This window comes from Oncorhynchus tshawytscha, linkage group LG01 (assembly GCF_018296145.1).
Source record: "Oncorhynchus tshawytscha isolate Ot180627B linkage group LG01, Otsh_v2.0, whole genome shotgun sequence".
NCBI classification, from domain to species: domain Eukaryota; kingdom Metazoa; phylum Chordata; class Actinopteri; order Salmoniformes; family Salmonidae; genus Oncorhynchus; species Oncorhynchus tshawytscha.
Window position 1 is genome coordinate 85925612 of NC_056429.1, and position 65997 is coordinate 85991608.

At 43.4% G+C, this 65997-nt stretch overlaps 1 protein-coding gene across 1 annotated transcript; it reads left to right on the top strand.

Moving 5' to 3' along the window:
* Nucleotides 1-37997: 37997 nt before the first annotated feature.
* LOC112258889 (myocardin-related transcription factor B-like) lies at nt 37998-59112 on the top strand. Its single transcript, XM_024433536.2, has 12 exons — nt 37998-38184; nt 43329-43394; nt 43480-43535; nt 43636-43873; nt 44149-44333; nt 46053-46193; nt 46814-47061; nt 47615-48716; nt 48843-49001; nt 49966-50112; nt 51960-52020; nt 55022-59112. Exons 1-12 carry the CDS (start codon nt 38130-38132, stop codon nt 55531-55533), a joined length of 2970 nt encoding a protein of 989 aa, XP_024289304.2. The 5' UTR covers nt 37998-38129; the 3' UTR covers nt 55534-59112.
* Nucleotides 59113-65997: the final 6885 nt, after the last annotated feature.

Below are 65997 nucleotides of genomic sequence, written 5' to 3' on the forward strand. Positions count from 1 at the left end.
GAATGCCAACGGAGAAATGGTACATCCCGCCATTATACCTACATTAAAACAATGTTTTAAAACAAATCAAACATAGTATTTTAAAAACACCAACAAATAGTCATAACAAATGTTTTGTGTGTGTTGTTAAAGGAATTTCACAATTCCTATATGTGTTCATTAACTTCTGGAAGCTACCCATCCCTTAAGCGGGATAAATGTCATCAGCAACCGCTGAATAGCATAGCGCCACAGTCACACACAAAGTGTCCTATCCTAGGCCCCCCTAGGCCCCATCCCATCCTAGACCACAACTTACCCATCCCCCCTTTGATACCTGGCTCTGCCCAGGTAACAACCTTGCCTACTCTAAACAATGACTTAGGTAAGATTAGTCAATTATCCTTATGTTCTGACATTGTCATGTAGGAGCACCCCTTTCATTCTCCACATGTCCAATTCTCCCTCGGGCGTCCATTCATGTCTATCCTGTATCAATTCACTGTCAAGTGTCTTATATACTTTAAGAGGTATCTGTGCTGCTTTGTATGTACTTAAATATATATATCTATTTAAACAGTAACCCTTTTCTCTCCTTTCTTATTTCACAGACACTAGTCAATGCTACTATTTCGGTGTCACACCTATCTTGCTCATTTCTTGGTCTCCCTTCTCCTCTCTGCTCTCAAACCTTCAAGGTCTCAGCAGTGCGGGGAGGGCTCCTCTGTCTGCCTTTTCCCCTATCTGTCTGTAGCATTTTTTCCTCATAACAGTCAGTAACAACTATGTGTTGTTTCCAAATATTAACTAAGTGTCTCACTGTTTGGCTTTATCTAAAATCATTGATTTTAGAAAAAACATGTATATGGTGGCAATCTCTAAAGTCCTTCCGTAACCTTAATCAACCTATCTCGATCCTATCAATAATCCTGAATCACCACAGATGTCATATATCCCTGAAAATAGTATTTAAATAAAAATCTTCTAATGGTCAAATAAAGCCAAAACGAATGCTAACCATATCATATCCTTTCTGTACTAATGAGCTCTCACCTTCAGGAGTCCACTGTATTTTATCTAACAATAACATGGGTTAACCTTAAAATCAGTCTCATCAATAATTTAATATATGTTGCATAGTGTGGGATACCTTATCTTCAGTAATTTACCATCCCTAAGAACGGCAACATATTTATTTTCATTAATAATTTTAATGCTTATAAAATCACTATTTTTCTATCAATGTATTTTCCTGCCCTATTGGCTTAAAATATTTCCTCTCCAAACCTCAATGTACCATATCTTCCTCTATTTATTATCGATGATAAATATGATTTTTGTTCCTGTTGTAATACCAAATCAATAATAGCCCATTCGAAACACTCACAGCCAATGTTTAAAACAGAATCCTGAACCTCTTCCTCTTCCTCACTAGAGTTTATTCCCCCGCTCCCCATAATTTGTCCTGCCTCAATTCCACTTTCTCCTCTGTGGTTCAAACTATAATTATGTCCAAGAGCTATAAACTCCATTATAATTAATTTACCTTAAAACCAGTCTCACAAATTACCACAAATTCATTATCCAAATGGCCCTCCTCTGAGGCTGATCAGACCACAAGGGAAAGCAATGATAGAGGTCAAAGGTTATACCACCCTTTTACAGTCGTTTTACTCAATTTATATATTCCCAGAACATTCCCTTATCAAAATAATTCACGTGTTAAATTAAAACTCAGAAAATAAAACTTCTCATATTCCGCACACCCCTTTAAGATTTCGTGTTTATAGGAAAATTGAAATTTCCTCAAACTCAAAGGCTAATTACAAACACAACATATCCAGGCCTTTTCAATGTTGGTAGAAACATGCCTCTATCTCACTCATTCGCTCCCTTCAAGATTAGAGTCCGTCTGCGGTCAGTCTCCCAAAATTCTTAATAGGAATATCCTGCCATTAGATACCCACAACTGTGATTAGCATGCACTGTCCCTTTAAAATAAAATGAACTAACCTGCAATCCACTTTGGGGACCTTTCATTGTTCCCCGTAATGAAAACAGATGATAATGTTAGTATACCTTAATAACTTCCTGTTAAATTTCACTGGTGTTACCTGAACAATCAAACCAAAATCCATAACCGGGAACTATTACAAAAGTTTTACGATACAACTATTCACACCTCCCTCTCTTAAAGCTAAATATAGCCCAGTGAACGCCACCAATCCGTGATGGCCACCTAGCAATTTTGTTGCTAGTTTTAGCATCTTTTCAGACTACCCTGACGATATTCAGCTACTTTTAAAAAATCTATTAGGAACTTTTAGCAACTTTTGAAAAGTGACTCAAAGCTATAATGCACGCATTTTCCCTCTAAATGACACAAACAATTTTCTCTGTCACCCTCAGTCACAACATCATTGCCTGGCTACAAAAAGTGCATTGTGAGTGATGTCAACAACAGGCGCTCAGCCCGGGCCCAGGCCGCAGCAACTTCAGCGAATTGCAAATCATTGTTGACTGACTGCAGCAGCAGTAGTACAGGTTCGATAAGCCAAACCCAATGTATCACAAATGTTGGATCTTCAATAGAACTTACAACATCAATCAACATCTCTCAATCAAAATTGTACTTCCAGAAGTACAGAAAAGATTGGGAGTCAGTACCTGAACAACGGCCAAATCAATTTGAGTAATGTTATTGTGTATTCAACGTAATGACGCCGTTTTACGTTATCACACAACAAATCAACCTTCCTCTAGGCAAAGATATACCCCCTATTTGGATTGAGTTCTGCTTGAATTCTATCGTAAAAGTAAAATCAAACTTTCCCTACTCCAAAATTTAAACGTACCATGTACTTCGCTAAATTTATAAGAACATTCGATGGGCACAACTCTATCGTAATTGTCTCTTCGTTATTATTTAGAATTCATTAGATTTAGGTAACAGTCTCTTCTATGATTCAGCATTTTAAATACGACTCCATTCCCAATACGTTATTCCAGCAGATCATTTAGGCAACAGACACCGTCTTGCATCGAAATTCGCTTCGCTATTATTTTGAATGAATTAGTCTCTCAATTTAACCTAAAAAATCTATTAAAAAGTTAAATTGATCCCTTTTTTCAATTTGAACCAAACAAGCTATTAAAACGTTCAGTTTATATCTTATACAAACACCAGCAACCGTATCTTTTCAGGCAAAATATATAAATAGTTGAATTACAATCAAAAACTCAGAATTTAGTCAGAGCATTGCCTGGGAACCGAACCCGGGCCTCCTGTGCGGCAGGCGAGAACTCTACCACTGAACAACCAATGCTATGTAAATGACTAATACTCTCCGCAAATGAACCCACTTTACAATTGTCTGTATTCGTAAAATCAAGACACGTCACTATCGGCAATTCTCAGAAAAATAGCCCCATTTTAAAGGTCCAAGCTTTTCCTCAGCGAGGATTCTCATTAATCTCGCTCTTGTTGTTTCTGCCTCTCTCTTTTTCTCCCGATTGTCACGCCTGACCTTCCCCTTAGTTAAATTACAATCTCTGTGGTTATGTCCTACTCTGTCACAATGTTTGCAGGGAGCATTACCCTCCCGGGCGAAATGTCCAGTTTTATTACAATTAAAACATCTCAGCACCACTTACCCCCTTTGCCTGACGTTCCCTTTCTGTCTGCCCCCGTCCTGCTCTCTCTGTTTCTACCTCCAGTTGCTCTGTCTTCTAGCACTGCCATTAAGAACTCATCTTTCCTATTCTCTTGACTGACCCTATAACACTTCTAAAATGGGTTCCTGTCCTTCTTCCCCCACCCGTGGGTTCAGTAAGGCAATTAGGGGATATTGACTGACCTCTTCTCCTTTCACAGCCTCTACTCTTTTCCTGGCTTACGAAAGCCAGACCCTAGCTGTATTCAACCCTTGTTGATTCTGCTTCTTCACATCCTTACCACGTTCCGTGTGTATCTGTTTTATAAGCAATTCTAGCTTTTCAGCATCCAGACGGTCACATCCTTACCACATTCCTTATGTATCTGTTTTTTAAGCAATTCTAGCTTTTCTACATTTAGACCGCCATCAAATTCATACTTCCTTCTCCATTTTGGACCGAAATCAATGTTTCTTTTATTTTTCTGCTCCATATAACGCTCGTCTCCCATTAGTTCTGGGATATCCTTTGAGGATTTACTAGCCATGTTTGATAAATCCTTTCCGTAAGTAGTCGCTATAGTATTTTTCACTATCTATGTGTATATATTTCTATGATCTATGTATGTGTTATTTACCATTCCCTAGTTACTTTAGTTGCTCTCCTCTCTCACTATGTGTGTGTCTCTTTAATGATAACCAATGTGTATGGACTTTTATATATTTTTCTCCTTTCTGGAAACTTTGTCTATAGATTTGACTTTTGATTGGACATTAGATCTCACCCGTATACAATTATAAGCTCATTATAAGCTATTGTTCCTTGGGAGTTTCAACGTTAATATCTCATAACTCACTCCTCTAGATTAGGTTTCCCTCTCCTCCTTTTTGGATATTACTTTCTTTCAGTTTTGAATAGGTTAAGTTATCCTGTTCGCATAGAATTATCTTCCTTCTTTTGAATTTGGACTATGACCAGTTTACCGCAGGTCTATTAACCATTAGTTATTCTTAGCTGTTCAAAACGACGTCCTATTTAATCACACCTACTATATCCCTTCCTTCATTCCGTTATTTTTATTTGTGGTAGTGCACGTTACCTCAGGTCTTTTCGGACCTGCCATTCTTCCTATCGATTTTGGTTCAACTACAAAGTAGAAACCTAGTGTATCTGTTCAGAATAATGAAGCACCTATTATTGATTAATTCTAAGCATTTTTAGAACATCCAATCAAGGATATCTTAAATCATTCCTCCCAAATTTGAGAATATAGACTTACAGTCCTGCAGACTGGGAAAAGCAATGTACCTTGAATCTCGTCACCACCTCTTTCGTTTACCAGTTCACCACTGGCCTGAAATAAACCCTCAAGACAGAGGTCAGTTCTTTGTCTTACGGATCCTGGATCCACCCATGCACGGTTTTCAGCAGTTCCTTGGAACGACAGTATGTGTTCATTAACCAATTCAATTTAAATCACTCTGTCTGTTTCTAAGAATTTGTAAGATCCTTATTAGTATAAAATGGACAGAGACCAGTTGTCGTGGCTGAATCAGAATTAATTAGGTAACATTGATAAATAAGATGTAAATAAAACATCTTAATAATGCTTATGTGAGATATGTCATTAGAATATCTTCTTTTGGATAATACTGTTGGCAGTTTGCAGTTATCCCTTCTCTGCTAGGGCTTAGTCACTTGGGGCCCAGAGAGGGGAGAGGTCAGGCTTGTCTTCATATGTCAATGTATCTGTTAAACCATGTGATGCTATGAAGAATATCAGAAGGGGAGGAGGACAGATGGAGGCTTGTCTTCTTATGGGAATGTGTCTGTAACTATTGTATGTCCCCTCTGAGGTTGCCCTTATCTTGATTTAGTATATGACCTAAGAGGCTCACTGTCTTTTCTGATCTTGTCCTAGAGGGTGTGTAATTGAGATGGGAGTATCTAGAATTGACAATTGGTATATGCCATTGGATGAGGTAATGGTTTGGTACTACATTGTACCAAGAACGAGATAAGAACTTTGTTTAGGAGACCAAACTGAACAATAATTTATAGCTAATGCTATCTGGCTATGGGATTCTCCTCTTTCAAGTAAAATGTTCTTTGTAATGTTCCTAAGATCTGTTATTCATCATGTGAGTTGAGATGGGTGTGTCTTGGCTATAAATGATACTAAGAATTGTTTTGTAAGCACTCTCACAGAATTCAGTTATAGACACTGAATTGATCTGAGAGTCACAGGGCTATGGTGAAGCTCATATAATTAAAGATGGACTTTATAATTTAACTCTGACTTGTGTGTGGTTTGCTCTCTCAATGTTTAGTAATACAGGAAATTACCACAACACAGTATACCAAGATTAGCCAATAGCATTTATTCTCGAGAGCGCTGGTCATAGTACCATGTACATCAGTTTATATATTTCATATGACGTCATAAGTTTTAAAATGTCCCTCCTCTCCGACCAGGACAAAGCAGCTTCAAAAGTTCATTCCAACTCACTAGCGCACATACATGACACACTATATCTGGATTAACTCCTGAAGTCTCACCATAGTTTAATACCACTTAGCAGACAGTTTCAGTCCCCCCCAGATACAGAAAACCTGGAGGGGCTCTTGCTGTCTTATATTATCGCCACAGAGTTATAGCTGAGTTGGTTCAAACATAGGTTAAGGATCCTCTTTGCTTACTTTAGACCCACACACATACATTCCTCTTTTCCCCCTTCCAACCTAGTTGGAGCTGTGTTTATTATTTTTAATTACTCCTTGTTCATGCTACATAACCTCTAAACCCTAATGGTTAAGTTTCTGAGTAGAATTATTTAATCATTTATCTTAAACCTTGATAAAAATATCTTAACAGTGTGTATTTGCAAACCTTAATGTAAAAACACACAAAAACTTACATACTTTAGATAACTTCCATCCGTCCTGGAAGAAAGAATCCTACTCAAACACATCAGATAATACAATGTTTAATTAAGTAAAATCAACACCTAAAATAAACAATAAACAGTAAACAAATAAACAAACCCATAACCCCTTTAATCAGCAATCTAATAATTTCAACCTGTTGATATAAATTTAGCAAGACTACCGCCCCGTAGCACTCACTTCCGTCATCATGAAGTGCTTTGAGAGACTAGTCAAGGACCATATCACCTCCACCCTACCTGACACCCTAGACCCACTCCAATTTGTTTACCGCCCAAATAGGTCCACAGACGATGCAATCTCAACCACACTGCACACTGCCCTAACCCATCTGGACAAGAGGAATACCTATGTGAGAATGCTGTTCATTGACTACAGCTCGGCAATTAACACCATAGTGCCCTCCAAGCTCGTCATCAAGCTCGAGACCCTGGGTCTCAACCCCGCCCTGTGCAACTGGGTACTGGACTTCCTGACGGGCCGCCCCCAGGTGGTGAGGGTCAACATCTCCACCCCTCTTCAACACTGGGGCCCCTCAGGAGGCTGTAACGCCTCCAACTCAATCATCAAGACGACACAACAGTGGTAGGCTTGATTACCAACAACGACGAGACGGCCTACAGGGAGGAGGTGAGGGCCCTCGGAGTGTGGTGTCAGGAAAATAACCTCACACTCAACGTCAACAAGGAGATGTCAGAGGGACACCCCCCATCCACAAGGCAGTTTTCATAAACACACAGACAGCATCGTGAAGAAGGCGCAGCAGTGCCTCTTCAACCTACAGCACTCACAAACTTCTACAGATGAATTGCACAATCGAGAGCATCCTGCCGGGCTGTATCACTGCCTGGTACGGCAACTGCTCCGCCCACAACCGTAAGGCTCTCCAGAGGGTAGTGAGGTCTGCACAACGCATCACCGGGGGCAAACTACCTGCCCTCCTGGACACCTACACCACCCGATGTCACAGGAAGGCCATAAAGATCATCAAGGACAACAACCACCCAAGCCACTGCCTGTTCACCCCGCTATCATCCAGTAGGCGAGGTCAGTACAGGTGCATCAAAGCTGGGACCGAGAGACTGAAAAACAGCTTCTACCTCAAGGCCATCAGACTGTTAAACAGGCACCACTAACATTGAGTGGCTGCTGCCAACACACTGACTCAACTCCAGCCACTTTAATAATGGGAATTGATGGGAAATGATGTAAAATATATCACTAGCCACTTTAAACAATGCTACCTAATATAATGTTTACATAAGGTCTATAAGGTAGTAGTTTTGGAATTGTTAGCTAGATTACTTGTTGGTTATTACTGCATTGTCGGAACTAGAAGCACAAGCATTTCGCTACACTCACATTAACATCTGCTAACCATGTGTATGTGACAAATAAAATTTGATTTGATTTGATTTTGTCACCAAAGCCCCATACACTACCCACCATTGCGACCTGTACGCTCTCGTTGGTTGGCCCTCGCTTCATACTCGTCGCCAAACCCACTGGCTACAGGTTATCTACAAGTCTCTGCTAGGTAAAGCCCCGCCTTATCTCAGCTCACTGTTCACCATAGCAGCAACCACTCCTAGCACACGCTCCAGCAGGTATATCTCACTGGTCACCCCCAAAGCCAATTCCTCCTTGGCTCGTCTTTCCTTCCAGTTCTCTGCTGCCCATGACTGGAACAAATTGCAAAAATCTCTGAAGCTGGAGACTCACATCTCCCTCAGTAGCTTTAAGCACCAGCTGTCAGCTTACAGATCACTGCACCTGTACATAGCCCATCTGTAAACAGCCCATCTATCTACCTACCTCATCCCCATACTGGTATTTATTTATTTTGCTCCTTTGAACCCCAGTATCTCTACCTGCACAAGTAACTTGTGTTGAAGAAGTTGGAAGAACTGTCCTTGGAGAGTGAGAAAATAGTCATATTCATTTGACATGATCTTGTCGATGACGTATTTAGTTTTCAGATGAAGTCTCTCATGAAGCATTTCCTTCTGCTCTGTCAGGGTGTACTTCCTGATTTATGGTGGCTCCACAGAGGAACAGAGGTACTAGACTGGTCTTGCTAAAGAAAAACAAGCCTTCGAACACCTCATCAGGTCAGACATCTGCTGCATTACATTATGATCATCCTATAGTTTGCATACCATGTGTTGGTTTGTGAGTAAAGCTGACAGACTGGGTGTCTGTGTGTTTGAATACAGGAAGAAGGCCACTATTTTGGTTCCTGTGGAGAAAGGGAAGAGAAGACACCAACCTGGATCTGCTCAGGAATCAGGAGTCAGCTAACACTACCACCAACATATGCTAAGCAGGTAAGTGATGTGATGACAGACCATACGACTTCCTGCTTCAGATGCCATGACGCAATGCTAAGAACTACAGGGCTCTGGTTAAACATGAAGATAGCCTGGCTCACCTAGCCAAACTGAGCCAGAATAAGCTAGCATTGATTCTGTAGCATGCTGGCAATGGGAAGTTGTTCTATGACTTCCTGCACATTTCCCTGCCCCTGCACAGAAATGTAAGCAGTCATACACTTAAAAGGAACTTAGGCGGACATGTAATATCAACTATGCTCTAGAGACTATGGAATGAACTGTGCCTTTTGTGTGTGGACTGAACTCAATTATATTCTGTCATTGTACGTGTTTCTGAATTGACTATTTTTGCAATCCAACTTTGACTTTGTAAATCTTTGAATATGTAAATGTATGTTTTGCTTACATGAGCTGAATTATTTGTAGGTACCAAAGGCTTCATACTGTAGTGCTGCTGTTGGATTTGGTACTTGCAGTACTGCAGTGAAAAACTGCTGACAGAGGGAAGTCAGTGAGCAGGACATGTTTTCAAAGTTTATTTGTTGTGTGTACGGGATACATTAGTCAATGACAATGTGTACTTACAAGTGCTTTGCTTGATTATTCCTATTACGTCACCATCTTAATCGGAACATATCAGCAGTAGCCATTTTATTCAGCGAATGAAAACTTTGATCTCCTTAAAAAGACAGAAGACATTCTCCTCAACATCAATGGCAGTGGGTCCTTAAACCGAATGATAATCTTCATCCTACGGCAAGGCGAGGGAATTGGGTAAGGTCTTTGAAATGCGCAGGGCAGTCTTGTTTTTAACGTGCTATCAGAACTAGCAGCATGGCTAGCTGAGTAACGTTAATGTGTGCAATTGTTGATGCGGTCATGTTATGTGCAGAATACACCAATACTAGACCAAGTTTAACTGATTTAAATTACAAGATGACAGATTTGTCTGTCCCTGTTTAATCGGTTTGCCAGCTATCTTGCCTGTCAGATAACCGCAGACCTGCCAACTACAGTGACACTGTCTCTGTGTAGCCTAGGCAGCCGATTGTGCAGATCTAGCGCAGTTTAGGCTACTGTGTGATGCAAACTTAGTTTCTCACAAATGAAAACCAATGTATCGCAGTAAACAACTGTAGTGCCTACTCTCTAATCAGTGAGCCTGCTAGTAAACTGAACTCAAGGTTTTTATTGTGTTGTCTCTAGACCAGGGTTTTCCAACCCTCTCCTTGGCCCCCCCAGACATTCCACATTTTTCATTTGACCCTAAACTGGCACACCTGGTTCAATTAGTCAATTCATCATCAAGCCTTTTAGTAAGCAACAGTTTGAAATGTACTGTGGGGTGGGGGGTCAAATGATATATATTTTTGCTTTGGGGAAGGTTGTGTTTATTTATTGGGCACAGGGGAGTGAAGTGCCGGTTTACGTTCACCCTTTTGCAGGGTTTTACTACGCTGAACAAAAAATGTAAACGCAACAGGTAAACTGCCCTGCGCATTTCAAAGACCATACCCAATTATTTATCTCATTTTGTGCACACATTTGTTTACATTCCTGTTAATGAACATTTCTCCTTTGACAAGATAGTCCATCCACCTGACAGGTGTGGCATATCAATAAATTGATTACACAGCATGATCATTACACAGGTGTAGCTTGTGTTGGGGACAATAAAAGGCCACTCTAAAATGTGTGGTCTAGTCACAACACGATGCCATATTCAGACCCTTTGACTTTTTCCACATTTTGTTACGTTACAGCCTTATTCTAAAATGTATTAAATAACTTTTTTTCCCTTAGTCAATCTACACTCAATACCCCATAATGACAAAGCAAAAACAGGTTTAGACTTTCGCAAATGTATCATAAGTAGTCAGACCCTTTGCAATGAGGCTTGATATCACAGCGTGATATCAACCCAAAACATTTTGGACAGTTTTTTTCTCTACCACATCTCCGGATTCATACCGCAAGCTCTAAACCTTTTACACCGGATTATCGCAGCTAGCTAGCTTCTATCTGAGTGGCTACTCCTGGCTAACGTTTCTGTCTCGAAGCAAGCATCGGTTAGCCTGGAGCTATCCTCGAGCTAGGCCCATCTCCTGGCTAGCCAAAGGGGTCCATGGGCTACAATACCTCTTTTGCCAATTGGCCTGGACCCTTTACTGCCGACACGGCGCCCGACGATCCATCATGACTGGTCTGCCAACGTAACTGTCCAAGGGGGTTTCCAACAGGCTCTTCCGTTGCGATATCCCCCGGAGGCCCATCTGCTAGCCCGCTAGCCCTGGCCCGCTAGCTGTCTGAATCGCCGTGTCTCTAGCTTTCCTAACTACTCACTGGACCCTATGATCACTCGGCTACACATGCCTCTCCCTAATGTCAATATGCCTTGTCTATTGCTGTTTTGGTTAGTGATTTGTCTTATTTCACTGTGGAAAATGCCTGTATCGCAAGAATCGAGGTTCTGTTATGTTGTAACGTTTTACAAATGCAGCATCTCACTGTCTCTTCTCTGTCAGCCCAATGTCGAATTATGTCCCAATTGCGTGCCAACACGTGCACAGAGGTTATCCACCAATCACAACCCTAGTCAGCCTCTCACTTGTAACCACGCCGGAGAAGTGTAGAGGCGGTAAGAGTTCCACCAAAATGGAAAGTGAGGAAACCAGCTCAAATAAAGTCAAATTTTATTGGTCACACACATGGTTAGCAGATGTTAATGTGTGTGTAGCGAAATGCTTGCAGCTCAGCCTCTCGTGAGGATGAAATCCCCCCCAAAAAGGGCAGCAATGTTTTTTCAGTAATGTGAAAGTGGTTTGGGTTTAAGTGGTCTGATGTTCAGCAAACGAATGTCTTGTGCAAAATGTGCCGAAAGAATTGCTACGAGAAGCAGCACAACCAACCTCTTCCATCACCTGCAACTGAAACACGAGGTGGAATGGGAGGAATGTGTGAGACTACGCAATACCGATATCCAGTCACCGATTTCCAAAACGTCTGCTAAAAGACAAACTACCATAGCTGCATCCTTTTCAAACATAATCCCTTATGACAAGAAAAGTTTGAGGTGGAAGGAGATAATGGATGCAGTGACCTATTACATAGCGAAAGATATGGTCCCAATCTTCACAGTAGAAAAGCCAGGCTTTAAAAAGCTGCTAGGTACAGTTGACCACAAATATCAGCTGCCAAGCCGCAAGTATTTCATGGAAGAAGCTCTGTTGCGATTATACACTGCTACCTGCAAAAGAGTCGAAGAGAAGCTGGCTAGTGTTTTCTTATTTTTCCACAACAGCCGATCTATGGTCAAGCAGAACGGCAGAGCCATACCTAAGTTTGACAGTCCACTACATAAATGAAGACTGGAAATTGCTAAATGTCTGCCTCCAGTCGTCTTACTTCCCCAATGATCATATGGGTGAAGTAATAGCCCAGGGTCTCAATGACTCTCTGGCATCGTGGAAGATGAGTGAAGACCGACAGGTGTGCATGACGACTGACAGCGGGAGCAACATGATAAAAGCATTGTGCTTGAACAACTGGACCCGCCTGCAGTGCTTTGGGCACAGGCTTCACCTCGTCATCGATAAGTGTGACATTGGATAATTAAAGTGCATTCAAAAATTGTCATTCTGCCAATCCAATAGCAAATAACCATAGGCTGTTTTAATTAATTAACAAATTAACTATATTAATACATTTTCAATCAAAATGATTATTTAAATTACATATTCAAAAAGCTAGTGGTCAAACATTCCATAACAATAGAATAGACGTGTGTGTGTTTTTGTGTTTTTCATTAATTTTGCACAAATGGGCCTCGAGGCCTTGTATATTTTTTTATTTTAACAAGAAAATTCAATTAAGAATGATTTCTTGGCCTTTTTAAAAATGTCTTTAGAGAAAAACAAGAAGTATATATATAAAATTTACTTTTATTTAACTAGGCATGTCCATTAAGAACAAATTCTTATTTTCAATGACAGCCTAGGAACAGTGAGTTAACTGCCTGTTGAGGGGCAGAACTACAGATTTGTACCTTGTCAGTTCAGGGGTTTGAACTTGCATCCTTCTGGTTACTAGTCCAACGCTCTAACCACTAGGCTACCCTGCCGCCCAAACCTAAAAATGTAGATATTACTTTTAGGCCATAACGCCCAGCCCTACCTTGAGTCATACTAAATCTCTACTCCGACTATTAACACTAGAAAAGCTGGGCATCTAGCAATCCAGTTCTGAGCCAATGCATTCGAACAGTCTAATAAATACATTTAATATATACTATTTCGGGTTTAATACCGGTGACTGGTATCCCGGGACTTCTTGACCAGGCTCCTTAATAATGATGGGTCCAGTGGACCAATAATATACCCCACCAGTTTAATGCCACACTAAAGTAAAGTACTAAATATGCGCGTGGGAATAGCTGCATGAAATGGACATATCAACTCTGACTTCATTCATACATTAGACCAGTCATCACAATGCTAGCAGCCTACCATATTTGGCCTACTCAACCTTAATGTCCTCAATAGAAACCATCACTTACTTGCATAACTTCAATAAATTGCATTGATGACTATCATGTGTAGGCTAGGCTACCTCTTGACTGAAGGCAATCTCCATTTCATTTTCACAAATCTCCAAACTAGCTTTGTGGACTTGGCAGTGGCTCCAAACTGCAGCTACTTACTCACTGTTAACAAAATGGCTGGTACATTGAGTCTACAAACACGCTTGAGGAAATAGACATTTACAACATTGTTCCATTATATTACTATAACGAAAGCTAGTGCACGGGTTTGACCTAGTCCGATTGGCAGGGATTCGATCAACCACGGCGCCATCCATGGTTCTGAGTCTCCGCTACTAGGTTTATTTGCTCATCTGTTTAGGGGTGATGTTTCCTGTGACAGTCACCACAATAAGCAGGTTCAGAAAGTAAAAACAGCCACAACCTTCTGAAATTCCCCTGATAGCCAGATATAAGGGGTGAGAAAAGGGCCAACAAGCTGGCTGACATCTTTCAGTCAAAGGTAATCTAAAACAAATCTTCACTAGGCTGTACGCTAATAACCACATTTTAGTCCTACATTTAGGCTACATCAATGAAATAGTGAGGTGACTTTGACAGAACATTGAGTTGATTTTACATTGGGACAAATAAAACAAGCACTTTAGATTCCTGTTCATATTCAGCAATTTACAGTGGTATGATCATGTCAGATTGTTTTCGATGGCATTATATGCTTTTTAAATAGCATTTTTATTTTAGTTGTGAATACCAGGATTTTACCGGTATGGTTGCATTTTTCTCTGGAAGGAAAATGTGTTGATTTTTGTTAAGAAAAAAAAAACTGATGCTGTTGTTAAAAATAATCATTTGGTTGTGTTTATGAAGATTTTAGGTTGGCCTACCATTACAATACCAAAAAAGTAAATTAATTACTGTAGGTTATATGTAAAAATTTAAAACCACAACATCACAATTCAAGTGTTATGCACTATCACAAAGAAATGCATTCATATTTTAAGGCAGGTCCTTGGAAAACAATAAAAAATTAATTGTATTTCAAAAGAACAGAATCTCATATTTCAAGTTGTATTATGTTACTAGTCTGTGCTTAGAGCCTATGGCTATGCTGCCGCAAGTGCTCACATGTAGAACGCATCGAATAGCGACTGGAATATTCTAGAAAAAAAGTGATTTTGAAATTAGGCCCTTGCCTTCATTTGAAGTTGTTTGGCAAATGTACACTACCGTTCAAAAGTTTGGGGTCACGTAGTAATGTCCTTGTTTTTGAAAGAAAAACACGTTTGTTTTTTTTGTCAATTTTTTAAAAAATAACATCAAATTGATCAGAAATACAGTGTAATGTTAATGTTGTAAATGACTATTGCAGCTGAAAATGCCTTTCTTTTTAAAAAATATTTTGGAATGGAATATCTATAGAGGCCCATTATCAGAAACCATCACTCCTGTGTTCCAATGGCACGTTGTGTTAGCTAATCCAAGTTTATAATTTAAAAAGGCTAATTGATCATTAGAAAACCCTTTTGCAATTAAGTTAGCACAGCTGAAAATGTTTGGACAGTTTTATTGCTTCTTTAAATCAGCACCTCTTTAGACTAGTTGAGTATCTGGAGCATCACCATTTGTGGGTTCGGTTACAGGCCAGAAACAAACTTTCTGAAACTCGTCAGTCTATACTTGTTCTGAGAAATGAAGGCTATTCCATGCGAGAAATTGCCAAGAAACGGAATATCTCGTACAACGCTGTGTACTACTCCCTTCACAGAACACCGCAAACTGGCCCTAACCAGAATAGAAAGAGGTGAGAGGCCCCGGTGCACAACTGAGCAAGAGGACAAGACATTAGAGTGTCTAGTTTGAGAAACGGAGGCCTCACAAGTCCTCAACTGGCAGCTTCATTAAATAGTACCTGCCTAGAAGGCCAGCATCCCGGAGTCGCCTCTTCACTGTTGACGTTGAGACTGGTGTTTTGCGGGTACTATTTAATGGCTATATTTACATTTCTGATACTTATGCTGCACTGTCTGTTGCAGATCATTATTCACCCATGTCATCCTATAATAATGTATTCAGGAAAACTTAAAGCGATCCGAGCGGCTATTCCTCACGCACCTAGGACCCATAATGCTTCAATGGCCTAAATATTTGTCATTTAACATTTAAAATGTATTACTTTTTTATGAGTGGCATAAACACAACCAGTCACAATGTTTTAATCATCTGATTAGGCTACTTTAAAAAATCTAATTTAGCCTACCTGCTCACGTTCGTCCAAAATATAATTCCAGCATCCAAACTTGTGGAGTTGAACATGCAAATAATTATACTGAAGTGCCCAACATCGGGCACTTGATTGATTGTGGTGCCTTGGCACAGAAACCTGTTGGTGGAAATTGCATTGCATATAATTTATATTATTATAAATATAGCATCAATGTTGAAAAATGTATTTCCACCTAGCTGATCATTGTCTGCAGCCGGCTCTGCTCGTAATGTAGGTCTATTGAAACCGTCAGGGAGAGCTGTTAGCTCGTCCATGGTGGTCAGTGAACCCTCAACCTTCTGGTTGGTAGCCCTGCGTCGGACAGAGGTGCAGTGCATTTGAAAAGTATTCAGACCCCTTGACCTGTTTTTACACATTTTGTTACATTACAGCCTTATTCTAAAATAACCCATAATCACAAAGCAAAAACAGGTTTTTAAAAATGTTAGCAAATTTATTAGAACTCTACTCAGTACTTTTTTGAAGCAACTTTGGCAGCAATTACAGCCTCGGGTCTTCTTGGGTATGACGCTACAAGCTTGGCACACCTGTATTTGGGGATTTCTGCAGATCCTCTCAAGCTCTGTCAGGTTAGATGGGGAGTGCTGCTGCATAGCTATTTTCAGTTCTCTCCAGAGATGTTCAATCGGGTTCAAGTCTGGGCTTTCATTCAGAGACTTGTCCCGGAGCCTCTCCTACGTTTTCTTGGCTGTGTGCTTAGGGTCGTTGTCCTTCTGGAAGGTTCTCACATCTCCACAGAGGAACTCTGGAGCTCTGTCAGAGTGACCATCGGGTTCTTGGTCTCCTCTCTGACCAAGGCCCTTCACCCCCCCCATTGCTCAGTTTGGCCAGGCGGCCAGCTCAAGGAAGAGTATTGGTGGTTCCAAACTTCTTCCATTTAAGAAAGATGGAGACCACTGTTCTTGGGGACCTTCAATGCTGCAGAAATGTTTTGGGACCCTTCCCCAGATCTGTGTCTTGACACAATCCTGTCTCGAAGCTCTACGGACAATTCCTTTGACCTCATTGCTTGTTTTTTTCTCTGTGGGACCTTATCTAGACAGGTGTGTGCCTTTCCAAATCATGTCCAATTAATGAATTGGATTTACTGCAGGTGGACTCCAAGTTATTGAAACATCTCAAGGATGATCAATGGAAACAGGATGCACCTGAGCTCAATTTTGAGTCTATTGCGAAGGGTCTGACTACTTATATACATACGTTTTTTCTGTTTTTCATTTTTAAGAAATGTATAAAATATTATACAAACCCGTTTTTCCACTTTGTCATTATGGGATATTGTGTGTAGATTTGAGGAAAACAACATATATATATATATATATATATATATATATATATATATATATATATATATATATATATATATATATATATATATATATATATTAGAATAAGACTGTGAAGGGGGGTCAGAATACTTTCCAAATGCACTGTCACTCACTGAGGTCAACTTAGGTCTCAGTCATAAATGAGTGAATAAGGATGATAGAACCAGACCCTTGGGATACGTGCTTGAGATGACTAACACCACAGAGACAGCCAAGGAAGATACTTGACAGATCAAAGAAGGTAGAGATGAAAGTGAGAGTGAAGTGGTGCTGCCTGCGACACATCAAACAGGTCACTGGATGATGACACACACACACACACACACACACACACACACACACAGTGTAATTTTGAAATAGGATAAGCTATATTTGAGATTTTACATAATACTTTGTCAGAGCCTGAGGAAGCTAATATGGTTAGGAAAACAATAGTGAATCGTTTTTGCATAATGTATTGTGATGATGATCTATTTAGCCAAACTTTTTAAAGCTCCTCTCCTCATCCCAAAAATGTGTCCAGTAATTTAGATTTTGAATGGCCATTTATCTCATTAAAACTTCTTCAGGATTGGTGGGTCCCCTGCGGGATGGTTGAGCTAACGTAGGCTAATGCAATTTAGCATGAGGTTGTAAGTAACAAGAACATTTCCCAGGACATAGACATATCTGATATTGGCAGAAAGCTTAAATTCTTGTTAATCTAACTGCACTGTCCAATTTACAGTAGCTATTACAGTGAAATAATACCATGCTATTGTTTGAGGAGAGTGCAAAGTTTTGAACATGAAAATGTTATTAATAAACAAATTAGGCACATTTGGGCAGTCTTGATGATACAACATTTTGAACAGAAATACAATGGTTCATTGGATCAGACTAAAAGTCTGCACACTGATATCATCTAGTGGACAATATCTAAATTGCACCTGGGCTGGATAAATACATTATGTCCTTTCTCTTGCATTTCAAAGATGATGGTACAAAAAAACATTTTGTTTTTCTTTGTATCATCTTTTACCAGATCGAATGTGTTATATTCTCCTACATTCCTTTCATTTCCACACACTTCAAAGTGTTTCCTTTCAAATGGTACCAAGAAAATGCATATCCTTGCTTCAGGGCCTGAGCTACAGTCAGTTAGATTTGGGTGTGTCATTTTAGGTGAAAATTGAAAAAAAGGATCTGATCCTTAACAGACTGCTGTGTTTATTATGGAGGGAAGCAGTTGCCAGATGTTGATTTCTTAGTCCTGTCAAAACGGGCTCTGCACCAATCATCCGATTCTAACCTCCACATCAGTAATCTGAACCACCCAGCCCATTTTAATATCCTCTTAAACTTAGGCTCAATGAACTATAACCTGTAGACCCCAGTCTATTGATAGATGCCATCACCTCTTCAGTTCTGCCTTCTATTTTATCCGTTACTGTGACATGGCCTCATGGGTCACAGACTAGGGTAGATTTGTTGTGACATGGCATCTTGGGTCACGGACGAGGGTAGGTTTGTTGTGACATGGCTTCAGGGGTCACGGACGAGGGTAGGTCTGTTGTGACATGGCCTCATGGGTCACGGATGAGGGTAGGTTTGTTGTGACATGGCCTCATGGGTCACGGCCGAGGGTAGGTTTGTTGTGGCATGGCCTCATGGGTCACGACGAGGGTAGGTTTGTTGTGGCATGGCCTCATGGGTCACGGCCGAGGGTAGGTCTGTTGTGGCATGGCCTCATGGGTCACGGACGAGGGTAGGTTTGTTGTGACATGGCCTCATGGGTCACGGCCGAGGGTAGGTCTGTTGTGACATGGCCTCATGGGTCACGGCCGAGGGTAGGTCTGTTGTGACATGGCCTCATGGGTCACGGCCGAGGGTTCCCGTTTTAAACAAGATATCTTGTCACGAAAAGATGCTCGGCTATGCATATAATTGACAGCTTTGGAAAGAAAACACTCTGACGTTTCCAAAACTGCAAAGATATTGTCTGTGAGTAACCACAGAAATGATGTTACAGGCGAAACCCAGATAAAACTCCAACCAGGAAGTGCCGCATTTTTTGAAACCGCCTCATGGCAATGACTCCTTATATGGCTGTGAATGAGCTACGAATGAGCTTACGTTTTCCACGTATTCCCCAAGGTGTCTACAGCATTGTGACGTCTTTTTAGGCATTTCCATTGAAGAATGGCTGTAAGGGACCATATATAGCATGTGGTCACATGGTGTCTCCCGCCGAAAATCTTGCGTAAAATACTGAGGTAGCCATTTTTCCAATCGCTTCTTATGAGAAACCAATTACCTCGACGGGTATATTATCGAATATATATGTTAAAAACACCTTGAGGATGGATCCTAAACAACATTTGCCGTGTTTCTGTCGATATTATGGAGCAAATTTTGAAAAAAGTTTGGCGTTATAGTTGCAGCATTTTCCGGTCGATTTCTCAGCCAAGCATGATGAAGAAACGGGAGCTATTTCGCCTACAAAAATAATATTTTTGGAAAAAAGGAACATTTTCTATCTAACTGGGAGTCTCCTGATTGAAAGCATCTGAAGTTCTTCAAAGGTAAATGATTTAATTTCGTTGCTTTTCTTATTTTCGTGAAAATGTTGGATTTTTATCTGGGTTTCGCCTGTAACATCAGTTCTGTTGCACTCACAGACAATATCTTTGCAGTTTTGGAAACGTCAGAGTGTTTTCTATCCAAAGCTGTCAATTATATGCATAGTCAAGCATCTTGTCGTGACAAAATATCCCGTTTAAAACGGGAATGTTTTTTATCCAAAAATGAAAATACTGCCCCCTAGTCACAAAAGGTTAACAAGTTTAACAAGTTTAACAAGTTAGAAATGCTTTGCTAGAAATGCTTTGCTGTAGGCTGCTATTTACTAGTTAACAAAAAATAATGTATGTCGTATAAAATATATTCACCCCACCCAGTATTGTAATCAAAACTTACCAGAAAGCATGTAGTCCTTGGCTCAGACAGTGTAGTAGTGTGGGCTCAATAACATCTCATCAGTGTGCAAGATCTTGAGAATCAGCTGTACATGTGATGGAAGAGTGCACTGCACATGTGATGGAAGAATGCACTGTGCATGCAGACGGTTGCATTTCCATTGAATTGGGGATAGTTTAACCAAAATATGCTACAAGACCTAGAATTGCCTTGTGTGTCCCACAAAAAAGGTTCACTGTTATAAGCTAACTTTTTTAAATGAATTTAAGCAAAAAAACTTCTGAAAAACTTCTGGAAATTTACAGGAAAGTTTCAGACCCTTTGCAACCCTAGTCACAGACGAGGCTAGGTTTGTTGTGACATGGCCTCGTGGGTCACAGACAAGGCTGTTTGTTGTGACATGGTCTCATGGATCACAGACGAGGCTAGGTTTGCTGTGACATGGACTCATGGGTCACAGACGAGGCTAGGTTTGCTGTGACATGTCCTCATGGGTCACAGACGAGGCTAGGTTTGTTGTGCCTACCTGTCTCTCGTAAATAGAAGTGCCACTAACAACAGTCAGTTTCAGTGCAAAAGCCTAGCTTGTTTGCTCTTAACAAAATTACTTCAAGTAGGAGCGTGCTTACTGCTTTGGATTGGATGGATTTTTTTTTAAATGTTGCAGCTGTATGGCAGGAAACAACAGCCAATCTGGCCAGCTGGCTGAGGGAGTAGAGCCAAACCGAGCAGACCCCGACTATAGTGAACTCTATGACATAAGCCATAATAACGTCAGCTGGCATTGGCCTTGTCTCCAGTCATTTTTCTTGGCCTATTTTAATCACAGAGAAGCCAACTGCAGTAGCCTTGATTGGGAATGAGGGTCAATACTGTCCACAGCACAATATACTGTGACTGGGCTGTGACTTGCTGCAAAGGGACTGAATATATTTCTGACTGACACACACCAGGTGGGTGACTAGACCACCCTGACTGAACAGAGGGGAGAGGACTGGGTATTTACCCTGACTGAACAGAGAGGAGAGGACTGGGCATGTACTCTGACTGAACAGAGGGGAGAGGACTGGGCATTTACCCTGACTGAACAGAGGGGAGAGGACTGGGTCTTTACCCTGACTGAACAGAGGGGAGAGGACTGGAGCATTTACCCCGACTGAACAGAGCAGAGAGGACTGGAGCATTTACTTGTGTGTTTTTAGACACTTAGCTGATCTATGACCTCGTGTGTGTGTGTGTGTGTGTGTGTGTGTGTGTGTGTGTGTGTGTGTGTGTGTGTGTGTGTGTGTGTGTGTGTGTGTGTGTGTGCTCTTGACATACAGGTCTGTCATATTGTTTCTTTGAATATTCTGTAGAACTATGGTTTTGTTAACTAAGGCTGTAGAGATTGTGATATTATGCGATATTACAATATATTATTTGCTGAGTTATGTTAACTGTTAGGCCATATGTCACCATCCTGCGTCTGTATGCCCAAAGTTGGTGATATGGACCTGACCGTTCCGTTACGACTTCTGAGTCACCATAAACCGCTTCAGTAGGATACTACTCAGGAGGAGCAGAAGGTAACCTGTTTTACACACCCTCATGCATTATCATGCACTTAAACCATTCTTGACTTTGCACCCAACAACCTTCAGCCTTATGAAAACACAAAACAACAGTATTTTAAAGCTGAATTGTAAACACCAAACACATTTATATACACGCTATGCCTATAATCTCCATAGCCATCTACCATTAGGCGTAGCTGGGTCCCATCGTGTGGGTTTCCCTTTGATGAACACATGGTACTCGTTGTTAATGCCTGTAGCAGAGTAGAACAGCACACACGCAGGGCCTGCCTGACCATCTGGGCATGGGCTGTGATTCTGCCAGGAGGAGCACGGTTGACATTTACCACAGTGTCTAGTCATGCATGATGTTTGTTTTCTCTCCGCGGGAACCAGGTACATCCCTCTGTTTTCCCTCTGTTTTGAATGTAAACAAAGCTGTTGACCTCAATCTACAGTGGTCGCAATGGTCAGTCACCAACTGTGCTCCTGCAGTGCAAAAGGTTTTGTGCATGCTCACTGTTTTGTTCCAGCCCAACACTAAAACACCTCCTGATTCAATGATCACCAATACCTTGAGTTGAGTCAGGTGTTTTAGCATGACTCGGGCGCACACACAATCTGTCCAGGCTTGTTGCTATTGGCAACCTATGATTTGAGGAGAGTGCACTAGAAGCTCTGTAGCTTAGAAACTGTCCTGCAGTGTTTTGTGTCTTGTTTGAACTGGTTGGTGCTGCTGTCACAGGGTTGCCCTTCCGTGAAAATCAAATCAAATCAAATCAAATCAAATTTATTTATATAGCCCTTCGTACATCAGCTGATATCTCAAAGTGCTGTACAGAAACCCAGCCTAAAACCCCAAACAGCAAGCAATGCAGGTGTAGAAGCACGGTGGCTAGGAAAAACTCCCTAGAAAGGCCAAAACCTAGGAAGAAACCTAGAGAGGAACCAGGCTATGTGGGGTGGCCAGTCCTCTTCTGGCTGTGCCGGGTGGAGATTATAACAGAACATGGCCAAGATGTTCAAATGTTCATAAATGACCAGCATGGTCGAATAATAATAAGGCAGAACAGTTGAAACTGGAGCAGCAGCACAGTCAGGTGGAAGTTGAAACTGGAGCAGCAGCATGGCCAGGTGGACTGGGGACAGCAAGGAGTCATCATGTCAGGTAGTCCTGGGGCATGGTCCTAGGGCTCAGGTCAGTTGAAACTGGAACAGCAGCATGGCCAGGTGGACTGGGGACAGCAAGGAGTCATCATGTCTCGTGTCATCGTGTCTGAGAGCGTGTCCCGCTATCGCCTTTCCTTCTCTCTCTTCTCACCTCCGGAACATCCCATCGCCACAGAGACCACAACCTGTTGTTGCTATAGCAACCGCCGCTTGCCACCACAGCACAGTCCCTGTGTTTCCTTGCAGAGCCTTCCTTAAGCCACTGTTTTTGGCCTCATATAGCCTACATTGTTCATGATTTTCTGATTCATACAAATCTTACGAAGGTTTGTGGTCAAGATCTTCGACATATTCAGATTTGCGCAGAAGGCTTTCTTTGTTCTCATTGAGTGTTAGTTGTAGTTCGTTTGCAGAATTACATTTGAAATGATCTCTGTCTTCTCTCCCCAGGTCTGTCTCCATGGCTCAGTGTGCTGTAGCAGCTGGACCCAGATAGAAGTCTCTCTTCCTCTCCTCCTTCAGCCCTTCTTCCAGTGGTGGTAAGGAATGGCATTATGACATAACGTTGCCGTAACGAATGGAACTAAATTGACATTGTGATTTGGCAATATTTTTACTAGATAATTATTTAAAAGCTTGTCAGGACTCATCAGGACTATCTGAACTATGTCTGTATAACTGTATTCCGTTGTCTAGCAATAGTTATAGTCTAGCCTTTTAAAGTTAACAACCCATGGTAGAAAATTACCCTACTCCATTCAAATAGAACGATTACATCATCCTACATGAGTTGGTTCCATTGATATCAAGCCTAAGTCGGATATGAATGACCAACTACTTGAATTTGGAGGATAGGTTTGTTTTTCTCCCCATGTGTTTTTTTCCACACCTTTTATCTCCCCAATTTTATGTTATTCAATTCTTAGTAGTTACAGACTTGTCTCATCGCTGCAACTCCCGCACGGACTCGGGAGAGGCGAAGGTCGAGAGCCATGCATCCTCAGAAACACAACCCAACCAAGCCGCACTGCTTCTTGACACAATGCACATCCAACCCGGAAGCCAGCCACACCAATGTGTCAGAGGAAACACCATACACCTTGCGACCTGGTCAGTGTGCACTGCTCCCGGCCCGCCACAGGAGTCGCTAGTGTGCGATGAGACAAGGATATCCCTGCAGGCCAAACCCTCCCTAACCCGGACAACGCTGGGCCAATTGTGCGCCACCCCATGGGCCTCCCGGTCCTGGCCGGCTGCGATAGAGCCTGGGCTGGAACTCAGAATCTCTGGTGGCACAGCTAGCACTGCGATGCAGTGCCTTAGACCACTGCGCCGCAGTGCCTTGGACCACTGCGCCACCCGGAAGGCCCTCGTTCGTGTTTCTTACTTAGTTCGAGTGAAAACTCGGAGCTGTGGGCTGCACTCACTCCTCTCTGTATTGCACCACACTGGAACGTTCACAATTCGTTCTATTGTGTAGAATAGGCACAACTCTCTATGGAGGAAGACGTTATGTAATGTGGTTGGGGACCAGATTATATGAATGATCTTGTCTGTTGGATATCAGAGTGACGTCAACTTACCAACATTTACAACCAGGAATACGACTTTCCCGACGAGGATCCATTGTTCGCACCACCACCCAGTTCATTGGATCTGATTCAAGAGGCCGACCCAAAACAACGTCGCTGCAGAAGAGGTAGACGGAGCGGCCTCCTGGTCAAACTTCGAAGGCGTGCACACTTCCAAGTATATTACTCGCTAATGTCTAGTCTCTAGATAGCAAGGTAGATGAAATTAGGGCAAGGGTTGCCTTCCAGAGAGATATCCGGGATTGTAACATTCTCTTTTTCACGGAAACATGGCTTTCTAGGATATGTTGTCGGAGTCGATACAGCCACCGGGATCCTTTATGCGTCACACCGACAGAAATAAACATTCTCTCTGGGAAGAAGGGCAGGGGTGTATTCTTCATGATTAACGACTCATGGTGTAATTGTAACAACATACAGAATCTCAAGTCCTTCTGTTCATCTAAAATCAAATGCCGACCATATTATCTCCCAAGAGAATTCTCGTCGGTTATTATCACAGCTGTGTATATCCCTCCTCAACGGATACCACGACGGCTCTCAAGGAACTTCACTGGACTCGATGCAAACCGGAAACCATATATCCAGAGGCTGCATTTATTGTAGCTGGGGATTTTAATAAAGCAAATTTGAGAACAAAGTTACCTAAATTCTAGCAGCATATTGATTGTAGCACTCGTGCGGGCAATACACTGGATCACTGCTGCTCTAACTTCTGGTCTGACCAATCGGATTCCATGCTTCAAGATTGTTTTGATCTGGGAAATGTTCCGGGCAGCCTCAGAGAATATCATTGATTTATACGCTGACTCAGTGAGTTTATAAGGAAGTGCATTGGCGATGTTGTACCCACTGTGACTATTAAAACCTACCCTAACCAGAAACCGTGGATAGGTGGCGCAAAACTGAAAGCGGTAACCATTGCATTTAACCCTTGCAAGGCTACCGGCCCAGACAGCATCACTAGCCGTGTCCTCAGAGTATGCGTTGACCAGCTGGCTGGTGTGTTTACGGACATATTCAATCTCTCCCTATTCCAGTCTGCTGTCCCCACATGCTTCAAGATGGCCACCATTGTTCCTGTACCCAAGAAGGCAAAGAGAACTGAATAAATGACTATCTTTCATCATGAAGTGCTTTGAGTAACTAGTCAAGGATCATATCACCTCCACCTTACCTGCCACCGTAGACCCACTTCAATTTGCATACTGCCCCAATAGGTCCACAGAGGATGCAATCGCCTGCACACTGCCCTATCCCATCTGGACAAGAGGAATACCTATGTAAGAATGCTGTTCTTTGACTACGGCTCAGCATTCAACACCATAGTACCCTCCAAAGCTTATCATTAAGCTTGAGGCATTGGGTCTCAACTCCGCCCTGTGCAATTGGGTCCTGGACTTCCTGACCGTCCGCCACCAGGTGGTGAAGGTAGGAAACATCTCCACTTCGCTGCTCCTCAACACTGGAGCCCCACAAGGGTGTGTGCTCAGCCCACTCCTGTACTCCCTGTTCACCCATGACTGCGTGGCCATGCACGCCTCCAACTCAATCATCAAGTTTGCAGACAACACGACAGTAGTGGGCTTGATTACCAACAAAGACGAGACAGCCTACAGGGAGGAGGTGAGGGCCCTCGGAGTGTGGTGGCAGGAAAACAACCTCTCACTCATCGTCAACAAAACAAAGGAGATGATCGTAGACTTCAGGAATCCGCAGTGGGAGCACCCGCCTATCGACGGGACAGCAGTGGAGAAGTTTTAAGTTCCTCACCGTACACGTCACTGACAAACTGAAATGGTCCACCCACACAGACAGTGTGATGAAAGCGCAACAGTGCCTCTTCAACCTCAGGAGGCTGAAGAAATTTTGCTTGTCACCTAAAACCCTCAAACTTTTACAGATGCACAATTGAGAGCATCCTGTTGGGCTGTATCACCGACTGGTACGGAAACTGCACAGCCCACGACCGTAAGGCTCTCCAGAGGGTGGTGCCGTCTGCACAACGCATCACCGGGGGTGAACTACCTTCTTTCCAGGACACCTACAGTACCCGATATCACAAGAAGGCCAATAAGATCATCAAGGATGACAACCACGTGAGCCACTGCCTGTTCACCCCGCTATCATCCAGAAGGCGAGGTCAGTACAGGTGCATCAAATCAACCAAATCAAATCAAATTTTATTTGTCACATACTCATGGTTAGCAGATGTTAATGCGAGTGTAGCGAAATGCTTGTGCTTCTAGTTCCGACAATGCAGTAATAACCAACAAGTAATCTAGCTAACAATTCCAAACTACTACCTTATAGACACAAGTGTAAGGGGATAAAGAATATGTACATAAAGATATATGAGTGAGTGATGGTACAGAGCGGCATAGGCAAGATACAGTAGATGGTAGTGAGTGCAGTATATACATATGAGATGAGTATGTAAACAAAGTGGCATAGTTAAAGTGGCTAGTGATACATGTATTACATAAAGATGCAGTAGATGATATAGAGTACAGTATATACATATACATATGAGATGAATAATGTAGGGTATGTAAACATTATATTAGGTAGCATTGTTTAAAGTGGCTAGTGATATATTTTACATAATTTCCCATCAATTCCCATTATTAAAGTGGCTGGAGTTGAGTCAGTGTGTTGGCAGCAGCCACTCAATGTTAGTGGTGGCTGTTTAACAGTCTGATGGCCTTGAGATAGAAGCTGTTTTTCAGTCTCTCGGTCCCAGCTTTGATGCACCTGTACTGACTGCGCCTTCTGGATGATAGCGGGGTGAACAGGCAGTGGCTCGGGTGGTTGTTGTCCTTGATGATCTTTATGGCCTTCCTGTGACATCGGGTGGTGTAGGTGTCCTGGAGGGCAGGTAGTTTGCCCCCGGTGATGCGTTGTGCAGACCTCACTACCCTCTGGAGAGCCTTACGGTTGTGGGCGGAGCAGTTGCCGTACCAGGCGGTGATACAGCCCGACAGGATGCTCTCGATTGTGCATCTGTAGAAGTTTGTGAGTGCTTTTGGTGACAAGCCGAATTTCTTCAGCCTCCTGAGGTTGAAGAGCCGCTGCTGCGCCTTCTTCACGATGCTGTCTGTGTGGGTGGACCAATTCAGTTTGTCTGTGATGTGTACGCCGAGGAACTTAAAACTTATTACCCTCTCCACTACTGTTCCATCAATGTGGATAGGGGGGTGTTCCCTCTGCTGTGTCCTGAAGTCCACAATCATCTCCTTAGTTTTGTTGACGTTGACTTGGTTGGTTATTTTCCTGACACCACACTCCGAGGGCCTTCACCTCCTCCCTGTAGGCCATCTCGTCGTTGTTGGTAATCAAGCCTACCACTGTTGTGTCGTCCGCAAATTTGATGATTGAATTGGAGGCGTGCGTGGCCACGCAGTCGTGGGTGAACAGGGAGTACAGGAGAGGGCTCAGAATGCACCCTTGTGGGGCCCCAGTGTTGAGGATCAGCGGCGTGGAAATGTTGTCGCCTACCCTCACCACCTGGGGGTGGCCCGTCAGGAAGTCCAGTACCCAGTTGCACAGGGCGGGGTCGAGACCCAGGGTCTTGAGCTCGATGACGAGCTTGGAGGGCACTATGGTGTTAAATGCCGAGCTGTAGTCGATGAACAGCATTCTCACATAGGTATTCCTCTTGTCCAGATGGGTTAGGGCAGTTTGCAGTGTGGTTGAGATTGCATCGTCTGTGGACCTATTTGGGCGGTAAGCAAATTGGAGTGGGTCTAGGGTGTCAGGTAGGGTGGAGGTGATATGGTCCTTGACTAGTCTCTCAAAGCACTTCATGATGACGGAAGTGAGTGCTACGGGCGGTAGTCGTTTAGCTCAGTTACCTTAGCTTTCTTGGGAACAGGAACAATGGTGGCCCTCTTGAAGCATGTGGGAACAACAGACTGGGATAGGGATTGATTGAATATGTCCGTAAACACACCAGCCAGCTGGTCTGCGCATGCTCTGAGGGCGCGGCTGGGGATGCCGTCTGGGCCTGCAGCCTTGCGAGGGTTGACACGTTTAAATGTTTTCCTCACGTCGGCTGCAGTGAAGGAGAGTCCACATGTTTTAGTTGCTGGCCGTGTCATTGGCACTGTATTGTCCAAAATGCGGGCAAAAAAGTTATTTAGTCTGCCTGGGAGCAAGACATCCTGGTCCGTGACTGGGCTGATTTTCTTTTTGTAATCCGTGATTGACTGTAGACCCTGCCACATAACTCTTGTGTCTGAGCCGTTGAATTTAGATTCTACTTTGTCTCTATACTGACGCTTAGCTTGTTTGATTGCCTTGCGGAGGGAATAGTTACACTGTTTGTATTCGGTCATGTTTCCGGTCACCTTGCCCTGATTAAAAGCAGTGGTTCGGGCTTTCAGTTTCACGCGAATGCTGCCATCAATCCACGGTTTCTGGTTTGGGAATGTTTTAATCGTTGCTATGGGAAGGACATCTTCAACGCACGTTCTAATGAACTCGCTCACCGAATCAGCGTATTCGTCAATGTTGTTGTCTGACGCAATACGAAACATATCCCAGTCCACGTGATGGAAGCAGTCTTGGAGTGTGGAATCAGATTGGTCGGACCAGCGTAAAACAGACCTCAGCGCAGGAGCTTCTTGTTTTAGTTTCTGTCTGTAGGCAGGGATCAACAAAATGGAGTCGTGGTCAGCTTTTCCGAAAGGAGGGCGGGGCAGGGCCTTATATGCGTCGCGGAAGTTAGAATAGCAGTGATCCAAGGTTTTTCCAGCCCTGGTTGCGCAATCGATATGCTGATAAAATTTAGGGAGTCTTGTTTTCAGATTAGCCTTGTTAAAATCCCCAGCTACAATGAATGCAGCCTCCGGATAAATGGATTCCAGTTTGCAAAGAGTCAAATAAAGTTTGTTCAGAGCCATCGATGTGACTGCTTGGGGGCGAATATATATGGCTGTGATAATAATCGAAAAGAATTCCTTTGGTAGATAAAGCGGTCGACATTTGATTGTGAGGAATTCTAAATCAGGTGAACAGAAGGACTTGAGTACCTGTATGTTGTTATGATCACACCACGTCACGTTAACCATGAAGCATACGCCCCCGCCCCTCTTCTTACCAGAAAGATGTTTGTTTCTGTCTTCGCGATGCGTGGAGAAACCAGCTGGCTGCACCGATTCCGATAGCGTCTCTCCAGTGAGCCATGTTTCCGTGAAGCAAAGAACGTTACAGTCTCTGATGTCCCTCTGGAATGCTACCCTTGCTCGGATTTCATCAACCTTGTTGTCAAGAGACTGGACATTGGCGAGAAGAATGCTAGGGAGTGGTGCACGATGTGCCTGTCTCCGGAGTCTGACCAGAAGACCGCTCCGTTTCCCCCTTTTACGAAGTCGTTTTTTTGGGTCGCCGGCTGGGATCCATTCCGTTGTCCTGGGTGAAAGGCAGAACACAGGATCCGCTTCGCGAAAGTCATATTCTTGGTCGTACTGATGGTGAGTTGACCCTGCTCTTATGTTCAGTAGTTCTTCTCGACTGTATGTAATGAAACCTAAGATGACCTGGGGTACTAATGTAAGAAATAACACGTAAAAAAACAAAAAACTGCATAGTTTCCTAGGAACGCGAAGCGAGGCGGCCATCTCTGTCGGCGCCGAGATACTAGAAAAACAGCTTCTAACTCAAGGCCATCAGACTGTTAAACAGCCATCAATGACACAGAGAGGCTGTTGCCACTTTAATAAATGGATCACAGTCACTTTGATAATGCCATTTTAATAATGTTTACATATCTTGCATTACTCATCTCATGTGTATATATTGTATTCTATACCATCTATTGCATCTTGCCTAAGCTTCTCGGTCATTGCTCATCCATATATTTATATGTACATATTCTTATTCCATCCCTTTACTTAGATTCGTGTGCATCAGGTAGTTGTTGTGGAATTGTTAGATATTACTGCACTGTCGGAACTAGAAGCACAAGCATTTCGCTACGCTCGCATTAACATCTGCTAACCATGTGTGTGTGACCAACAAAACTTGATTTGATTTTGTTAAAGTGCAGTGTGTTTGACTGTGCATATTAGATGTACTTGTGGGGATACTTTTTGATTTAAAACAGGGTTGGGGAACTGTGATGTGGTGGGGGGCACAAACAAACAGAACTCATCATGAGGGGCCGCAGTGGCTCCACTGACTCTTGTGTGGGTGAGACTGCTGGGTCTCTTAGCAACAGTGGCTACATTCAAGTCACTACTGTGGATCAATGTTCCCGCTCGGAGCAAATTTTAGTTCTTGTGAGCGGAATGTTTTGTGCAACCTCCGGTGCGCATTCACAGTGAACACTGAGGCTGTACCCTTAGTTTCAGACTGTAGTCAATAGGCCAGTGTGGCTATTTTAGCATAATGTAGGCCTACCAACAAAACCAATGGATCAAATTCCATAACATTTTCACATGGAAATAGCTTTTGATGCAGGTCCACATTGCACGAGACTTTTAAAAACGTTTTTACATTATGAAGGGCTTGACATTAATTCATAATTGTTTTACTTGGATTTTTTACATGGGCAAATTAGGTGACTGTAAATTGCATCGCGTTGTATTGTGTCGTATGATGTAATCCCAGACTCAATCTTGCAAAGTTAGTTGTGTTTTGGTTTGTTGCATTGAAAAGGGATTGATATAATGTTAATTAGTGAAGTTCAGTCTCTTGCGTCTCTGCCCGGCCTGGCATTACTTCTGGAGGACGTGCACGGCCACGCACGCAGTTTACAGGGAACATTTGCTCTAGACCATGTATGAACATGTTTACTATTATCCAGCAGATGTAAACAATAAAGTTATTCAATTATTTAAATGAAGGAACTGACTGCAAAGAAATGAAGAGAGACATTTTTCTATCCATGTAGAGCATCAACAAGGCTCGAGGTTCACAGAAAACCCCAGATATTTTCAGCGGTATGGTGTTGGTTACAGATAACTTTTGTTTTCACAACAACCAAAAAAAATGGAGTGTGAGTTCATGTATAGCCATGTACCCCACTTTACCGAGACGCTCGTCAAATCTTTGTCCTTTAAGTTGGTACATTGGTACATGTTGGTGCTGGTTCAGAGTCCAGAGGTGAGGCAGAGAAAGGATGTTGCTGCCATGCCAATACCAACATGTCAGGGTTGTTCCACTTAGCTGTAGATGGATGTGGTTGGAAATGGCTGAATGGAGCTGATGGGGGAACGGGAGCCATTCATCATACACTGGTTATGAGGTTATTGGTAGCTATGGTTACCCAACTGTTTGTTTTGCTCCCCCTAAAGCCGTTCCATTCCCACTGTTTCAAACCACCATCATGACGTGATTTCCAGATTATAAGGCAGTAGGGGAACTCTGGATTTGATGCATTCAGCTTCTTTCTTATTATGACTGTTGTTTAAAACAATTATTTCACTCTCACACACATGCATCACTAGCTCCTAAATGAATAACATGGGTAGAGAGCTCTTCCAGATGGAAAATTCTATATTAGACCTTCCATATCACCACGCCCAGTATGTTGAGGAGTCATGCCATTGATGCCAACCTGGTAATCATGTTGAGTTGAGAAGAACACTGTTATCCCAGGGCATGTTGTAACATTCTTCACTGTTTTTAAAATGTAGTAGTAAAGGTTGATTCATCCTTTTTCATCGCTTCCCTGTTCGGTACTTTGTGTCTTGTTAAAATAAAACAAATAAACCTGGATCCTCTTCTCTTTTCCCATGCAGATATCATGTGACATCACCGTGGGATGATAACTGCTCCTGCTGGTTGCCAGGGAGACCCCTGACCCCCCAGACCCCCTGTGGAGATGGAGCCCCAGGGGCTGTTCGGAGCAGAGGGGGATTGTGGGATGTTGGGTCTGCTGGTGCCCAGTCCCCAGAGTGAGGCGTTTACCCATGAGCTGGAGAAGCTGTCCCTACAGCCCAGTAACAACCTACACCCCCCCAATGAACGCAAGAATGGTGAGTGGGGAGGAAAGACACACACACAGTGAAACAGACTCAGTGGTTATATAGTCAGTCATTATAAGGAATCGGCTGTCTAGCATGCATTGCAGGCTAACCATTACTCACACAGCCCAGTTGTTGTTCTGGCAGCTCTATGGGTCTGGCTAAGGCACTGATGAATGAACACATGATTACTGGGTTGAACAGGGCTTTAGAAACGCCATTCTGTTTGCCAGGTCCTAATGACAGCTTAGATGGCTTAAATGAGAATTCCACCCAAAAACGATCTCTCGTTAGTCCATTGTTGCTATAGTCCCACATTATTTTTGCATGTCAGCAATAGATGATATATATAAACTCAGCAAAAAAAGAAACGTCCTCTCACTGTCAACTGCATTTGTTTTCAGCAAACTTAACATGTAAATATGTGTATGAACATAACAAGATTCAACTGCTGAGACGGGATAATTTGTCAGGACAAGATGCTAGAATATGCATATAATTGACAGCTTAGGATAGAAAACACTCTAAAGTTTCCAAAACTGTAAAAATATTGTCTGTGAGTATAACTGAACAGAACTGATGTTGCAGGTGAAAGCCTGAGAAAAATCCAATCCGGAAGTGCCTCATGTTTTGAAAGCGCTGCGTTCCAATGAGTCCCTATTGAGCAGTAAATGGGCTATCAACCAGATTACTCTTTCTCCGTATTCCCAAAGGTGTCTACAGCATTGTGACGTAGTTTTACGCATTTATGTTGAAGAATACCCGTAAGCGGCTACATTGCGTAAGTGGTCACCTGATGCTCCCAGAGAGATTCTCACGTAAAATACAGAGGTAGCCATTACTCCATTCGGTCCTACTGAAAAACTAATTGTCCCGATGGATATATTATCGAATAGATATTTGAAAAACACCTTGGGGATTGATTATAAACAACGTTTGCCATGTTTCTGTCGATATTATGGAGCTAATTTGGAATATTTTTCGCCGTTTTCGTGACTGCAATTTCCGGGCGATTTCTTAGCCAAACGTGAATTTGTGATTTTCATGAATAGGAATATTTTCTAGGAATAATTATGTCCGTTGCGTTATGCTAATTAGTGTCAGGCGATGATTACGCTCCCGCATGCGGGATGGGGAGTCACTAGAGAAGTACTGCAGTGCATCTCCTCCTCATGGACTGCACCAGAGTTGCCAGTTCTTGCTGTGAGATGTTACCCCACTCTTCCACCAAGGCACCTGCAAGTTCCCGGGCATTTCTGGGGGGTATGGCCCTAGCCCTCACCCTCCGATCCAACAGGTCCCAGACGTGCTCAATGGGATTGAGATCCGGGCTCTTTGCTAGCCATGGCAGAGCACTGAAATTCCTGTCTTGCAGGAAATCCCGCACATAACGAGCAGTATGGCTGGTGGCATTGTCATGCTGGAGGGTCATGTGAGGATGAGACGGCAGGAAGGGTACCACATGAGAGAGGAGGATGTCTTCCCTGTAACGTACAGCAATGAGATTGCCTGCAATGACAACAAGCTCAGTCTGATGATGCTGTGACACACCGCCCCAGACCATGGCGGACCCTCCACCTCCGAATTGATCCTGCTCCAGAGTACAGGCCTCGGTGTAACGCTCAATCCTTAAACGCGAATCCGACCATCACCCCTGGTGAGACAAAACTGTGACTAACAGTGAAGAGCACTTTTTGCCAGTCCTGTCTGGTCCAGTGACGGTGGGTTTGTGCCCATAGGCGACATTGTTGCCGGTGATGTCTGGTGAGGACCTGCCTTACAACAGGCCTACAAGCCCTCAGTCCAGCCTCTCTCAGCCTATTGCGAACAGTCTGAGCACTGATGGAGGGATTGTGCGTTCCTGGTGTAACTCAGGCAGTTGTTGTTGCCATCCTGTACCAGTCCCGCAGGTGTGATGTTCGAATGTACCGATCCTGTGCTGGTGTTACACGTGGTCTGCCACTGCGAGGACGATCAGCTGTCCGTCCTGTAGCGCTGTCTTAGGCGTCTCACAGTACGCACATTGCAATTTATTGCCCTGGCCACATCTGTAGTCCTAATGCCTCATTGCAGCACTTTCACGCAGATGAGCAGGGACCCTGGGCATCTTTCTTTTGGTGTTTTTCAGAGTCAGTAGAAAGGCCTCTTTAGTGTCCTAATTTTTCATAACTGTGACCTTAAATGCCTACGGCATTTACACACACACACACACACACACACACACACACACACACACACACACACACACACACACACACACACACACACACACACACACACAGTACCAGTCAAAAGTTTGGACACACCTACTCAAGGGTTTCTTTATTTTTACTATTTTCTACATTGTAGAATAATAGTGAAGACAAACTATGATATAGCACATATGGAATCACATAGTAACCAAAAAGGTGTTAACCTCTAGCGACGAGCAATCCCGTATCCGGGAGCGTAATCATAGCCTCAAGTGCATTACCGTAACGCAACTTTTCCTATTCATGAAAATCGCAAATGAAATGAAATAAATATATTCAAACACAAGCTTAGCCTTTTGTCAACAACACTGTCATCTCAGATTTTCAAAATACTCTAGACAAGCATTTGTGTAAGTTTATCATGGCATAATGATATGCTAGCTCTGCTGGCAGCAGGCAACATTTTCACAAAAATAAGAAAAGCAACCAAATTAAATAATTTACCTTTGAAGAACTTCAGATGCTTTCACTCAGGAGACTGGGAGTCTGAAGTTCTTCAAAGGTAAATTATTTAATTTGGTTGCTTTTCTTATTTTTGTGAAAATGTTGCCTGCTGCCAGCAGAGCTAGCATATCATTATCGTTAGATAGCAAATGTTCATTTTTTTTTTCAAAAATAATATTTTTGTAGGCGAAAAACATCCCGTTTGTTCATCTGCTTGGCTGAGAAATCGACCGAAAAATACTTCAGCTATAACGCTGAACTTTTTTCAAAATTAACTCCATAATATCGACAGAAACACGGCAAACATTGTTTAGGATCCATCCTCAAGGTGTTTTTAACATATGTATTTGATAATATATTCGTCGAGGCAGTTGGTTTCTCATAAGAAACGATTGGAAAAATGGCTACCTCAGTATTTTACGCAAGGTTTTCTCCGGGAGATACAATGCGACCACTCGCCCTATATGGTCTCTTACAGCCATTCTCCAATGGAAATGCCTAAAAAGACGTCACAATGCTGTAGACACCTTGGGGAAAACGTGGAAAACGTATGCTGACTCCTAGCTCCTTCACAGCCATATAAGGAGTCATTGGCATGAGGCGGTTTCAAAAAATGCGGCACTTCCTGATTGGATTTTTATCTGGGTTTCGCCTGTAACATCAGTTCTGTGGCACTCACAGACAATATCTTTGCAGTTTTGGAAACGTCAGAGTGGTTTCTTTCCAAAGCTGTCAATTATATGCATAGTCAAGCATCTTTTCGTGACAAAATATCTTATTTAAAATGGGAACGTTTTTCATCCAAAAATTAAAAGAGCGCCCCCTATATCCAACTAGTTAAACAAATCCAAATATATTTGAGATTCTTCAAAGTAGCCACCCTTTGCCTTGAAGACAGCTTTACATGCTCTTTGCATTCTCTCAACCAGCTTCATGAGGTAGTAACCTGGAATGCGTTTCAATTAGCAGGTGTGCCTTGTTAAAAGTGAATTTGTGGAATTTCTTTCCTTCATTTATCCAATCAGTTGTGTTGTGACAAGGTAGGGGTGGTATACAGATGATAGCCCAATTTGATAAAAGGCTATGATGAATGGCTCTCATGAGTTTCATCATAGCGCTTGATGGTTATTTCAGTTTTGATGTCTTCACAATTATTCTACAATGTAAAAATAAAGAAAAACCCTGGAATGAGTAGGTGTGTCCAAACTTTTGTGTGTGTGTACACAACAGGCCTACAAGTCCTCAGTATAGCCTCTCTCAGCCTATTGTGGACAGTCTGAGCACTGATGGAGGGATTGTGCGCACACACACACATTTATATTTACACACACACACATAAGTATTTGTTTACCCCTTTTTTCTCACTAATTTCATGGTATCCAATTGGTAGTTAGTCTTGTCCCATCGCTGCAACTACCGTCCTCGAAACACGACCCTGCCAAGCCGCACTGCTTCTTGAAACACTGCTCGCTTAATCCGGAAACCAGACGCAACAATTTGTCTGAGGAAACACCATACTACTGGCGTCCGAAGTCAGCGTGTATGCGCCTGGCCTGCCACAAGGAGTCGCTAGAGCGTGGTGGGACAAGGACATGCCTAAGTTTTTTATATATATATATATATATAACAGAAATACTGCCGATATGACTCATTTTGCGTCAAGTAATACTACATTTAGAAATTGTAATTGCTCAACCGTCGTATGCTTACGCTCACATCTCTCTCTTCTCCCAGAATGCATCGCTCCCTTTGCAACACAGGGACAGGGCAGATATAGGACATGACAATGACATTAATACATGCTGTTACCTAAATCGTTAACTATCGAGATAACTAAGCTTTATGTTTTGAATTTGCTATCTAGTCAGTCTGTCTATCATTATTTATTTTATAGGCTAACCTACCTGCTGCTGCAATGCCTCCGCCTGGACTTTTCATAAACATATGAACCCTGTTTGCTGACCAAAAATGTGCCATAAATCGGCAAATGACTCACTAACTAACAAGGAATTTCAACAAATGTGACTGCACGCGTCTCCGTGATTGAAAGACTGCCAATGCCTCTCAATGCAATAATTCTATTCCGATGAGCTCTTCAGAGATTGAGAGAACAGTGTACAACACATCACATCAAGAGGGTTTTGATCCAATTCTGATAGGACTAATTGTTTGATATTGTGATTTTTTTTTTTTTTACTTGTCCATTCGGGACAACTTCAGACTATATTCTGCTTGCTAGACATATTATTAATATTTGGACTTGTCCCGGACAAGGGGATAAGCATTAATGTCAAGCCCTGATACATCTCTTCCCACACATACCCTGCACTTCAGACATTGAGCAACTGGAGAAACAACATACTGTTAAAAGATTAACCACATGGGAGTTGTGAACGTGTCAGACTCCTTGGAATCCTGGTCAGAATCTCTTACCCTCATAGCTGACCTGGACTGAGTTCACTGAGCTGACCCATATCTTAGGAAACATTGCAGAGACTGTCTGTGTTTGCATGTAAACTGTCTGTGTGTGTGTGTCTGTGTGTTAACTCAGCCCTACATAGACCAGTGTTTACATAACACTATGACTGACAGTCTGGTCAGGGTGTTCCCCAGAGGTCAGTGTTATTACTCCATTGAAATGTGAATCAGCCATACAGACCCTAGTGTCACTTAGCTAGTGTTATGACTTTCTGTTCTCCTAAAAGATGCTGTAAAGGGTGATGGGCGATCACTCACTGCAAGGGTTAACTTGAACCAATCCTGTTCTGCCTCTTGTTTCTTACTGATGGGTTGATTGCTACTGACTGATGACAGATACAATCCATCAACTGAAGCATACCGACAGAAACAGTCAGAGAGCGAGAAAGCGAGTGAAAGAGGGAGGGGGCAATGGTTGATCTGCCTACAAGAGAGAAATTGTGAGAGAGAGAGAGAGAGAGGAGTATTAGAGTAGCGCATTGAGAGAATATCAAAGCATGCATATCCTGGCAGACTTGGAGTCTGGTGGTTCATCTCTCCTGTAGCTCTCTGTGAACTAACAGACGGACATATGGGACGATAGTTAGTCTGTAGCATTCAGACCTTCCAGAGCTCCCTCAGCTCTGTCCTGCGTGGCTGATATTAACTATGGCTTGTCTGAATGTGGAGACCCCCTCCGTCTGCAGGGACCGATTCAGATCAGGTGACTCGCTCGCTCGCTCACTCAGCAGCCTCTTATTACCTTTACTTGTTTGTGGTTCTGGAGTATCAATTTGTTGAGACATAGTGTTTTGGGTAGGGTGTGGTTTAGACCCCTGTATAGGCCAACTGAGTGTATAGGCCAGATACATTAGGAGATACTCCACTTATTCTGTTGTTTCTTCGGTTGTGGCTTTTTTGGCAGTGGCGCATTCAGTGAGACTTGTGATTCAGGGAGCGAGGGGCATTTCCATGTAAAAAGCTCCAATAGCACTAATATGTGAGGTTTATCAAATTTGGTGTCAAATCAAAGCTAAGATTCTATATTTTGGGGAAATTAATCCCTATATACAGTACTAGTCAAAGGTTTGGACACATCTACTCATTCAAGGGTTTTTCTTTATTTTTACTATTTCTACATTGTAGAATAATAGTGAAGACATCGAAACTATGAAATAATACGTATGGAATCATGTAGTAACCAAAAAAGTGTTTAAACAAATCAAATATACTTGTATTTGAGATTCTTCAAAAAGTAGCTATCCTTTGCCTTGACAGCTTTGCACACTCTTGGCATTCTCTCAACCAGCTTCAATGCTTTTCCAACACTCTTGAAGGAGTTCCCACATATGCTGAGCACTTGTTGGCTGCCTTTCCTTCACTCTGCGGTCCAACTCATCCCAAACCAGCTCAATTGGGTTTAGGTCAGGTGATTGTGGAGGCCAGGCCATCTGATGCAGCACTCCATCACTCTCCTTCTTGGTCAAATAGCCTTTACACAGCCTGGAGGTGTGTTGGGTCATTGTTCTGTTGAAAAGCAAAATGATAGTCCCACTAAGCGCAAACCAGGTGGGATGGTGTATCGCTGCAAAATGCTGTGGTAGCCATGCTGGTTAAGTGTGCCTTGGGAACCACACAAGCGGAGATCATCTGTTCACCTACTCTGCGTTTCACAAAGACAGAGCTTGGAACCAAAAATAAAACATTTGGACTCATCAGACCAAAGGACAGATTTCCACCTGTCCAATGTTCATTGCTCGTTTCTTGGCCCAGGCAAGTCTCTTCTTCGTATTGGTGTCCTTTAGTAGTGGTTTCTTTGCAGCAATTTGTCCATGAAGGCCTGATTCACGCAGTCTCCCCTGAACAGTTGATGTGTCTGTTACTTGTAAGAATAAGCAAAGGTTTAGATTTCTGAACAAACAGATGGAAAAGGGGTCTCAGACAACATGTAGCAGAAAAAGTATTTTGAAATACATCAATACACATTAATGTTGAACTAATATCAACACTTAGATTTAGTTTTGGAGCATTTTTTCTGCCTTCTGTAACTTTAAGAAACATTGCCTTGGGCCTTGTAATTCTGCTATCTTTAAGATATTTTCTAATATCTTTCCCTCGTGAGGAGGGAGGACAATGAAAGTTCACAGAAGTACAAGCAAAGGTAGACCTACCATTTAGGTTTGATTTTACTAATAAAAACAATTTGGTTTATGATTTATTAAGTGATTAAAACATGTAATTCTGTTACCAAATCAGTAACAGAATGACCAAAAAAACATTTAACAGAATGACTGCAACTGAATTGGCTACAATGGGAATTCATAGTAGTCACAAACCCACAGTTGGGTCACCTGCTACTGTCCGTCCTTCCACTGGCATACTGTTGTGTTCAGCTCATAACTGTTTTCTTTCTGTCACATGGTCAAATCAAGACTGTTAAACCTCTCCCTCTCTCTCCAGTTAATGTCACCTCTCCCAGCTCTTACTGATACCTAACCATGCTCTTACTAACTGGCTCTTACTAACTGGCTCTTACTAACTGGCTCTTACTAACTGGCTCTTACTAACCGGCTCTTACTAACCTGACACCGAGCAATGCAAAACACTCACCAGAAAACATTTTTGTAACAGAATCCGTTCTATAATGTGGAAAATCAAACTTCTCTTTCGGTGTTGCTGTTAGACAAACTACCGCTGAAAAGCAGCATTTATTTTGACTATCCGGATATACAAAAAATAAGTCATTATTTGAATAGTAAAATCTTTTCAAAATCCCATCCCTACTATACAGTAGAGTCCAGTAAAGCACACGAGTACAGTATCATTTACAGTAGTGTACTGAACTATACTCTGTTTTACTGTACTGTGATGTCCAAACTTATGAAACCTAGACGTCTATGATTGATTGGTTCAGATTTGGTCCGGACCAAATTTGGACTTGTTTGGGGGCTGAGCTCATTAGAATAATAGCTAGTGTGTAGAATTATACCCAAATATGCAAAGGAGGATATTAAATATTTGTACCTTTTTGTGTACCTATTCAGGATACATCATCATGAAGAGAAAAAAATTCACATTTATAAATATGTATTTCTGTATATTACAGATCAGGTAACCTTGATGTCATTCTGTTAATGTAATTTTCTTAACAGGTGTTAATCCACTTCACTTCACCTTCACTTCACTTACTGTAGTTTGATAACCAAAAGATGTGTTGAAACACAAGTTGTCCTGTCATAGCTGACACTCCATTCTTTCTGCAGACATCTTCAAAAATTAATTCGGAGTAGATATTTAAGAGTTTTTGGAAAATGTGGTCACACAAAAATACTGAGGTGGACTTTACGGTCATTCTGTTACCACACATTATACTTCCACTGTACTTTGAGTAAATGTGTTTTTGTAACATTTTCAGTGTAAATTGTTAAAAGTAGTCCTTGTGCATAGAGTTGTATAGTTGAAGTCAGAAGTTTACATAGACTTAGGTTGGAGTCATTAAATCTAGTTTTTCAAACACTCCACACATTTCTTGTTAACTAACTTTAGTTTTGGCAAATCAGTAATTCCACTTTGTGCATGACACAAGTGATTTTTCCAACAGTTCTTTACAGACAGATTATTTCACATATAATTCACTGTATCACAATTCCAGTGGGTCAGAGGTTTACATACACTAAGTTGACTGTGCCTTAAAACAGCTTGGAAAATTCCATAAAATTATGTCATAGCTTTAGAAGCTTCTGATAGGCTAATTGACATCATTTGAGTCAATTGGAGGTGTACCTGTGGATGCATTTCAAGGCCTGCCTTCAAACTCAGTGCCTCTTTGCTTGACAGCATGGGAAAATCAAAAGAAATCAGCCAAAAAATTGTAGACCTCTACAAGTCTGGTTCATCCTTGGGAGAAATTTCCAAACGCCTGAAGGTACCAGGTTCATCTGTACAAAGAATAGTACGCAAGTATAACACCATGGAACCACGCAGCCGTCATACCGCTCAGGAAGGAGACGCGTTCTGTCTCCTGGAGATTAACGTACTTTGGTGCGAAAAGTGCAAATCAATCCCAGAACAACAGCAAAGGACCCTGTGAAGATGCTGGAGGAAACAGGTACAAACGTATCTATATCCACAGTAAAACAAGTCCTATATCGACATAACTTGAAAGGCTGCTCAGCAAGGAAGAAGCCACTGCTCCAAAACCGCCATAAAAAAATCCAGACTACGGTTTGCAATTGCACATGGGGACAAAGATCGTACTTTTGGAGAAATGTCCTCTGGTCTGATTAAATAAAAATAGAACTGTTTGGCCATAATGACCATCGTTATGTTTGGAGGAAAAAGGCGGAGGCTTGCAAGCCGAAGAACACCATCCCAACCGTGAAGCACGGGGGTGGCAGCATCGTGTTTTGGGGGTGCTTTGCTGCAGGAGGGACTGGTGCACTTAATAAACTAGATGGCATCATGAAGAGGGAAATTGATGTGCATATATTGAAGCAACATCTCAAGACATCAGTTAAAGCTTGGTCGCAAATGGGTCTTCCAAATGAAAAATGACCCCAAGCATACTTCCAAAGTTGTGGCAAGATGGCTTAAGGATAACAAAGTCAAGGTATTGGAGTGGCCATCACAAAGCCCTGACCTCAATCCTATAGAAAATGTGTGGGCAGAACTGAAAAAGCGTGTGCGAGCATGGAGGCCTACAAACCTGACTCAGTTACACCAGCTCTGTTAGGAGGAACTTATTGTGAGAAGCTTGTGGAAGGATACCCCAAACGTTTGACCCAAGTTAAACAATTTAAAGGCAATGCTACCAAATACTAATTGAGTGTATGTACACTTCTGACCCACTGGGAATGTGTTGAAAGAAAGCTGAAATAAATCATTCTCGCTACTATTATTCTAACATTTCACATTCTTAAAATAAAGTGGTGATCCTAACTGACCTAAGACAGACAATACATTTTTACTAGGATTAAATGTCAGGAATTGTGGAAAACTGAGTTTAAATGTATTTGGCTAAGGTGTATGTAAACTTCTGACTTCAACTGTATGGTTTGTTAAACTTTGCAATGATTGGTTTTTGTTTGGCTGTCTTTTAAAGTGAAAAATCGTAATCCGTGTCATTCTGTTACTGTGGAATTGCCCAGAGTGGATGGGAGTTTGGTTCTCAGGGTCAGATGAAGTGTCGGTCTGTTTGATCAGAATGACTCCTTGATCACAGGCTACTCAGCATTCTGCTAATGCAATGATGTGTCACATTGGGAGGTTTCGCCACTCTAAATTGTACAACTCAATGATGTTCTGTATTAAGGTAGTAGGGTTGTTTTTGATCTGGGGAATCAATTTGGTTTCTTGGTTGCAGTAATGTTGTTTATTGTAACAGGATGGAAACACAGAGCTGTTATGGTAATCAATGTAGTCAAGTACATTTGAACTTTTTTCGCTGTTAAAAAAAAATAATTCTTGCATGTTTAGCCATTTGAGATAAAATCGCAATTCTCCCTGATTTCTGATCCTGTACAATTTTCCAAAGACCAAAGAATGAAACAGTTTTAAGGAATGACATTATTGTTCAGATAAGGGATTAAAGTGAGACCAGTCACGTTCTTAATGAATGGACGGACTGGGTTAGCGGAGGACATTCCTTTGGTCAATTTTATGTGGTCACACTGCTGGCTAGAGTGGAAACGAGTAGTAGTTGTTGATGGCCGTGGGGGTCCTAACTCCCCTGGTATGTGTCTAGCGGTCTATCAGAACCACAATCTGCTCCAAAACCTCAGTTACTCATGATGACTCCAGACCCTCCGATGCAGGCCGTCTGGTTGTTTACTGAAGGGTCTACCCTTCTCTCTCTCTCTTCTCCAACAGTCCTTCAGCTGAGGCTACAGCAGAGACGTACCCGTGAGCAGCTGGTAGACCAGGGCATAATGCCACGTGAGTATGGGCACTGCCACTTCATAAAGTCATAATGTAATTATCTGTCTTTTGATGAAGCTGACATGTGTTTCTGTCCATGCAGCTCTAAAGAGCCCAGCAGCTTTCCATGAGCAGATACGCAGCCTGGAGAGAGCCCGGGTAAGAGCTCAGCCTTGCAAATACATTCCTTTAATATATTCAGTAACTTCTTACATTGAAATGACTTGACAATGCCCTGACCCCCTGTTCCCTTCCCCAGACTGGGAACTTCCTGAAGCACAAGATTCGCAGCCGACCAGAGAGATCTGAGCTGGTCAGAATGCACATCCTCAAAGAGACTGGGGCAGAGCCCTCCTTGCAGGCCACCCAGATGAAGCTGAAGAGGGCCAGGCTGGCTGACGACCTGAATGAGAAGCTGGCTCAGCGCCCCGGTCCCATGGAACTGGTAGAAAAGAACATTCTGCCTGTAGAACCCAGCATCAAGGAGGCCATCATTGGTGAGGGAGAGGAGAGAGAGAGAGGGGTTGAGAGGAAGATGGTGATATGGAGCCGTATGTATCAAGTCTTAGTGTAGGAGTGCTGATTTATGATCAGTTTTGTCTTTCTGGCTCATAATGAATAAGATTAGATGGACAGTCGAAATCTGATCCTAGATCAGCCCTAAACGGGCCCAGATCACACAATTCTTAGGCCTCTTCATTCACCTTTCTCTCTTTTTAACGTGGCCCTTAGTTAGTGTTCTGTATTAATGTTGACTGTGTTGGTCCCTCAGTAAACTATCCCAAAGCACTGGACGCCTACGGGTTTGAGGAGGACAGCGGGGATGCCCCGTCTCCAGAGCAGCCAGCCAGCCACGAGTCCCAGGCCGCCGCACCCTCCCCTGGGGAACCACGGGCCCTGGAGACCCCCTGTCCACCACCGCTGCCCACCATAACCAACAACCATACCATCCTACAGGTAGGGACTAGGGAGGATCTTTATCCACTCAAATATCCTCTTGAAGGACAATACATACGCTTCATCATACCTAGTGTTGCAAAGGGAGGGTATATTACGGGAAACTTTTATTACCAGTAAACTACCAGAATTTTGGTAGCTTTCAAGGTTTTTGGGAATTGTAAAATTATGTCTAGTGGCTTTTTAGGTTTCTGTAATTAAAATAATCAAATGGCATGATTAAAAAAAATGTATGACACAGCTGTAAAACATAAATATAAACCAGTAACTTATTCAATACCCTTGGTGTCCCATGTAGCTCAGTGGGTAGAGCGTGGCACTTGCAACGCTGTGGGTTTGATTCCCATGGGGGACCAGTATGAAAATGTATGCACTCACTACTGTAAGTTGCTCTGGATAAGAGCATCTGCTCAATTACTAAAATGTAAATGTAATAATGAGTTTTAATAGGAGGGTTTCAGCATGGATCATCCTTTATAATTTTTATACACTTATTTATTTGACTATGTCAATATGACTTTGTTGTAAATGTTTTGGCGCCAAACTAGCAGTTGTGAAAAAAGTTCGTTGAAACGTTGCAGAATTAATTGAAAAATAATGCCATTGTTGCTTTTTTCATTAATTAGGCAGTTTTCTCTTGAACCATATGGTCTAGCCACTAGAAATGCATGGACAATATGGACACAGGTATAAAAAATGAATATTATAAATTGCTGAAGATTCCGTTAACTTTGGTAAATTACTGGTCGCTTTGCGTCCCTAATATATTTTTATTTATTTTACCTTTATTTAAAAATTTTTTCAATTTAAAGTTTTATTAAGTTTTCTTGTTTTTCAATCAACCAACAAAACACATTCCACATTCACAGATGTGACAGGCATAAAAAAATAAAAAGTCAAAAAATATAATAATAACACATTTGAAAAAATAAAAAAAACAATTAAAATGAATGATAAAGTCAAATAAAAACATTTATTTTTCTTAATCTATTTATTTTCCTTGGTGCATATATATATATATATATATATATATATGCATGCATACACACACACACACACACATACATACATACATACATACATACATACATCAAATCAAATCAAATCAAATTTATTTATATAGCCCTTCGTACATCAGCTGATATCTCACATACATACATACATACATACATCAAATCAAATCAAATCAAATCAAATTTATTTATATAGCCCTTCGTACATCAGCTGATATCTCAAAGTGCTGTACAGAAACCCAGCCTAAAACCCCAAACAGCAAGCAATGCAGGTGTAGAAGTACATACATACATACATACATACATACATACATACATACATACATACATACATACATACATACATACATACATACATACATACATACATACATACATGCATACATACATATGCACACGTACTCAAAAACAAAATAAAAACACAAAAAACACAAGAACCTTGATAGTGCTGCTGCAAGTGTTATATTTTACCTTTATTTAACTAAGTCAGTTAAGAACAAATTCTTATTTTCAATGACGGCCTGGGAACAGTGGGTTAACTGCCTTGTTCAGGGGCAGAACGATAACGATAATACCCCTCATTCTTTGTCTACCCCTGAAGGATTGTAATAATTCAGAATTGAGCTAAATAAAATTAACTTGAAACATAGGCTTACCTGTCATGACTGAAATGTTAATGTTTTCCTCTCTTCTTTTTCTGTCACAGCCCTTCCCTGTTGTCACCCAGGCAACAGCAGACTTCCTCAAAGCTCTCTCCACCAATGAGCCACCAGTTAGTCGCCCAGCTCCCGCACCTCAGCCAATCACCACTGTTGCTTCTCAAAAGCCAGGGCCCACCCTAGTGAAAGTAAGCAGGCACATTATTCTGTCTACTGTTTAGTGAAGTAGACTTTCCAGAAATACAAGTTCACATTGAAACAAAAGCTCCGTCTTTGAACTAGCATTGAATCCAAATCGTTGAATAAATAAAGGTGTTTTACATTTTTTAAATCTTTCTGTACTCAAATCTGAATTCAATCATCTTCCAGTTATTGAAAAATACAGTGCTTAAGTCACTTCTAAACACATATTGTCAGAGTTGACCCTGTTCATTAAAACAAGTCTAAGACTAGCCAAACTACTATAACCTGTGAAATGGGAGACAACATACAGCCAATCAGTTGTACTAAAAGACACCAACTGACCTCTCTGCCTAGAGTGTACAGACTGACCGTGTACTCTACCTGGGTTCATTTCTTCAGTTCTTAACTGGATTGTGCCCAGTAGTAAAAACATAACTTTTAACCCAAAAAGGAAATCCTTTTTTAGATGACTGTTGTTTTTATGTCAATGTATTTTAGTTTTTATTTTGTGTAGAGAGCATCTCGTGTCATATTGTTATGCAATTATGTTTTATATAAATAACTTGTAGCTTTGAAGCATGTACATCTGATTTATCTTGGCGTTTCTCCTCCTCTCATCCCACAGCAGAGCCTGCCCAGGCAGCCCGGGGAGAGGAATCGCAGTAAGAAGGGCAAGGAGCCCAAGCCCCGGATCAAGAAGTTAAAGTACCACCAGTACGTCCCCCAGGACCAGAAACAGGAGGCCAGCGAAGCCCCCATGGACTCATCCTACGCCAAGATCCTCCACCAGCAGCAGCTCTTCCTCCAGCTGCAGATCCTCCACCAGCAGCAGCAGCACTATAACTACCACACCATCCTCCCAGCACCCTTAAAGTAGGATATTACTGTAATTTCAGGGACAAAGTATGTTCATAATCACTTCTGACACTCCTAGGGGCAAATCCTAAGTTCTACTTTGTCAATGGGAGACCAAGTGAAAATGTTATTTAAATGGACCGGATCCGTCTACCTGTTGTTCAAACTAAGGTTTACAAGAGAACGTTATGTTAGCTGGAAAGTACCTAAAAAGCAACCCAGCTGTTGTTGTTTCCAATGGCCCAAATGGCAAATGGACAATTAGCTAGTTTCCAATAACAAATCCTCTGTAATGATATTAATAACCTGCAGGATGTTGTCTTAGTGGGAGTCCAAGGCCCATTAGAACTGTGTATGTCAGTTATTGTTGGAACTCTGCATTGTTCCATTTACTGACTGTGTACTGAGGCACCAGGCAGAGGAACCTCCTTAGTTCCCTTCATATTGCTAACACTCTTTCTCTCTCTCTCTCTCTCTCTCCCACATTTCCCTTCTCCCTCCTTCGTCATCTCTCACTCCACCATCTTTACTCTCCCTCCTTCCCCTTGTTTTGCTTCCTCTCTTCCTTCAGGCCTGTAGCTGAGGGTCAGAGCAGCACTGTGAACGGTCTGCCAACCTCTATAGTGGTGTCCCTGCCGCCTGCCGTCACTGTCCCGCCTCCCACCCCTGTCCGCCCAAACAGCCTATCCAACCGCAAGCCTGGCCACCTGCCCCCCAACCTGGAGGACATGAAGGTGGCCGAGTTGAAACTGGAGCTGAAGTGGCGAAGCCTCCCTGTGTCAGGGACCAAGACTGATCTCATTGAGAGGCTGAAGCCTTACCAGGAGAGCACCAGCACCCCAGCTCTGACCCCCGGCCCGAACACCCTTCCATCCTCAGTCCACACGGAGGTCAGCTCATCCCCCGCACTTTTCCTAGCTGCCCATCAGTTGGCACCAGAGAGCATGAGCTCCACACCCCCAGTATCCCCAATCCCCACATACCTCTCCACCTTTAGAGACAACAGAGGGGTGTCCAATCTATTTTGCGACCCCCAGAGGGTTAGTCCCGGTCGTGCAGGCGTGGGGATGTCCCCCCTGAGGCCGGGTGTCCCGGAGGAGAATGACCCGCGGCTCCATGAGAAGGAGCGTCAGATCAAGGAGCTGATGAGGAAGCTGGAGGAGGAGCAGAGGCTAGTGGAGGAGCTGAAGATGCAGCTGGAGGTGGAGAAGATCCAGCTTCTACAGGGACCCTCCACAGACCCTGTCCCCATGATCCAGATCTCCAACAAGGTCAAACTGGAAGACAGGGTCCTCCCTAACTGCTCAGCCATGGTTACTGCAAACATGGCTCCCCAGACTCACCCTCACTCTCTTTCCACTGTGGTGAAGCTGGAGGATGTGCTCTGCAACTCCCAGCCCCCGCACCAGCCCTACCTCACCCCCACCCTGCCCCAGTTCTTTATCAGCCACCAGGGGGCAGTGTCCCAGGTTGTAGGTCAGCCTGGCACCCAGACCCTGCTTGCAGCCCAGGATAGCACTACTCAGATCCTCCTGCCTGTCCTCCAGGCTACGATATCAAATCAAGCCCCAGGCCTGATCCAGGCCTCAGTGCCCCAGGTACACACCACCAAGATGGAGACTCGGCAAGCCTCAACTCAACAGCAGATACTTAATCATAACCACATGCTGCAGGTAAGTCAGATCACACCATGGACCAGTTCCTGGAAAATATGGATCTGAAACCTGCTTGAAATGAGATCTAGTAGAATTGGTGATGAAGTTAAGGTTAACCCCTTATTGTGTGTCTCTCTTCTACAGACTTTCACAGCGTGCAACGGCCCTGGCTCTGGGATGGTGGAGAACCAGACAGGGCCTGACATGCATCCCCAGTGTTTCCTGAGAAGCTCCCCAGATAACAGGCTCTCTCCCCGGGGGGCTTCACCCAACCCCATCCTCTCCAATGGGCCTGTCAACAAGGTACACTTAGGTGTATTATTGGGAAAACATCATCCTCTAGGCTAAATGTGATGCAAAATACACATTGTAAACCATCAACCTTTCCAGTTCCGCTTTCTCCCTCAAATCCTGTTAAATCTTACATTGGTTATATGAGTCGTTGTTATAGACAAGGTAGGCTGTGATGGTTATAGACAATGCAGGCTGTGATGGTTATAGACAAGGCAGGCTGTGATGGTTATAGACAATGCAGGCTGTGGTGGTTATAGACAAGGCAGGCTGTGGTGGTTATAGACAAGGCAGGCTGTGATGTTATAGACAAGGTAGGCTGTGATGGTTATAGACAAGGCAGGCTGTGATGGTTATAGACAAGGCAGGCTGTGGTGGTTATAGACAATGCAGGCTGTGATGGTTATAGACAATGCAGGCTGTGGTGGTTATAGACAAGGCAGGCTGTGGTGGTTATAGACAAGGCAGGCTGTGGTGGTTATAGACAAGGTAGGCTGTGATGGTTATAGACAAGGCAGGCTGTGGTGGTTATAGACAAGGCAGGCTGTGGTGGTTATAGACAAGACAAGGCAGGCTGTGGTGGTTATAGACAAGACAAGGCAGGCTGTGGTGGTTATAGACAAGACAAGGCAGGCTGTGGTGGTTATAGACAAGACAAGGCAGGCTGTGGTGGTTATAGACAAGACAAGGCAGGCTGTGGTGGTTATAGACAAGACAAGGCAGGCTGTGGTGGTTATAGACAAGACAAGGCAGGCTGTGGTGGTTATAGACAAGACAAGGCAGGCTGTGGTGGTTATAGACAAGACATGGCAGGCTGTGGTGGTTATAGACAAGACAAGGCAGGCTGTGGTGGTTATAGACAAGACAAGGCAGGCTGTGGTGGTTATAGACAAGACAAGGCAGGCTGTGGTGGTTATAGACAAGACAAGGCAGGCTGTGTTTGTTCAGTGTTTTTATCTTCCTTCTCTTCCTCCAGTCCCCCTCTCCATCTCCATCCCAGCCCAGTTTCATCCTCCAACCCTCCTCCCTCGTGACCCAGTCCCCCATGACCAGGGAGCCCCCTCGCTACGAGGATGCAGTCATACAGACACGCAACCTGAAGCAGGCCAACAACCTCACACAGGTGAACACACACACTCATACAGTGGTGTAAAGTACTTAAGTAAAAATACTTTCAAGTAGTTTTGGGGGTATCTGTACTTTACTATTTCTATTTTTGAAAACGTTTACTTCACCACTTTCCTAAAGAAAATATTGTACTTTTTACTCCGTACATTTTACCTGACAACCAAAAGTACTCGTTACATTTTGAATGCTTAGCAGGACAGGAAAATGGTCCAATTCACAGACTTACCAAAAGATTTGGCGGACTCACTAAACACACATGCGTTTGTAAATTATGTCTGAGTGTTGTAGTGTTCCCAAGTCTAAAAAAAGGAGGAGTTCGGAATTCGGCCATCAGCTGCATCGAGTACTGCAGTGCATCTCCTCCTCATGGACTGCACCAGATTTGCCAGTTCTTGCTGTGAGATGTCACCCCACTCTTCCTGCAAGTTCCCGGACATTTCTGGGGTGAATGGCCCTAGCCCTTACCCTCCGATCCAACAGGGTCCCAGACGTGCTCAATGGGATTGAGATCCGGGCTCTTCGCTGCCATGGCAGAACATTGACATTCCTGTCTTGCGGAAATCACGCACAGAACGAGCAGTATGGCTGGTGGCATTGTCATGCTGGAGGGTCATGCCAGGATGAGCCTGCAGGAAGGGTACCACATGAGGGAGGAGGATGTCTTCCCTGTAACCTACCACATTGAGATTGCCTGCAATGACAACAAGCTCAGTCTGATGATGCTGTGACACACCGCCCCAGACCATGACGGACCCTCCACCTCCAAATCGATCCCGCTCCAGAGTACAGGCCACGGTGTAACGCTCATTCCTTCGACGATAAACGCAAATCCATCCATTACCCCTGGTGAGACAAAACCGCGACTCGTCAGTGAAGAGCACTTTTTGCCAGTCCTGTCTGGTCCAGCGACGATGGGTTTGTGCCCATAGGCGATGTTGTTGCCAGTGATGACTGGTGAGGACCTGCCTTACAACAGGCCTACAGCCCTCAGTCCAGCCTCTCTCAGCCTATTGCGGACAGTCTGAGCACTGATGGAGGGATTGTACTTTCCTGGTGTAACTCAGGCAATTGTTGTTGCCATCCTGTACCTGTCCCGCAAGTGTGATGTTTGGATGTACCGATCCGGTGCATGTGTTGTTACACGTGGTCTGCCACTGCGAGGACGATCAGCTGTCCGTCCTGTCTCCCTGTAGCGCTGTCTTAGGCATCTCACAGTACGGATATTGCAATTTATTGCCCTGGCCACATCTGCAGTCCTCATGCCTCCTTGCAGCATGCCTAAGGCACGTTCACACAGATGAGCAGGGACTCTGGGTATCTTTCTTTTGATGTTTTTCAGAGTCAGTAGAAAGGCTTCTTTAGTGTCCTAATTTTTCATAACTGTGACCTTAAATGCCTTCGGTCTGTAAGCTGTTAGTGTCTTAACGACCGTTCCACAGGTGCATGTTCATGAATTGTTTATGGTTAATTGAACAAGCATGGGAAACAGCGTTTTAACCCTTTACAATGAGATCTGTGAAGATATTTTGATTTTTACGAATTATATTTGAAAGACAGGGCCCTGAAAAAAGGGACTTTTCTTTTTTTGATGAGTTTAGTATTTTACTGGGTGAATTTCACTTTTACTTGAGTCATTTTCTATTAAGGTATCTTTTACTTTAGTATGATAATTGGGTACTTTTTCCACTACTGCACTCATACAATAACACACACACATTCATAAATATATGAGGTGCTCTCCGAAGTCCTGAGGGAATGTATTGCTATTGGTCACACCTCAGAGACTGTAATGCTATTGGTCATGCATCTTCACCCCCCCTTACCTTATTGTCTCTTTCTCAGGTTTCCACGGCAAATAGCCAGCAGATGGACGACCTATTTGACATCCTGATTCAGAGTGGAGGTGAGAGTTCACAGCATCAGGAAAGGTTTACACCTTTAGCTCCTTGTCCTAACCCTGAAGGGACTGACTTAGTAATGACTATCTGGTCTTTTCATCTCTGTAAACAGTGATAAGGCTGCACTTTCTTTTTCGACATTAACATTAAAGAAGCCTGTGTTTTAATATACAGTGCCTTGCGAAAGTATTCGGCCCCCTTGAACTTTGCGACCTTTTGCCACATTTCAGGCTTCAAACATAAAGATATAAAACTGTATTTTTTTGTGAAGAATCAACAAACTTTTTAACAAATCAAAAACTGAAAAATTGGGCGTGCAAAATTATTCAGCCCCCTTAATCTTGAGCTTACTTGAGACGCAGATGTCCCACCTAGAGCTCTGGAAATGCAAATGCACTACGCTACACGCTAATAGTATTAGTTAAAACGCAAACGTTCATTAAAATACACATGCTTGGTATTGAAATAAAGCTACAGTCATTGTGAATCTAGCCACCGAGTCAGATTTTAAAAATGCTTTTCGGCGAAAGCATGAGAAGCTATTATCTGATAGCATGCAACACCCCAAAAGACCCGTAGGGGATGTAAACAAAAGAATTAGCATAGTCGGCGCTACACAAACCGCACAATAAAATATAAAACATTAATTACCTTTGACCATCTTCTTTCTTTGCACACCTTGATGTCCCATAATCAATACTGGGTCTTTTTTGGATTAAATCGGTCCATGTATAGCCTAGATATCGATCTATGAAGACTGTGTGATAAACGGAAAAAAATAGCGTTTCATAACGTAACGTCATTTTTTAAAAGTTAAAAATTCGACGATAAACTTTCACAAAACACTTCGAAATACCTTTCTAATGCAACTTTAGGTATAACTACACGTTAATAAGCTATAAAAATCATCAGGAGGCGATGTAAATTCGATAGTTGGTCGTGTGGAAAAATGTCCGGAAAAACACAGAGACAATGCCTCGGGTTGGTGGTCGGAGGGAATCGGTTCCCTTTGGTCGGATCTACCAAGAATCAAATCAGAATCAAATGAGGAGACTCTATACATCCTGTGGAAGCTGTAGGTACTGCAAGCTCGGCCTCATTTAATACGGTTCACCTTTAACAATTCCTGGGAGTGGCGCATGGATATTTTTTTCCATCTCCAGTGATCAGATTTTCCTGCGCTTTTCGATGAAACAGTCGTTCTGTTATAGTCACAGCCGTGATTTAAACAGTTTTGGAAACGTCTGAGTGTTTTCTATCCACACATACTAATCATATGCATATACTATATTCCTGGCCTGAGTAGCAGGACGCCAAAATGTTGCGCGATTTTTAACAGAATTTCCGAAAAAGTAGGGGGGGGGCTCGGCCCCCTTGAACTTTGCGACCTTTTGCCACATTTCAGGCTTCAAACATAAAGATATAAAACTGTATTTTTATGTGAAGAATCAACAACAAGTGGGACACAATCATGAAGTGGAACGACATTTATTGGATATTTCAAACTTTTTTAACAAATCAAAAACTGAAAAATTGGGCGTGCAAAATTATTCAGCCCCCTTAAGTTAATACTTTGTAGCGCCACCTTTTGCTGCGATTACAGCTGTAAGTCGCTTGGGGTATGTCTCTATCAGTTTTGCACATCGAGAGATGTGAATGAATTTTTTCCCATTCCTCCTTGCAAAACAGCTTGAGCTCAGTGAGGTTGGATGGAGAGTATTTGTGAACAGCAGTTTTCAGTTCTTTCCACAGATTCTCAATTGGATTCAGGTCTGGACTTTGACTTGGTCATTCTAACACCTGGATATGTTTATTTTTGAAACATTCCATTGTAGATTTTGCTTTATGTTTTGGATCATTGTCTTGTTGGAAGACAAATCTCCGTCCCAGTCTCAGGTCTTTTGCAGACTCCATCAGGTTTTCTTCCAGAATGGTCCTGTATTTGGCTCCATCCATCTTCCCATCAATTTTAACCATCTTCCCTGTCCCTTCCGAAGAAAAGCAGGCCCAAACCATGATGCTGCCACCACCATGTTTGACAGTGGGGATGGTGTGTTCAGGGTGATGAGCTGTGTTGCTTTTACGCCAAACATAACGTTTTGCATTGTTGCCAAAAAGTTCAATTTTGGTTTCATCTGACCAGAGCACCTTCTTCCACATGTTTGGTGTGTCTCCCAGGTGGCTTGTGGCAAACTTTAAACTACACTTTTTATGGATATCTTTAAGAAATGGCTTTCTTCTTGCCACTCTTCCATAAAGGCCAGATTTGTGCAATATACGACTGATTGTTGTCCTATGGACAGAGTCTCCCACCTCAGCTGTAGATCTCTGCAGTTCATCCAGAGTGATCATGGGCCTCTTGGCTGCATCTCTGATCAGTCTTCTCCTTGTATGAGCTGAAAGTTTAGAGGGACGGCCAGGTCTTGGTAGATTTGCAGTGGTCTGATACTCCTTCCATTTCAATATTATCGCTTGCACAGTGCTCCTTGGGATGTTTAAAGCTTGGGAAATCTTTTTGTATCCAAATCCAGCTTTAAACTTCTTCACAACAGTATCTCGGACCTGCCTGGTGTGTTCCTTGTTCTTCATGATGCTCTCTGCGCTTTTAACGGACCTCTGAGACTATCACAGTGCAGGTGCATTTATACGGAGACTTGATTACACACAGGTGGATTGCATTTATCATCATTAGTCATTTAGGTCAACATTGGATCATTCAGAGATCCTCACTGAACTTTGCTGCACTGAAAGTAAAGGGGTTGAATAATTTTGCACGCCCAATTTTTCAGTTTTTGATTTGTTAAAAAAGTTTGAAATATCCAATAAATGTTGTTCCACTTCATGATTGTGTCCCACTTGTTGTTGATTCTTCACAAAAAAATACAGTTTTATATCTTTATGTTTGAAGCCTGAAATGTGGCAAAAGGTCACAAAGTTCAAGGGGGCCGAATACTTTCGCAAGGCACTGTAACTGATGAATTTCTCCCCATCTTCTGTTTTGTCCAGAGATCACTCCATTCATCCAGCAGCCGGACCTTCTGTCTCTCAGCACCAAGACTGTTCCTGTCACAGCCAACATCACTACCCTCCCTGTCAACACCGCCCTGTCCAGGCCTCCTCCACAGATCCAGGTAGCTCCCCCTCCCATCTCGCCCATCGACCCCCTCCATCTCCCAAGCCTGGCCTCCGTGACCTCAGACAAGGTGTTGGAGGCCTTCCTTGAGGGAACCCTGAACGATCTGTCCCCAACCACGGACCCCCGCACCCTGGGTCTGATCGAGGATCTGCAGTCCCAGCTTCTGGATAAACCCTACTCCCCCATGGACACCTCGGAGCTGTCCTTCTGCGACTCCATGTCTCCCCCCTCCTCCCTCAATATGGGCATGTCTGACACAGCCCTGGACAACATGGAGTGGCTGGACCTAACCATGCCACCCAGCCCCGCGGGGGGGCTTACGCCACTGGGGATTCCTTCAGACTTCCTGGATACACACAACCTGCAGCTGCACTGGGACTGATGGAGAGATGGATAAGCACAAGGATGGAGGGGAAAGGAGGAAAAGGATGGAGGGACCGAGAGAAGAGGAGGATAGCAGTGGTTGAGGAAATTAAAAAGGATAGAGGCACTCAACATAAGAAATCCGGACTTGGTTAGTCAGGTTATAGTCCTGGTGCATTTTAAAACTATATTTTTTAATACAAAATTGTCTTGTTTATTTTTTGCTACCATGTCCTAGGATTGGCCAGCCGGTGATGGGGGCATTGGGTGTTGCTTAATAGAGTAGTGGGGCCAGAGCCAAATGAACAAGGATGCAGACATTATGGAAATATCCTGTAAATGATGGAGATATTTCAATCAGAACAAGGTTAGATGTTCCCCCTCCTGTTCAGCCCTCCTGGAGTTTTCATTGGGTTGAACTCCTGACAACTCCTGACAGTCAGCCTGTACGGTGGTCAGCTTGCCTTGCGGTGAACACGTGGATGTGTTAACTTAGCATGCGTTTCACATCAGTCATATTACAGGGTCTTCATCTACAGCAATTTCTCTGTGGACGCATGCTGTTTGGTTATTACAGATCTGTTGTACACAAGCCATGACAGACAGCATAACTGACAGGTGTAAACCTGACAGAGTACAAGGCTGTGTTTAACACTGGTCTTTTATTGCAACATACCTGTATTTGGGGTTTCTGACCCTTCTGATACATATTGTATTGGTTGAGACAGTTGGACTATTTTAAGCAATGAACTGAACTGACGACGAGAACATAATCACTCCTATTGGACAAGGAGGAGTAGTCTCCTCCCACTATGAGCTATGCACTAAGGAGGCGGGGCTTACATCGCCTTCATCTCACAAGGAAATGTGAATCACAGATAACGATTTTGTAGATTTAATGGTTTATTGAAACAATGTTGATCCACTTGTTGGTTATCTCAGTGTACTAGCGCCTTCAGTTCAAGTCTAAGTTGATCCATCTGAATGTAAATGGAGACTTTACATTGTTGGCAGCTTTATCTTCTGAAAGACAACTGATGTATCAGTGGAGAGGGACCAAATATGGTATCACACAGGTACACTACACACAGGTTAATGTGTGTACTTACTGTATGCTAGCCTGGTTCCATCTCTGTTTCTGCTCTTGCCAACTCTGTTACTCATTGTCAAGCCAGATATGTTTGGCATAGCAATGAGTGACAAGAAGGTGGCATGATAGCCTGAGTGCCAGTCTTTTTGTGCCAACTGTATTCTCCCGTGTTTGACATGTTTTAATGTGGCTGCGTGACCTCTGGAGAACAGAGGTGTTATACTTTTCTGTCTGTCCTGAATTCTCAATTCTGTCTGTCAACTTTGTTTCTGTGTGTCAGTGGTTCAGTCTCTGTGTGAGAAAGTATGCATGTGTCTAGAGCTGGGCGAAATGGCCTAAAACCAGGGGCGCAACTTTGGTTTTAGAAGTGGGGGGGGACATAATAATTACTATTATTATTACATTTTTTAATCCAGTCGAATAATCACATTCAAATGATAAAACGGAGGGACAAAAATGCAATTTCAGAATGTGGGGTAGACATGTCTCCCCCATCCCCAGTGAAAGTTGCGCCCCTGCCTAAAACTAATTTCTATTATTTTTCAAACTTATGGCCCAATCTATATCAAAACACATTTTTAAGTTTTCTCTAAGCTTTGTTGTACAATTAAAGGTCAAATACACTACATTTAAAACAGTTACCAATAGTCTAATCAATTCAGAGCTTGGTAAATTATACAGAGGCTGAATATATGCCTTCCACAAACATGAGACCCACTAATATTTACATTATTTTATCAAAATAGTTGTACTTGCTTTTATTGCAATTATCACTGATCTGGATTTCAGGTCTGTCTATAAAAAGGCCCCTTTTGTTACAAATGTAACCATAACCATGCATAATGCACATTCACTAATCATGTAGCAGGCATTATAGAAAATGAACACGGGTCTCATAAACAATCTCTCAAGCACAAGCCCACGTGCTCGTGAGTAGTCAGCTAATATTTCTATTTCAAGTTTAGCCAATTTAGATCTAGTTATAATTTGACAAGTTCTGAATTCAGCTAACAAGTCAAAACCGTTGTAATTGTTATAAACACAACCTGTCCGTCTCCAACTGTTTGAACAGCATAGTAGCCTGTCCACTTTGTTCAGATGTTGAAATCAAGTGGTCTACCTTATTTTGCAGAATGAGAACGAGTTGCCAAATCCTTATATAATTGTTTTATGTGTATTGCATATTTATAAAACACAGACTAAACAGCTAGTATAGCAATCTTTATTTGAGTAAAATGCTGCTAGCGTTACCGTAATGCGTGCGACAAACTGAGCATTCATTTTCCAGAATGAATGTTCATTGTTACATCTGTTTTAGAAGTGTCTTCTCTGGACGAAATTTGAAGAGTTGAAACGGTTCGAAAGGTTTACAACTTCTCTATTACAGTAAAATAGTATCTCCATGTGTTTCGGTGTCCATATGACTGATTTATGTTGGACCAAACCTCAAATGCAAATAACGAGTTGAAACCATTTGACAGAGAAGAAGAAGTGATATCTCATCATTGTTGCTGTGAGTGGTGGCGGGAGGTCCTTGGGAGAAAGAGGTGAAGCGAGAGGCTTCACTCTCGCCAAAATCTATCCAAAATAAGCCCAATGCATTTCTATGCGCTTATTTTGAACCTGAGCTTGTCGCCTGCCTTCCCGCTTTTGCGACAACGACTCCCATTGTTAGGGCTGAGACATGATGATCTCTTCATTATATACAGATCTCTGGTGTAAATGGGAAGGAGCGAACGAGACAAGATCAAAAAGACAACATGAGAAGAAGCGGACATAAATGCTCATAAAAATGAAAAATAAAAATTGATTTAACTCGAATTAATGTTAAAAACAAGAATTCGCTATATGTCTGTCTATAAGTAAGAGTCCCTTATGTCTGTGTGTCTGCATATGTGTGTCAGGGTGTCTTCTTGAATGCACATTTTAATAAGTGTCTGATATCGGGCTATATTTGTCTCTGTCGCTGAGTTGGCTGCAACTCATTTGAGTCCTCTTCATTTCTATGAAGTTGGACGTTCATCAGACAGCACTATCTTTGCCAAGTGAGCACATTTTACAGGCTGAGATTTTAAAAGGTTTGGCTCACAGAACAGCTTTTCTCTGACTGTTCCATCTGTCCTGTTTGGTTATATGGTCAAAACGCATACAGACACCCCCAGTGGTGTGCCCAGCATACAGGGTAAACTACAAGGGACTACGCCGTGGCTTCTGGCATAGCTACCATTTTGTGGATGAATTCTACCATGAAGATGAGGATTATATGTATGATACATTGAAACTAGGGTTGTGTAGTTCTTCTACCTGGCATATCATGCCAAACGAGTTACTGATATTCAGTATCTCAATCCAAATATTATTCTGATCAATATTGTATAGAATTCATACGGTTGTACTGTACAGCACTTTAGAATACCATGGCTTTTATTTTTCTGTCATTGTTCGAACAATCATTCTTATCCAACAAGTCAAACACTAATAATCACCTGTGGGCAGGTAATAATGCCAAATACTGTACACACGGTCTCTGACCATTGGGAACCAAATATTCGTAACGGTGGTTTAGAGCTAGTAAGGAATTATTTGTTTTTCAATTGTTCAATTGTTGCCTAACATCAGTTAATATCTACAGTTGACCAACAAAAATTATCGTATTTCTAAAATGTTACAAAATCATTTTTTTTTTCTGTATATACGCAAGAGGAATATTACTGTAAATTACTGTAAAGATTACTGGCCAATTGTGCGCCGCCCTATGGGACTCCCGATCACGGCCGGTTGTGACACAGCCTGGGAACGAACCAGGGTCTGTAGTGACGCCTCTAGCACTGAGATGCAGTGCCTTAGACCAGTTGGTGCATTTTTAAAAATTCTGTCAGTACTTTAGAACGAGATGTCATAGTACAGCAGATTCGTCTTCAGCACTTGTCATATCAACATGTTGATCATTGCAAGCAAATATTGATTTGGGCCTACCTAATTCTGTGTTTTCTGTACTGTACTGTCTCGCATTCAACCGTTGTTCTTCGTCTGAATTGTTGTAACTAGTAAGACATCTGCCAAGTCTCTGTCATCCTCTGTATGCCATACATACATTTTGCACATTGTGTACATATTTATATAGATGTCATGCATATTTTTATACATGTGTAGCATAGCCATGTGCTATTTTCTAAATAATATGAAAAAATATGTTTATATTTGTACTGTATGCTTTTAGGCGTCAATAAAACGTGGTTTATTGTGAAAGTCTCCTAACATCTGTGGCTGGAGGCTCACGTGTGATTTGGTTCTGGGCTGCTGAGATTATTGTGACCGCACATTTTTACTGTGAATATCTTTTGAACTGTTCAGCTGTCAAAGCAAACAGCATCATACTCCATTGTATTATTATGTAAAAGTAGGAAAACATTTGAGGAATCATTACATTTAGAAGTGATAACATGTATTTCCACAAGATTCATCAAAACACTTGAAGGAGAAAAGAACATTGTTGTATATAATCCGGTCTGTCAACAACATTTGCCAGGTTAATTCGGGGGCGTTGACCTTTTTCACAGTAAAGAAAGGGGGAAGTAGAATATACAGGCCATTTGCATGACCAATACGTTGATTAGGCTTCAATAATACCATTCTGATACGCTCTCTGGGAAGTACCAACATATATTCTCTCCAGAATATGCATTAACTGAGTTTACAAGCACGATGAAGCTCTGAACAGGCTGCAGGAAACCTTCCCAGTTGAAACAGAGCCCAGTACTCTGAAGGGAAGCAAAAAAGACAGACAAGCACACTAGGCTACATACAGTGATGCCCAAGACCAGCTGATCGTAACATTGAGACAATATTCCTTCCGCCTCCCCCCAAAACAATCTAGATTCTATTGTCCCCAAGTAACTGTTCTTCTCTAGGAAGGATAGAATTAGCCAATGGTAAATAAAATACATGGACAATGAAATTACAATATAAAAGAGGAAATACAGTGTCAATAACTGTCAGTAATTGTTCTATGGGTGTGTGTAGGTGAGAGGGTGTGAGTGGGTATATGTGTGTGGGTGTCTGTCACAGAAGGTTGGTGGCACCTTAATTGGGGAGAACAGGCTCGTTTTAATGATGAGTGGAATGATATCAAACATGGTTTGCAGGTGCTTGATGGCATTCCATTTGCTCGGTTCTGGCCATTATTATAAGCCGTTCTCCCCTCAGCAGCCTCCTGTGGTGTGTGTGGACAAGAAGAGGAGAGGGAGGGTGAATATGTGTCAGAGGGCGGGAAAGTGATGCATAGAGGGGTTGGGATAAACTTGGCCTGGGAGGGTAAGGGAAGGCCAGGAGGAGAGGTGGTGGAGTAAGGATGGGAGGTGGGGATAAGCTTGGCTTGGGGGGGGTAAGGGGAGTAAGGATAGGAGGTGGGGATAAGCTTGGCTTGGGGGGTAAGGGGAGTAAGGATGGGAGGTGGGGATAAGCTTGGCTTGCGGGGGTAAGGGGAGTAAGGATGGGAGGTGGGGAGGCTTGGGGGGTAAGGTGGGGTAAGGATGGGAGGTGGGGATAAGCTTGGCTTGGGGGGTAAGGGGAGTAAGGATGGGAGGTGGGGATAAGCTTGGCTTTGGGGTGTTAAGGGGGTAAGGATGGGAGGTGGGGATAAGCTTGGCTTGGGGGGTAAGGTGGAGTAAAGATGGGAGGTGGGGATAAGCTTGGCTTGGGGGGGTAAGGTGGAGTAAGGATGGGAGGAGAACAGGGAGAGGTGGTGGAGAGGGATCAATTTGGTTTGGGAGAGAGAGGAAGGAAGGACTTTAATTGAACTTATAAGATAATACAAACCAACCACAGTACTTAAGTGGCAGTCTTTCTTCAAATGTATGCACAATGTATATATCCTCTTTTATTTTTTATTTTGATTGGGAGAGGAGGTGGAGCTTAAAAGCCCTAAAAAGGCAAAGCGCCTCAAGTAATAAAGACATACTTTGCTTTGTTTTTTTGTTGTTAAATGTCTACTCAGCCCACATGCCCACACACATGCTATATATGTAATGTATACAATAACTATATATTTATACTATGATCCTCCCATTCTATGGAATTCCCACTGCCCTCATATGTCATGTCTGCTAAAATGTTTTATTTGGTTCTTCAATGACATACGGAATAGACAAGATTAACTGATTATATACAAGTAAAGACCAACAAATTCCAACTTATCACATGGAATGTGCACAGGTGTTACGGTTTTCTTCCGTCGAAGGAGAGTCAGACCAAAATGCAGCATGGTTAATTCGATACATCTTTAATGATGAAGAAACACGATAAATACAAAAACAATAAACGTAACGTGAAAACCTATACAGCCTATCTGGTGACAACTAACACAGAGACAGGAACAATCACCCACGAAACACTCAAAGAATATGGCTGCCTAAATATGGTTCCCAATCAGAGACAACGAGAATCACCTGCCTCTGATTGAGAACCGCCTCAGGCAACCATAGACTTTGCTAGAACACCCCACTAAGCCACAATCCCAAAACCTACGAAAACCCCCCATACATAAACACAACACAAAATAAACCCATGTCACACCCTGGCCTGACCAAATAAATATGGAAAACACAAAATACTAAGACCAGGGCGTGACAGAACCCCCCCCCAAGGTGCGGACTCCCGACCGCACACCTAAACCCATAGGGGAGGGCCCGGGTGGGCGTCTGTCCGCGGTGGCGGCTCCGGCTCGGGACGTGGACCCCACTCCAACCAAGTCTTAGTCCCCCTGTAACGCGTCCTTTGATTGGCAACCCTCGCCGCCGACCTTGGCCTAATAACCCTCACCAAGGACCCCACTGGACTGAGGGGCAGCTCGGGACTGAGGTAGAAGCTCGGGACTGAGGGGTAGCTCGGGACTGAGGGGTAGCTCGGGACTGAGGGGTAGCTCGGGACTGAGGGGTAGCTCGGGACTGAGGGGTAGCTCGGGACTGAGAGGTAGCTCAGGACTGAGGGGTAGCTCGGGACTGAGGGGAAGCTCAGCACTGAGGGGAAGCTCAGCACTGAGAGGATGCCTAGTACCGAGAGGAAGCCCAGTACTGAGAGGAAGCTCAGGCAGGTAGTTGACTCTGTGGCAGATCCTGGCTGACTGGCGGTTCTGGAAGATCATGGCTGACTGGCAGATCTGGAAGATCCTGGCTGACTGGCAGCTCTGGCAGCTCCATGCAGACTGGCAGCTCTGGCTGCTCCATGCAGACTGGCAGCTCCGGCTGCTCCATGCAGACTGGCAGCTCCGGCTGCTCCATGCAGACTGGCAGTTCCGGCTGCTCCATGCAGACTGGCATCTCCGGCTGCTCCATGCAGACTGGCATCTCCGGCTGCTCCATGCAGACTGACATCTCCGGCTGCTCCATGCAGACTGACATCTGCAGACTGACATCTCCGGCTGCTCCATGCAGAGACTGGCGTCCATGCAGACTCTGGCTGCTCCATGCAGACTGGCAGCTCCGGCTGCTCCATGCAGACTGACAGCTCCGGCTGCTCCATGCAGACTGGCATCTCCAGCTGCTCCATGCAGACTGACAGCTCCGGCTGCTCCATGCAGACTGGCAGCTCTTGCTTCGCTGAACGGGCAGGAGACTCCGGCAGCGCTGGAGAGAAGGAAGGCTCTGGCAGCGCTAAACAGGCGGGAGACTCCGGCAGCACTGGAGAGGAGGAAGGCTCTGATAGCGCTAGACAGGCGGGAGACTCCGGCAGCGCTGGAGAGGAGGAAGGCTCTGGCAGCGCTAAACAGGCAAGAGACTCCGGCAGCGCTGGAGAGGAGGAAGGCTCTCACAGTGCTAAACAGGCGGGAGACTCCGACAGCGCTAAACAAGCGGGAGACTCCGACAGCGCTGGAGAGGAGAAAGGCTCTGGCAGCGCTGAACAGGCGAGGCGCACTGAAGGCCTGGTGCGTGGTGCTGGCACTGGTGGTACTGGGCCGAGGACACGCACAGGAAGCCTGGTGCGGGGAGCTGCCACCGGAGGACTGGTGTGTGGAGGTGGCATTGGATAGACCGGACCGTGCAGGAGCACTGGAGCTCTTGAGCACCGAGCCTGCCCAACCTTACCTGGCTCGATGCCCACTCTAGCCCGGCCAATACGAAGAGCTGCACCGGGCTATGCACCCGCACTGGAGACACCGTGCGCTCCATAGCATAACACGGTGCCTGCCCGGTCTCTTTAGCCCCCCGGTAAGCACAGGAAGTTAGCGCAGGTCTCCTACCTGGCGTAGCCATACTCCCTGTGAGCCCTCCCCCCCCCCAAAACATTTTTGGGGCTGACTCTCGGGCTTCCATCCGCGTCGCCGTGCTGCCTCTTCATACAAGCGCCTCTCCGCTTTCGCCGCCTCCAGTTCTTCTTTGGGGCGGCGATATTCTCCAGGCAGTGTCCAGGGTCCTTTTCCGTCCAAGATCTCCTCCCAAGTCCATAAGTCCTGTAATCGCTGCTCCTCACAATAAACAGGGGGAGTTGGCTCAGGTCTGAACCCTGACTCTGCCACACTCTCCCTGAGCACCCCCCAATACATTTTTGGGGCTGACTCTCGGGCTTCCTTCTGCGCCGCCGTGCTTTTCTCTTCAACTCCATTCTCCTATAGCCCTCCTTGCACTGCTCCAGCGAATCCCAGGCGGGCTCCGGCACTCTCTCTGGGTCGACCGCCCACATGTCTATCTCCTCCCAAGTAGTATAGTCCATACTCTTTCTGTCCATAACGTCCTCCCATGTCCATTCCTCTTTTCGCTGCTGTTGCTGTCGCTGCCTGTCACCACGCCACTTGGTCCTCTTGTGGTGGGTGATTCTGTTACGGTTTTCTTTCGTCGAAGGAGAGTTGGACCAAAATGCAGCGTGGTTAATTCGATACATCTTTAATGATGAAGAAACACGATAAATACAAAAACAATAAACGGAACATGAAAACTTATACAGCCTATCTTTAAAAAAAACAAAAAAATCATTTATTATCTTCAATACCATTCATTCTTTACAACTCATAATTTTCATACATATTCAAATAATGGTATTTTAATTTAACTAATTTAACTAAACAAAAACCCCAAACAAAACCTCAGGGGAGCATCTTCCCTCCCCGTCACCCTACAAACTACCTTTCCCTATCTCCCCGTCCCTAATCTATCCCCTTACAAATCTAAATGACACCCAGCCCTAAACCCCCCTTCCACCTCTCCCGAGCAGCATGCTGCCCCCACTTCCTCTCCTCCCTCTTCATCCTCCCCTCAAATCTCCTTCCACCCTCCTCACTATCCCTTCCACCCCCAATCTCTCCCTGTCTTCACCATGTTCTGCCTGGCTTCCCACAGCCCCCGTTTAAAGAGACTCATGAGAAGCCAGAGCAGAAACCTGTCCCTATCTGTCCCTCTCGCTCTCCCTACACCTCTCTCTAACCTGGCCCACGTCAATACAAAATCCCCCCTTACCAAACCTAACAACACCCGTGCCCTAGCCCATACTGCTCCGGCAAAGGCACAGTCCCAAAAGACCTGGCGCACAGTCTCCTCCCTGCCACAAGAGGATCTTGGACAGGTGGGGGATTGCACCAAACTATACCGGTACATGATGGAATGTACCGGCAAGCACTTATGGAGGCTCAACCAATTCAGGTCCTTGAGCCTGTTGTCCAGACCCCGCGCCTGCACTCCCTCCCAGACCACTTCCGAGATGCCCACTACAGGCGCCGGACTCCCTGCCTTTCTGACCTCCTCGTACAGGTGCCTGTGATCTAAACCTACTCGGGCAACTTCAACCTCAGGGTGCTCACGCAGCCACTTGGCCGCATGACCAAAATGCCACGGCAGCTGTTCCGCCCGAGGACCCGTGTTAGACCACACCATTACGCTTCTCGCCTGATACGAGAAGAACACCCGCAGGAGGTAACCGGACGGGTGTATCACTGGATGAGCAAGCTCCGTTAACAAGAAAGAAACAAAAATTGCGTCCAGCTTGAGGGGGAAATGTGGTACCCCCCTACCTCCCTCCCCGATGGGACAGAGCATGCGTGCCCTGGCGACCCACTCGCACCTGCCACTCCACATGAACTGAAACACAAGCCTCACTAGAGGCCTCCTCAGACAAGCCGGCAATGGGTAGATGTACGCCAAATACAAAAGAGACGGCAACACATCCACCTTTAGGACCAGGACTTTGCCCATAAAAGACAAATACCTAGCCTTCCACATTGCTAGCTTCCTCTGTACCACTGCGATACGCATGTTCCAGTTTAGCGTCGCTGAGCCGGAGGTCTCAAAATGGACCCCGAGAATCCTCAGGGCCCCCTCACAGAGAGATAATCCCCCGGGCACATCCGTTCTACCGCGCCATCTTCCGAAAAACTTGACGGAAGACTTTGCATGGTTCAGAACCGCT

Bases quoted from the DNA above. Each gene is read 5' to 3' on its own strand.
- LOC112258889 (XM_024433536.2), top strand. From the start codon at position 38,130: ATGGCTTGTCTGAATGTGGAGACCCCCTCCGTCTGCAGGGACCGATTC. The intron at 38,185-43,328 runs GTGACTCGCTCG...CTTCTCCAACAG, and splicing joins CAGGGACCGATTCAGATCAG to TCCTTCAGCTGAGGCTACAG. The intron at 47,062-47,614 runs GTAGGATATTAC...CTCTTCCTTCAG, and splicing joins ATCCTCCCAGCACCCTTAAA to GCCTGTAGCTGAGGGTCAGA.